The sequence below is a fragment of the Myzus persicae genome, unplaced genomic scaffold, assembly GCF_001856785.1.
Source record: "Myzus persicae strain clone G006 unplaced genomic scaffold, MPER_G0061.0, whole genome shotgun sequence".
Classification (NCBI taxonomy): Eukaryota; Metazoa; Arthropoda; class Insecta; order Hemiptera; family Aphididae; genus Myzus; species Myzus persicae.
The window spans coordinates 14,767-86,855 of NW_019104185.1; positions in this window are offsets into that span (position 1 = coordinate 14,767).

Below are 72,089 nucleotides of genomic sequence, written 5' to 3' on the forward strand. Positions count from 1 at the left end.
TAAATAAATGTTGTTATTATTTTAGATCCAGGGTAAAATAAATACTGACTTATTTTTTGTTGTTTTATTTGTTTTAAAATATGTATTTATATTTTATATTATACTATACACTATACAGTAAACATATTAAAAAAAAAACTAAACTATACTTAATACTCTAGGCATTAAATAATTTAAATTTGATGTGTCAAGGTGGATTAAACAAATCATATTTTTGACATTTTAGTCGGTACTTACTTGAAACACATTACTTGACCCATAGGCCATGATAGAGTATACATATAAAGATTTTGAGGAATGGTTGTGATTTTGTGAAGCTCACAGAACTGTATAATAAAGTTAATATATTATGAGACTATATTGAAGTAACTAATTAACTATAAATACAAGTTACAATATAACACAATACAGTAATTTTGTATTTTCCTACAAATATTTACGACAAATTATCATTTTTTTAAATTGCTGTACGTATATTTATAAAGTTAAATAAAATGTATGTAGGTAAATAATATTATACGAATATACAGCATATCTAATAAAATTAAAAACACGATTATTATAGTAAATTTTTAAGACTTAAAAAAACTAAAGAATACGATATCGGTTTTACAATAGAAGTTATATTTGTTGTTATTCTGCGAAAACTTTTTTGAAAATAATGAGTGATCTGAAAGTGTTTAACAATATTTAAGTTTAAATGGAAATTTTAAAATTTAATTTTAGATTTCTCTTAGGTTACTTAATATAAGATAACACTGTTAATAACCAATGATAGAAAGTAAAATATATAAAATAACTACTAGTTTCATATTAAGTAAAGTAATAGAAAATATGTAGGTACATAAGTACCTAATACATTATTATTTTACCAATATTATTATAATAATTAATAGTAGGTATGTAATTCTGCCGATGGTAGTGAAAACTGTAATAATATATTCATGTGTACTGTCTAAACGATATGGTATCACTTATTAATTATTAATATATTATACCAATTATATTATTATGTCATCTGGTGAATATTTAGATTTCCTTTGTAACTATTTAATTGATTATTATAAACGGACGAATAATCAATGTTATGCCAAATATTAGGACATGCACAATTATAGCGTTAGTTGAAGCATAATATGTGATCAAGCACATACGTAATTACTTAACTATACGTTATAAATTGCAATACAGACATACAGGTACCTAGTCTACTTTTTAATACTAAATATGTCAATTTCAATTCCTTCATTTGGTAATTGATTACACAAGTAATATCGATTAAGCTTTCTCGATCTTAATTCTCAAAATATTTTGTTGTTTATTCTCAATATTTTATACATAATGCAATGAAAGACAATAATTAATAATAATAATATTATATATTTTATAATATATAAATATACTTCCAATAAAAATTATTTGTACGCATTTATACGTAGACAGCATAAAGTTTGATTTTAATCGAAATAACGTGCATAATTAAGTATGCGTATAGTTTAAATAATAATATATAGGTAAGGCGTCCAATAATAAATCCACAAATTTTTTTTAAGTAAAGAAAATGTGCAAACTCTGTACAAGTTATAAGTTAATAGTTTTAATTGTGTTTAAACTCATTGCTTTTAAACAAAATTTACTTTAAAGTTGTTTAATAAATCCATTGGAGTGTAAATATTTCCATTACATTAATTGTACGTCCTACATTTTTACAGTAGGCAAATGTATATTTATATTTGAATTTTAAGCGCACACACTAAATTTAACATAATATGAATGTTATAATATTGTTAGTTGTTTTATGTGCAGGAGTATAATATCAAGAGATCATTTAAATACAATATCAAAACATGTTATGATATCAATAGTTATTGTATTAACTACTGTAGATTTATTCCTAGTAATGTGACTTGTGAGTTGTTAAGAATAGAGACGTTTCTCTTAAGCTTTTTCGCAATAATTTCAGTAGGAACCATATAACATTAAAAACATCAGCTAGATAGAATGTAAAGATAATTATTGTGAAAACCCGTTTAATATTGTTTATCACATTTAACCTGAAATATACACAGGAATCAGTGAACTACACTCTGTTTTTATGTACATACAACTTTTAAATAAACAAAGAATAATATGTGAGATTATACGATATTTCTTATAAGAATTTTCTGTTTTCATTGAATAATTCATTGTCCAATAATTTGTTTTTAATATCATAATAATTTCCAATGCAATTATTTTATGACGGCGTTTCGTATATGCAATTGTAGTACAATGTTATAACTTATAAAGTAAAAGCAACCAATTCAATTTGAAGTGCCATTATATTATGCCACATACAATGTTATAAAAAACAAATAATTAGTATATGTATTTATTTATTTACAATTTGTAAGCTTAATTGAACATAAATTATAAAATGATGTGTGAATTGGAATGCCAATTTATGCAAAAATTGATTTTTGTACTCCATCAATTTGTGTGAGTGACTTATTAAATTATAAAATATAAAATATCAATATGATTGTTCAATCGTTACAAGATTCACATGCAAATTGTTGTAAAGGTCATGAGTTGCAGGGCGATTGAAAATAGAATACTTGAATTTCTGCTAAAAATATTGTGTATAGTTAAGATCTTAGATTTGTATTAATATTCCTTTAAATTAGGCAACAGATATTCAAAAATTGTACCAATCAAGTTAAAAACTAACAAAATAATTCTAGATTAGGTAAAATAAAATGAAATCAGCCAATATTTAAAAACTGCTACCATAATAAAATTAATCTTCGTAAAGCGCATTTTGTATACATATAAAAAAAACAATATAAAATAATTCTGCAACTATAGAAAAATTAAATATATGATTAAAATGTAAAATGTAGAGACAAATGTAACAAATAAGTGAAATAACCTTGTTATTTAAGTAAAGGAGATGTGATTTCTAATTAAATTATTATGTATAAACGCTTAACGCTTAGTAAAAAAGTTCACAAAGCTTCTGTCAGAGTATGATATAAATGTATGCATAAAATGACATGTTTTTTTTAATGAACAGAGTATTGGCTACAAATACGTGTGTATCAGTTATATTTTGATATATATTTAAGTTTAATTAATCATAAAAAACATTAATATCATGCATAACGATATAAATTAAACTATTAAAAGAAAAGAGAAATAACGTGACACGGAAGACCAGGAGGAGAGAATGGTTACGACAGAAATATATTTCCTGTATGTATTAAATGGAACATACAAGTATTATACGATTCAATAAGTGCATATTTTTTGTTAAGTTTAACGGCGGAAAAAACCGGATTTGACGTGAAGGGTTCGCATATTTTATAACCATCGACCAGAGGGGAATAAATAGTTGAGAAAAAGCGCAGGAGAGAATCAAAGAAAAAGTTTAGTTTTGCTTGGATAGTTAAAATGGAATTTAGCTATAAGAATGACATAATATTTGGTCGGTCTTAATAGGTTTAGTGTTCTAAGCAGAATCGTGATCGGATTGCTCTCTGCACAACAGAAATGGTTAATCTGACGATCGAAGTTCGAACATATTATATTATATCAGAGAGTAAACAAAACAGACGTGTTCAGTGTACGCACACACTCGCCGACGATGGTTAATCCTGAACGGAATATTTTGCGATTTAGGTATCGCGTACTAAGATAATTTATACATTATCCATGAGTCAGGGGTTAAAACTTTAAGTACCTACTTCGACGAGTATACGATTTTAGATAGGGAACTGTTTTCTACTATGACAATGCATTATAATACCATGTTAATTTGCAGGTTTAATACCGCCCGTGGTCTTCATTTGACAAAACTGTTTTACATATTTTAACATTATTTAACGTTTTTTAGTGTTTATCATTGACAAACCGACCGGATGTGCTGAACTTATGTCAATGTATAGACGACCGTAGCAAAAAAAATTAAAAACTTTCGGGGGGAAGGGTGAAAGTAAGTTATTGGGTCGTAAATAATTCTTTTCAAACCAGAAGTCCGATAGAGTTGAGATACCTTTGGAATTCAAGTTCAATCAGTGGTAATTTTGCAAGACGAGTCTAAGAAATCGAAGAGTTACGAATTGAATAATGCTGTATGATTATTATTATTATTATTATTGTTATTATTACTATACTGTATTATTATTCTTTACAGCAAATTTCAAACGACATTTCAGCCCTAAATTGCTTCTATTTTATGTAACATATAGGTATACTGTAGATGTAAAACACCATAATTATTTATTGTGTTAAAATAATAATAACTAATCAACCAAAATGTGATAAGTAGGTACCTCAATTGTTGATAATAATTTTTTTTTGCACATAAAAACGAGACTAATTTAATTATTATTTTTTTTTGTAAATATCATTATATACTATAGTAATATACTATAGTCTCTAAAGCGAAATATTCGAACTAACGTTGAGCACAAAATATTTTCAGCTCGACCACGGCCATAATAATTAATGGCATACCACATGGACCGGAAACTGAAATTCAGGCGGCGAGTGGGGTTTATATATTTTTATTTCCGGATAGGACGATACAAATTTACTACCCGGGGGAGGGATGGCATCGCCCGGTTTTCACAAAATTCCCTTCTATTATTATTTTCACATCATTATTCCACCGGATAAAGGAACGGCGGCTGCCTACAACTATTTATTTTATACATAATATTTCCCCCCTCGATAACAACTATAATATGTATGGTTTTTTTTCCACACATTCTGTATTCTCTGGAGATCAGTATCATTACAACATTGTGTGCTGTATTATGGTGTACCTGTATCAAATATTTATACAGGTTTATTATGATATGCATTTATTTATTATAGGGTTATAGGTACCTACACGTCGTGCGATCATGAGCATTATTAATACTTTAAAATAATTGCTGATTTTATATATATAAAAACATTTTATTGCGTTTCAATAGCCGCTTAAAAGCTGTACACTGTTTTTCAGTTTTTAACTACAAATATCGCCATAAACATAATACCATGTTCATTAATTTAATATGGTTTACAACGTATGGGGGTCCGATCAAGAACAGATGTATTTATAATTCTACAGTGTAATCAGTTATTATTTTTATCGTTAGGTATATGATTTTTTTTTTTTTAGTATTATGATATTTCAAAACTTACAATTTTGTTATTTATATAGCTGACGACCAATCAAACACGTCTGTAGGTACGTAGGTACACAGCTTACACTATTTGGAAAACAAAAGAGTAGATATTTAAAAAATAAAAAGTCTGGAATTTTATAAACTCAATACATTAGGTACTATGATATTTACAAAAGAAATGGATGTGTATAACTGAATTAATGAGTTGTCATATTAGTCAACAACACTTTTATAAATATTAAATGTTAAGTTTTTATTTTACATTTATATAAAGAACGCAGTGAAACTTTTTCTAAATCTTTTTTTTTTTGAATTAAATAGTTAAATTTGTATAAAAACTTTCGAAACTTAAATTCATCGTTTTAAAAGTTATTATTCATTCAGAATTTTTAGTAAAAATGTCAACGTGTTTTTTGATATTATTTTCTCTTTGTATTTGAAGAACTCAAACTTATTAATGGTTTTTGAAAAAAAGTTTTTTGAATGTTGTATGACTTTTCAGATATAATACATTCCTAAAAATATCCAAGTATGATGGATTCAATCTTAAATATATTCTATGAATTATTTACTGTCATAAGAAATAAATTTCCTCAGTTGGTTGACATTGTAATAGTAATACTATAATATTGAGATAAAATTTAAATATCTAGTTACTATTGAATTACAAGGATATTGCTTATGATTTAGATAATACCTATTATATTTATGTTATATTATTAATTAAAAAAATATTCTGGAAAGAGCTCAAATAAACCATTTAATTAGCACCATCATTGGAAATTTAACTGATTAAATGTTCTAATATTTTTAAACTATAAAAATAAATTCAAAAATAGAAAAAATACAACGAACAATTAATATAATGCACTTGAACATACAGAATAGTTTTTAAATGAATAATATGACCTGACATTTGTATTAAATTTAAATACATATACGCACCAATTGACTTGACAATCCCTCATATCACATTATAGTATATTATTGTATTACTTTTAATGAAAATCGTTTTATATAATATTTAGTGGGTATTTTATTTCATTACACATGCAGTATACGATATAACTGTATGTAAACATCATAGTTTATAAATTTCTATTTAATGTCGATAGTTTGTCAGCTGTAGTTATTCTTTTGGAAGAGTAAATTACTATTTCATATACATAGTTTCAAATAGTTACACTACTATTCCAACAATTCAAGGTAACTCGTTAGGTTAATGTTATGTAAGCTTTTCATCAACTTTTCCTAGTTAAATTAAGAAATTATTTATCTAAGCAACAAACCGTTTATTATTAAATAGTGTTATATATAGTCTTAACTTGTACTTCTAAAGAGCTACTACCACTTTGAACGTTTGACAGAAATGTATAAGGCGTTCTATATATGCGGCTCTTTACATCAAATTAACGGTTTACAAAACCAATAATGTTTAAGGTCTTAAGAGAGAATAATAAATTTCCTAGGAAAATAACGATCCTAGTTTATAATAATAATAATATGCAGTAAGTTATTAAACAGTACTACAAATCATTTGCATGTGTTGTAATCGATGTTGTAGTACATTAACTATTTTATACGTAGTAATGTTTCGAGGTTAATGGAAATGGAGAATATTTAAAAACATAATTTATAGAAAAATTAAATTACAAACTTAAATTTGGCTAGTTATGATATTTTAAATTAATTATAAGTAGAAAATTGCAAATGGAGTTCAGATACTATACTCCAAGTTTTTTAAAGTTTATATTTATTTTTCAATAGTCTCTTTGATACTATGTTTCATCTAATAACTTATCGTGAACGATGCATTTTAAAATATAACGAATTCAAGAATCCGCACAAAGGCTGAACATAATAGGTCCATTTACGATATACCTAATATTAAAATGTAAAACGTTTGTTCGATGTTTCTGGAATATAATGTAGCTTAAAAAATAGAAAAATCCACCAAGACAAGATGACTTATCATCAAAAAAAAAAAAAAAATTATGATCATAATGTATTATATATTTCAATTTATAATATTAATATTTTTAATGTGTTATTTCGAAAAAAAAAATTGTTGACTACCTATATTATTGTTACTTGTTGTTATTTTAATAAATTTCTGTGATTAAATTTCTCTTTAAAATTAATTTAAATATTTTGAAAGTCGATTGTGTATAATAGTGAAAATAATAATAAACGTAAAAGTTGCAAGTTCAAGGGAATATTTTTTAATTACTACAACATTACTAAAATCTACTTCGTCAAAATTTAAACTACAAATCTTTTTAAAAAAAATTGTGCGTATTTTATATTTTTTAAATTAGCCTACTAGAAGAACTAATTCAATATATTGTACCCATTAAAGTTTCAGCTTTATGACTGAACCTAAAATTGTTGAAAATTATATCATGTCTAGAAAATGCAAAATATGTGAACATTCGGTGAAAAGTCTAAGTCAATTAATTGTTGAATTGCAACAAAAAAAAAAAACAAAATCTATTTTTGGATAAAAATTGTGTTTCATGATTATTTTTATAAGTGCTGGATATTTTTTTTTCTACTTTTTACCCCTGAAAGTACTCACTAGATCCAATTTACTACAAGAGACCACCATCAAAGTTGAAAATCAAATCGTTTTAAGTGCTTCCAAAGGTGGTGACAGACAAAAGAAAAAAAACAAATACATTATTGTAAAACCAATACATTCACTGCTTTTCTCAGAATCTAAAATTATAGAGTAGTAAATAATATTTTTAAATCTATAAAATGGCTTCTTGAAACATGTATTAATTGGGTACTATAGCAGCTCGTAAAAAAAAAAACAAATAATATCTTCTTCGCTCAGAATCTATAAAATTGTATATTTAATTTAAATCCTGTTCAATTTAATTCTGAAACTAATTTTAATTATAGGTACTGATGTGAGCAGCAGTATAATAGGAAATTTACTATTTCTACTATTAATAAAGTGTCAATAATAATAAGTAGAGAACAACTATAAATATATTATTAATATTATTTGCATAGACAAATAATAAATTTAATTGGTTATAATCACACAGAACTTATTAAAATGACAATGGTCTACCATATTGACGTGTTATCATAAAACTATTAAATACTATAAATTATATAATATTAATTTTAATTACCTATAGTAATAATATTATCCAATAAAACATATGATATTCATATAATAATACTATTTAGATATAGTCTTATATATGTTGTGTATAGCTATTGTCAGTACATGTATTTTGTAAGGTTTTTTATTTTGATATAACGATTTTCAATTAATATCACGTAAGTCAAAATTAATTATTGAGTGATATTATAAAATGAAAACATTAAAAGTGGTGTATTTTATTGAAAATTCGGTGGTTTTATTCAATAATTAATGCAATAAGGAAAATATGAAGATTTAAATATAAACCAGTAGATAATATTATATTTAAGGTGAAAACTATTCATCCGCATTAAATTACATAGTTTGTTGTTTTTGTAATTTATCTTTTAATTTAATATCTAAAATTGTATATTTTATGTTGTAAGACGTAGTTACAAGCAGTTATTAAGGTTTTTACATACCTACTGTTTTTTTGTTATCACAATTAGAAAAACATCTGACATGGTACGATTCATAATAAACTTATAGCTGTGGCGTCTGTTAAAAAACTTTGAGCTCGAGCCAAACAAGACGTTGTTGTAGTCAATTCATTGGAGAACAAATACAGGACAAAAAACAAAACCAAACAAAAAAATAATAAAACTAAGCAGTTTTATAACAGTTATTGTGTGAACCCATCAATTCGAAATACTTCTCTTAACCATATCATTTTTCTTCATCCATCCATTCTTTTATTGCACTACCAAACGGTAAACACTTTGAAAAGTGTACTTAAAACGACGGGAGCCGCTGCATAAATATATATAGGATGATTCTCCAGGAATGCTCAACCCCATTTTTTTTTCTAATAATGAATTTATTTCAATTCCTTCTTTTGGAATTTCAAGTATACCTAAAGACCATACTATTTTCAAATACTCAAGTCCTATATACCATTTAAGTAGTGCCCTATGGCGTTACGCACTATTCATTTTTACTAAAAGTTGTGAAGTGGTATGAATTTCATATTAATGTGTATCTTTATGCAACAATTGAAATTTGGACGATTATTAAATTCAATAATAGTCTACGATTTAAAAGTATGATATGAGCTACGGTAATTTGAACATTAATAGTTAGAATATGAATATATATTGTATTGTCTTATCTAAACTAAATATTAGAAGTACCTTATAATATTTAAACCATTATAAAGGACTATTGTATCATTATTATTATAAGCAGTACAATAACTCAGAATGCACTTGTTTGAATTTAAATACGGGTTCATCAAAATGTTATAAAAAATCATTTGTTTAGCAATTTACAAAAAAATGTTGGTTCCCATTTGGGTAGAAAAAGTTTACATCGCCTTGCTCATTGGACGGTATAAAAGTTCATAGTACCTTGAAATATTGTTTTAAGCATATTAATCAATTCCAAAAATCCAAAATTCGAATTTTTAATAGGTGCCTAACTTTATTATAGAAAACAAGGGATTTTATGAGCAAGCTTGGTGATATACTCTGTATATACATATTTAAAGAAATAAAATATTATTTTGCTCCATAAACCAATCGTAAAATAGTTTGGCGACGATCGAGAGGATGTAGTATACGCTGCATGACCACCGGCATGTTATTAAACTGGTGTTTTATTTACAGACGACAAATCGAGACGAACAAAAACTGCTGGGGAGACGTAAAAAAAAATATAAATACATAGATAAAAATTTTTTTGTTCCGCCACAGGAGCAGATAAAAAAACTGAAAAACAAAACTTCTATATACAGAGTGACTATTTTATCAGTAAAACCGCCAGTAAATGTATGCGTATTTAAAAACTTTTTTAATTCATTATTTCAAACCATTACAACAACACAGTAAATGTTTTGAAATACCAAAAATAATATTTATCACATTTTATCGTTATCATTTTTTTTTTAAATGCTGACGTGCATTTTTGATACTGAGCTGAGCGATGGATGTATTGATTTTGACAATGATGTGTATTTTTTTATGTCCTACACCAGTTCACCACAATTTGGACCAGTAAAAATGCTTTAATCTGGTATCTGGTACCAAATAATATCTATTCGATACTTTGTGGAAAAAAATGAAAAATGTCTTGTACTTTTCAAAATGATCAAGAGTTAAGAAAAATAGGAATTCTTACGCAAAACCAGATTTCGACAAAACAGAACCGTTTTCAATAACTGTAGAGTGTAGACTGCAGGTAACTAGATACTTTAATTATTCTCAAAATAAACATATAAGTATTTGTTAATTATTAAAAATGTTATAAATCCCAAAATACTTTGGCTCTATTATATTCTATTCATACATATTTGAAATTCTAGCCTTTAGTTTTGTTTATCCCCATTTATGTATATAGAACTTGAAATATAAAAGCTCGGAAAAGTAATACCAAGGCTCTGATACATTTTCCTTTATAGAAATTATTTAATTAAGAATATACAAAATCCTCAGTCACATTTTTTTTATAAAAAATTTAAAGTTAAAATTTTAATACATTTGTCAAAATTACAATAATAATATTAAAAAAATAATTTTTTAATTTGAAATTTATATCACTATTAACACCTAAAGCTTGAAAATGTAATACAAGATTTCTTATATTTGTTTTACTGAAACTAAAAAAAAAAAACACATTTTTTTGTGAGTGATTGAATTTCAAATGTTGATGACATTGGATATTCACTTTAAACGATTTTTTTTACATTCGTCCACCGTGATCATTGTACGTTGACGTGAAAATACAGAGCAAAAAAAAAAAAAAATTTAAAAAAACACAATTTTTGTTTTATGTCACAACAATATTAGAGAGAGATATAATTGGAATATAATATAATATTATGTATAAAATATTTTATGTCAACCTTTCCCAGTAAAATTTGAACAAAATGTTTTTTTTAGATAAGTTATTCGTCTTAGCCACGTAGTATAATAGGTACCATTATATTCAATATCTTCAGTCATTTCTCATCTTATACTTAAACTGATACGTTTGACATTCCTGACCTTGTATTTACCATACAGCAGAGTCCTTTCTCCGAATTTTTTTTTAATTTCATATTCTGAAGGAGAATAAAAAATTAACAGTTAATTTTATACATCATAATGACAAGACTTTCAAACCGATAGTTCACCCAATAGAAACGTAGATAACCTAAGATAACAATAGATAACAATAGACCTAACTTATAGAGTTTAGAGTGTTATCGCTGTAACACTCCATGCCTAACTCATGCGGTAATCTAAACATTTGTAGTCTAAAAAGTTACATATATTTTACCTGCAACTGAATTTCGAATTTGTAAAAACAAACAACAACATTTTTAACAATAATTCATATTATATTTACTGAGAAAGCCGTCTGAATAAACTACAGTCTACTATATTATAAAGTTTATATTGTGGTGCATCGCCTTGTGACGAGTAGCGGTGGCTGGTTGGACAACATGTCATCATAATATTATGCATACGGTGAGGGCGACGGCAGTGGCACGTTTATCGTTAACAATAACACTATTCAGTATAAATGGCTGCTAAAAACGAAACACTGCCGATAGCGGATTTTTAGTGCCAGTCGGGACACACAGCGTTATTACCGGTGTGCGTCGTAGTCCTGGTCATAAACCCGATGGCGTGATATCTATAGTTACTCGCCGCCGTATGTCCCCTCGACGACTCGATGGTATTTCCGATGAAAATAAAACCCTGTTCGAGTCGATCGTTATTGTACCGTATTGGTGGAACCGTGGCGTATTCTTCTCTGACCCTAATTGTGGACTGCGCAATGGAATCACTAATAATTTTACCTGTATTAGGAGATTCAACTTGAAAACAACAGATTTTAAAGATAATTCATACATTTATAGTCAGGAAGACTGTACACTCTAACATATTATATTACTTTATAGTGGTAAATGTATCACCTTGTAACGAATCGCGGTGGTTTGACCTCACAATAATATTATGCAACCGATGCGGCGACGACATGCAGTGGCTTGTTTGTTCCAAACAGCGACTATTCGGATAGTTTATACACGGCTGCTAATAACGCCGATACTGCCGATCGTGGATTTTTAGTGCCGATCGAGACACACAGCGTTATTATTGCTGGTGAGCGTAATCCTAGTCATAAGCTCGATGGCATGATATCCCTAGATGCTAATCCCCTCGATCGAGTCGATCGTTATTGGTAGCCGATTATTCGCTAACCTGCGACGAGCGTGGTTCGCGGTAGAATTAACGATAGCCTTACCAGCACTTGGTGCTAGGTAGTTCATTGTAAAGGTTTTTTTTTTCAGCAAATTTAGAACTTTATGTGAGTAGGCATGTGAGTGTATGTATGTGCCAGTAACGTATCCAGAGAAGAGCACTGATGGCCCTTTCCAGAATCTTTTCTTTAAGAACTGTGCCTATACTGCCATAAACGTAACGAACTTCATTAGGAGTTCCTTATATAATGTATAGCATCATTAACATGATTGATTTGTTTCATTTTTATCTCATCGTTATTGTTGTTGGTTATACCATTTGTTCAAAGTCAGTTACGACTTGTTGTACAATATTACTATATGTGCTTGATAAAAGTTGTAAGTTATGGTCTGGTCGGTAATACGATTTGAATAAAAAATAAATCGTTATTCTTACAACACATAATATTATTAATATATTACTTGCATTAGTTATTATGTGGGTAAATTACTCCATCATGTACATTGTTATGCTAAATGTATATCATAGTTGTTAACATGATAATTGTACAGCCATAAGAAAAAAGTTCGGTGTAGTAAACACTATATGAACAAAGGGGTCATAAACTAATTATCGGTGATAAGTAGGTATTCTAACATTAACAAAATTGTAGTGAAAATAGTGAAATAAAGAAGTGCCTCCCCAAAAACCAATTTCTGGATATGGCACCGCTGTGTGTCATGTACGATGTACGTGTGTGCGTGATATGTACAGTGTACTAACCTATTTGTAGTCGTGAAAAAAGCCCTATCTTCTGGATTGATCAACTTGGTATGTGGGTTACCCGTGGGTATTCCATACGTACATACGCTATACTTGGTATAATAATATGTTATTAAATTGTTACGCACTGTTAAAAGTTTATACAAGGAGTATAATACGCATTAATATTGTTTAGTTACACAATTGTATTGAAACACTTAAGCCGGGTTCACAGCTACATCATCTGTCGTGTAGGTGATGTCCAAGAGCTCGGCCTAACTTTGGAAATGTCCTAGTAGATCATTGTTAGTGAATGATAACATTATTACAACGGTCATTTAGAATAAGATAAAACTCAATAAAATGCACACACCACAACAGTCGACGTAGCTGTAAATTCGAATTTAGATTTGAATAAATGTCTCTTGGACGAAAATCTTTACATTGTAACTTTTTTTCTTAAGTGAATGTTTAAATAATCTGAATGAAATGTTGAACTCTAAACTGATAGCCACTAATAACATATTATATTTTTATTTATTACAAAGTCAAAATATCCAATGCGAAATAATATCATATTTTTAGAATATGTTTTCTTTAAAGAGATAATGGGCTCTACTAAACGAGAATCATGTATGTATACATTTTTGTTATAAAAATGTTATAATAATATGTAACTACATTAATGAATATTACCAAATAAGTACACTCAATAAATTCACTTTATGAACGATAATAACGTTTATAATTTATTTCTATCTTATTTTTAATCTTATTACCTATATTAAATTTAAATTTGATTACCTATAGTGAATTATGCAAGCAAAACAGTACTAATTTAGATTTTATTTAAAAGATACTTTAGTGGTCAATAATCTATTGTTTGTACAGGCAGTTTATAACTAAAACGAATATAATAAACATTGCATGGAAATAAAATGTAATATTTTATAAAAGTGGAACTTTAAAACTATTAATACTTTGAACACGTTATTAATTAAAATGTACCCAGGTGACGTTATAATAGGAAAACTGAATGTATTTATGACATAAATCGTTTTTAAGATGACTTTTTCTGATTACAGTCGATTTGTACACCCGTCAAAAGTAATCATCAGTTTCCATCACAAAGATGAACGCCAATTTCCTTCCACAACATTTTTATAGAGAAAACTATTCACTTATGTTTGAAATTCACAAATTTATTAGGATACTCTTTTTTACAACAAATTTGATTTGTTCTAAATATATTTTATCACGTTGTCAAAAAATAAATTTTTTTTTACATAAGCACTGAGCTGCATTGCAAAAAAATAATTCTTTACATTAGATGTAGATATATCATGAGTGTGATTCACAGATAACTTTAAATTATCTAGATAAGATAAAATATTTAACTGAATAGAAAAATTATCTAGATGAAAGATAAAATGACCTAATTTTCGCATTGATAAAAACCAGATAATAATACAGTTTTCAGCTTTTTAAAGATATTATAGATTAAATTATAATGTAAACAGATACATATTTACTATAGTAAAGTCAATATTATTTATTATTTTATAAAAACATAATATATACTAAGTTAATAAATTTGAATGAAAACATAAATAACGTTTATTAATGCATATTAATATTATATTGAACATTTTAAATTCTTAATTTAATTAATTTTTTTTTTATGGCGTTAAACGCATGTTTATTAGCTGGATTTTACTATGGTGGGGGGAGTATGGTTAGTTTAGAACACGCGTAAGTGTGTGCAAGGATTTGTCACTAAGAACACCAGGGTGGTTCATAAGACTTTTTAACTAAAGCCAAAAACTACGCCACACCAAGCCATGCTCACTTTATTTTATTGTTAAATGAAGTAATGACAATTTATAGTAATAAAAACATAATAATCAATTTACGTAGGTAATTAAATTTAAAAAAAAAATATAGAAATGAGATGTACTATTGACTGTTGATAAAAGATAACTAATTATTTATCTAGATAAATTTATCTTATTAGTTATTATGCTCAACATTGTTGTCATATTCAATGAAACTCAATAATATCAATCATAATTTCTTAGGTTTTATTATAAATAAAAATATATATTTTATAATTTATAACAGACAGATTCACTACAAGCTTCACTTTACAAGATTCTCTTGAAACTACTTTCATTCAATGAAATGTTGAAAAATGAAAATCCTACTTTGTCTCCGTTTTTCTTTTTTTGATGGTAATAACAACAATAATAACAATTTCAGTTTTTTTTTTATCTATCTTCGCCTGCGGACAATAAAAAAACTAACCTTTAAATATTTAATACGCACTCGGGATACGTATGTACAAACGAAAACACAAGAAAATCCTCTTCAATAAGTATACAATCTATTGGAAAACAGCAAAAAAAAACACTATAGATTTTGTAGAGCTTCTTATGCGTTTATTTTTATGAATGGCTAAAGTACATATAGAACCATTTAAATTTGTCGATATTTTTTTTTGTCCTTTTTGTCTTTAAACTTACAATTTAGTTCTAGAATTTCTGCACGATCTGCCATAATACCACATAAACTAGATCAGTTTCATAATAAAACTAAGTATATTTAGTAAATTCTGACAAAACTGATAACCTGATAACCAATATCGCTATTCAAAATAATCATAAATTATGTTATTAAAATAAATGGTGTGTTATCAATGCACTCAGAATAAAATAGCGTATAAATATTTGAACAATATATCAAATTTGCTGTGTTGAAAATAATATATACATTCTCATTAGTGTATGATTGCTAAGTGGTCAGAAATAAGTTGTATACATTATTATTTACTATGTAGGAACAAAATACAAAAATATAAATTATAAATTATATAAGTTAATTTTATACTACTGAAAACTTGTACATTTTTGCAAGTGTTATTAAATAATCATTTCAATATGACAATGTTAGCTACTCAATACAATATATATACTTTAAAAATGATTATCATAGTATTAATTATTAATCTTAGCACCAAACTTTTAAGCTTGATTATTTATTATAGAGAAAAATAAAAAGTCAAGATACCCAAGTGGTATTATAATCAAGTAAATTGAAATTACAAGCAAACTAAATAAATCCCTTGGTATATTTAGTTTCAAAAAATAATACCAACAATAACCACGCAATTAATCGAAAACAATTTTAGTTTTTAATATTAAAAACTCAAAACAAAACAAAAATTTAATCAGACTTAATATGTTTGTATTAAATATTAAAAATCGTATTATGTGATTATTATAAGTGCCTCGGACAAAGTTAATACATTTTAATGTGTTTGTATTAAAATTAAAATAATAAATAGACAACGTTGTGTTTATGAAACATAAGCTAAATATTTCTTATTTTAGTACTTATAAGTATACTCGTGTAGTCTTGTGTAATAAACAGTTTGACAGGTGTAAGAACATCATAAAGTCATGAACTGTACGCTATTCACACGTGCATTGTACAAACACTCAATCAAATACTTTACCAACTTAGTGTTTGGTAGTATCTGCATTTTTTTTTTTGTTTTGTTATATCGGTAAAACGGCTTATGAATTATAATTCAAGTAAATACAATTATATAAACAAATATAATATATTATTTCAATAAAAAAGAAAAAAAACGATACAACAAAAACATAGCTGTGCCCTGCGGGAGCAATCGAGTCATAATACGGTGTGCACTGCAAAGTTCGTAAAACACTGGCAGACGGAAATTGGAAAGCGGGAGGGAGGGAGGGAGAGGGAAACAATGCAATGGACGAGATGTGACAACGGATGCCAAATATCATACCGTAAACTCAGCGAGTGAAGTTAAAAAATAAAAATGCAGAAAGTCTCTCGTGACTCGCGCGTATCGGTGTGCGGCAGCTGCGCGTGGATCCCGCGAAATCGCTCTCCACCGCGCCGCGACCCTAAAGTCCACTACTCTCCTCTTCCACTATCCCTTTGCCACTCGTATCCGGAAACGTTAGAGCGGGGGGCACCCGTGCCGGGGGAATACCTCGCTGCCAAGAATCGAAGAATGTCTGCTGTTGCGACGAGACGCGTCGGTAAACGAATTATTATGCCACAGCAGCGTATGGACAATTCCGGCATTTCCACGTCATGAGCTCTCGGCCACGACCATTGCGCCATTGCGTGTCATATGCAATAAATTACAGTTGTATAATGTAATAATAATATGACGTTACCTATGGGTGCATTACAGCATAATTTGGTTACGTGCCGAACCCCCACACCAGATTCAATTTATAGGGAATCGCTCAGAATGCCGCGTCGGTTTCCGGGATGAATAATATATTATTGTACGAGTTCGATCGGAATCCCAAAATAACACTTATAATATTATATCTACGCCGGGCTGTAGACGACATCTAAGAAGTCGTCGAAATGCAAGATAACATTAATATTGGAACAAACGTCGTAACACATATTATTATTTAATACAAATCAACGAACGCCCGATAGAGTGTCTTTGTGAATTGATCAAAGGCTGCTTTCAGGTTTGGTAAATTATATGCAAATGCTTCTTTTGAAATATTAACGCTGTTATATTATATTTATGATAAGGTCACTACTAGAAATATCTAGTGTGTAACGAACACAAATACAAATAGATTTTTTAGGAGACTCAGATAAATTTATCTTATTACTTTATCAAGCCTTAGATTGCTGTATGTGCTTATTTTATCTAAATAACGTGAAGACGCGTGAGAATATTATCTTAAACTATGAAGTTTTTGTTCCCCATTGAAAAGTAAGCTACTAAATTACGTTTGGCTTGGAGTCATAAAAAACATGGAAAATCTATGACCACTTTTGAACAATAAGTACAAATTGCAAAAAAAAAAAATTATCGATATAAAATCATTGTTTCCGTTATTGTGTGTGAAAATATTTCATAAACAGTAAAATATGAGGTAAATCTGCATACATAGTAGTTCAGCTACAGCCGTGCAGGTATTAGTTTTTAGATCACCCACCATCCCCATGCCATGATTTCTGTGAACGTTCTTATTCCCCAACGATAATATGACCTTGATCCTTTATAACTGGGAGGAAGTAATAATTTATTCATGGGATTCATAAATATTGAAAAATGTTCATTTTCTCGAACACGTAAGCATTATGCATACGAGTTGAACGTATAATAATCTACTGAAAAATTATCGATCACACGTGTGCTCTATTACTTCTTACCATATTTTATATTATAATACCTATGTATAATGGTAGTTTTTCACAGTTTTTATAAACAGTATTATTTTTTATTTTAATCTAAGACCTTGTGCTATATGACTCCAGACTACGTAATAATAAAATTCACCTTGTGGCTATCGTACCACAATTGTTCAGATCGAATCCTATCGCAATCCATATTTTATACGAATATCGAATTGTTCTTCTAGAAGGTAAGCACGTGGTAAATAGATTCATACATTTATTATGGTTTCACAGTTCTACTGTTATATCAATAAATTGGCGTCTGTTAACTGACCTCTGAATATTGATCACTATGTATTCCCTGTATTTATCTACTAAATAGTTGTCGTAACGAACTTGCTTTGGGTCAAGTGCCAACATTTTATAATAGGTTGAAAAATAAAAATATGGGTAAACATCACATATATTTTATCTTCAAAATCATTTTACTGTGTTAATCAGTATTTAAAAAAAAATCACCAACATTTTTTAATATCTACTGTTTATTTTGATAGTTTTAATGACACATAAGCAGTACTAATTTCATCTGTCCAATGTATTACTCTATTTTGGATTGATCACATTTATAATTGTGGTAAATGAACTTTCACAACTCTCTACGTTGACGCAAATATTCAGTGTCATATAGAACTAGCCACCTTTATCAAATCACAAAATATGACTTGAAGTGAGTTCCAAACTTTCCATATTTTATAACTAGTAGGTAACATTTTTTTACTTTTTTTTATCAAATCCAATATTTATCAACGAAATTAAATATTCCCTTGTGCCACTAAAATTGAACCAACTACATATCATAGGATCATCTAGGGACTAGAATAGTATTTCACTAGCTAATATTACTAATTAATTAGTATCAATCATTTTTAATTATGTACAACTATATATATATATTTTTAAATATACTTTAATGGATCCTATAAAATCTAATATTTTTAAACATTCAAATATTCAATTAACTAAACAGAGATATATTTTTTTTTAAAAAAAGCTGTTTTCATCAACATTTTTGTAATCAAATAAAATGTCTTAAATATTTATAAATAATTTCCCTCGACGTTGTTACTTTTTTCATAAAGTGAGAATATAGAAACTCCATTGGTTTTTTTTTTAGTTAGTAAATATTGGAATATACAACAGTTTCAATAAAAGTGTTTGTTTTATTTTAATATTAAATTGAGTTATAGACATAAAAATCATTAGAAACATTACTGAAACTTTTAATTTTTATACTTTTTTACTAAAAAAATATAGAGTTCATTTTAATTATAAATTACTAATAAATTAAAAGAACACTTCAAACATAGCATATTATATATTTTATGATTTGTTTTTATGAATATTAAATCAACCGGTAAAACATGTATCCGCTATTTCCTTAAATTATTGTACCTTTACATTATTATTTTATAATCAAAAAGTTCCAACACCAAACAATTTGGTGGGTGTGATTTAATTATAACCACAATATTGGTCAGATAATTTCATTTATACACCATTATTTTTCTAGTTTTGGTAATGCTTTCATTAATAACTGAAAACATCAATAAATGTTAAATTGTGTCTATGTACAATTTCTCAAAGAAGTGGAAAAAAGCTTAACAAGTTATTTTTTTTTGAATCATCCAAAGTTATCATTTTCAGAAAAAAAGTTTAAAAAAACCACACGCCATTAATAAACATTTACTCCGCTACGTATACAATTTCTATATAATTATACATTAAAACTAATTAATTCTTTTCATATTTTGTATAGACTGCAAGTTACCTCAAGGCTATGGATCTTCTGTGAAGATGAAACATTATCAGAATGTTGTCATCTTCCTTTGTAGTCGACCAGCATGTTTTACAACTAAGACTGGGTATCCATTTTTTTTGTCTGTCACTTGCGGTAGAAAGCACATTAAAATCCAGGTTCTTAACAATATATTTTTACAACTTGGTCATCCGATAGTTTTTTTTTAAATTTTAATTAAACTATAAAATCAAAATATTACAATACTGAATATATCCTATCAGTCGGAAAGTAAACATATTATGCAATGGTCATTCGTTTTGCGTATTTTACAAGACGTGTACACAACGAAACGCACCATATTATTGAAGAAATGGCAACTTTATAAAGAATACATTACTTTAAAACAGACAACAATAAAATTGAAGATAAGTAAATGTTTGTACTACAAAAGCACATTTTATCGTTGACTTTATATACGTATATATATATGAGTACATAATTGGTTAAACCAACTTGATGTAAGCAGACTTGGTTATGGCCATTATTTTGCATAAATTTAATTAATTAAATATTTAAAAATCATCCATCAACAAAGTCACAAAACATATTTAGGTATGAGACACGTTGGTAAAAATATGAGAGTAGCTAAATGACTTAGTCCTCCCAAAATTATTTCTTCACAATTTAATTTTTCCATTAAACATCGAATATTATAACGTTATTTTATATCAAAATAAAATTATGAATATTTCAACCACTTTCACCATTAATTTTTAAGACTGTTTGCTCCTCTGAATATAAACGAGTGTATTTCTAGAAGTATTAAAGAATGTAAAAGTATTTATACAACTACTTTTATTTCCCACAAGAACCATAAAATAATCGAAGTTTTTAGAATTAAATGTATACCTGGTAAAAAACTATTAAACCGATATAAGATAATTTATCCATCTGATTATCACACAAGATATCAGATTTAATCCTCCCTTTGTACCAATGGATTTGCACGATGTAGATTAAATCTTACGTTTAGTAAAAATTGCGAATATGTACATAAGTACAGTAACAAAAAACCAGGCCGAGAAATATGGTCGTACAGTGACTTACAATTTTACAATAATGTTGTGTTAGTCACTAATAATAGATTGGACCCATTCAAAAACGAAATCGTGGTTTATTGTATTATTACATTTCAAAAAACAATTAGTTAAAATTTACAATGGCATTCAATTAACATTTATTTTCTGTATTTTATCTGAAGTCCAGAAAACGTTTTAAGTGAAAAAAAGAATGAATGAGTTGAGTAATGATTTATGATTTATCATTGTTAGTTCACCGATACTTTGATCAGTACATACAACATACTACATACCTACCCCTATTTTTTAATGTAATATTTTCTTGATTTTAATTTGTATATTATATACTTAAGAACTGTAATCATTTTTACTACCAATTAAAATAACTATAGTTTAGTTACTTAAAAGTATATAATATATTATAACTATTAGTTCATTTAAAAAATTACAGTTTAAATATTAAAGTTAAATAATCCATTATTATTATTACATTAAGTTTTTTTTATATATATATTTCAATTAAAAATTTTAATTAATAATTTTAATCAAATAACTATCTTATAAGGTGTTTATGTTTGTTCATAAAATTGAAACAAAAATGTTTTTAGTTCTAATTTATAATCATTTAAGATTTTATATGGTTCTTAAAAAAATATTTAGTGTAACACAATTTTCCTTTTAATTAATGAATATAATCCAAATTTCAATCAATGGTATACCTCAAAATATTTGAATATATCATGCAGTGAATAAAAGGTAAATACCTAAATGTTTGCACTCCGATTTTAATAAAAAAAATTACCATTTTTGAATAAACCAAATTAAGTTTTAAGATACTACAGCAATAATAAAAATAAATTAATAGGTATAAACTACAATTGAGTTTAATTTATAATTATTTTTTAATTTTGAATCATACATGAATTATTTACTTATTCATTGTTTTTAACTATTTACTTTTGAGTTCATGACTTATTTTAAAATACTATTTAGGCATCTGTAATTTAATATTATATGAAATGCAAATAAAAAGTAGCATTTTATATAATATTTTGAATTATGAAAAAAGGAAATTGTGGAATCAAAAATGTATAATAAATAAAGATATTGAATGAAGTTATAATATGGAATTGAATACAATTGGAGGATTTCATGTACAGCACAATAAAACTAAAAATTATAAAATTAAATTTCATTGAATAACACAATAGTGATACACTACAACCATTCTCATATATCATATTTCAATAAGTTAAATAAGTTTTATAAAAATTATTTCAAACTATGTAATTATTTAGCTACCTGAAATAAGATTTTCCAGAATCCATCCAATAAATACCAAAGATACAGAATATACCAGACAAAAAAGAACGTTGAATTACACTTATACATATTATGTTATACATATTAGAGTAAATTAAATCATGTATAATGTATAAATATAATATATTATATTATATGTATGATAAATGCATCAATTTGTTAGACAACTAATATTAAATTCGTGTGAAATGCATATATTATGCACAATATTAAATTATTTTGTTTTGCTAAATAAATAGTGTTAAAATATAATATTGAGTTCTGAAGTCTTAAATAATACTTTTATGTAATAATTTAGGTTATATATTTTTAAAAGGAATCAAAGAGTGTATAATTCTTTAAGAATATTATACAATAAATTGAATTAGATATCCAGATAAGATCATTTTTTTTTTTTAGTATTGTTATTATTTGTTATTACAGCACTTAATCACCGTATTACAAAAAATTCCCAATCCAAGTGGTGCTTGTCAATTATACTATATCAAATCTTAAAGAATGGCATATTATATCCATGCATTAATATGGGTACAAAACCTATAAATTATTATAGGTGTGAATTTTGGATGGTGTATATTATTGGTGGATGTATTCCTCTATAATCTCTCGAGACTTTAAATTATATATTTATGAGTATCATATGTATCTACTCCTTCATGTGTTCCCAATTCTATTTCATCGGTTTCACTGAAATATTCATAGAAATACTAGCACTATTAGTTTATCTTTTGAATTGAATACTCCTTGAGGTATTACCGTATGTAGTCTCTAGTTATACACACATGGCTACATATTATGTTTGATTAATTTAATTATTTGTAGATTCCAGTAGCATGAATTACTTTTAAAAATAAAAGTTTAATAGTAAAAAATAAACACTATAGAAATCGATTAAATATTTATTACTATAAACTAAACTGTATTATTAACCAACCATTTGTAATAATTGGAAAACAAAAATAATATGATTTTAAAATATGTATAGCCATAAAAAATGAAGATAATAGATCAAAACATTGAATGAAATGTTAAAAATTATGTAAGTTTATAGGTTTATAGAAAAATACTAAATAAGAGGTGATAAAATAAAAAATTTTAATTTAATTTTTCATAAAATAAATAATAAATTCATACATTAAAAAAAACAAATTTTAATTTAGATTATATGCTCAGCTAACTCTAACCGTAAAATGATAATAAAATTAGCACCGTTTAGGACTTCTTTTTGTAATTTATATAAGATAATCTTTGTGAAATTACACAACTGAATTTCAGTAACATATAGTGCTAAGTAAACATGGAGAAGATTTAACGTTGAGCGTAGTCTGCAAATGACTCAGATAAATACAGCACTATTGTTTTCTTAAACAACAGGAGAAGGTTTGACTTAGTGCCCTTTGTGGACTATTAGATATTCTAAATTTTTCATCAGTCATCCACATTATATGGTCTGTGTAAAATTGTATGTCTCGGTCGTGCTGAGTTATAACAGTTATCTTTGATGGGTCTCTTGGCTAAAATAAACTTTCGGGTTTCGCGAACAAAAATAACATTTTAGGACAGGTACGAGTTCGTTGGAAAGCGCATTGATAAGAATTTTGTACATCTGTACAGCTTTAAAAAACTAATTTTTTTTTTGAAACATTGCATTTATTATTATTATCAGTATTACTTAGAATGTTATTGTGCACTGTGGGTTGATAAACATGCATTACGACTGAATAACAATCTATATTTAAATTTAACTTATTTTCAGTTATTTTAGTAGATAATAATATTGTATAAAATATTATTATAATAATAGTTACATAGTATTACTTTATTATATCTTAAGTACTTACGTCATAATTTTTAACAACTGAATGTTATTTTAAAACATTTTTTTTTAAATAAAATCATAATATTTATCTAATTAAAATATTATCTGGGTACCTACTTAAATGCTGATTAAAAATATGGAGTATAAGATAAATAGTATACATTAATCTAATAATGCATATTAGGTAGTTAAGCTGCTAGTAATTACATTTTGTATACCTATTAATAAATTAAATTAATATACTTAATATAACTAAAAAATTAAACTATAGTATTTGCAAATGCAATATTATTAGGTATAAATATTAAACACTCATAATTTTTAACTCAAAGAAGTTATTTATTCGATTTTGTGTATACTAACGGTAATATATCATTCGTAACTTTTAATTACTTATTAGTTATTACTTAATAGTTTATAACGAAAATATTTTCAAACTAGCTTTCATATATTTCAGATGTATATATATATTTTTATAAATGCATAGTAATTTAATTAATACAATATTAAATAAATATAAAAGCAGAACATTTGTTTTTCCAAACATCAACTCCCTTCAGGCCTATGTTATTGTATTTCAAAAACCACATTAATAAGCACTTTAAAATATCTGGAACCATACTAATAGTATGCATATATTGAATCTTCTAAGCTTTTACTGTTTCATTTTTTTCACATTTCACATAAAGTAATAATTATTCGAACTCGTTTAACGGCCCTGTACAAAAATTTAAGTTTTATGACTATATAGAATGTGGTGGGCAATAGCCCGGAGAGATATTACCAAATACTTTTAACTCCGTTATTCTCAGTTTAATAATATTATTTAATAATTTAATTTTATGCTGAATTTTGTATTCATTAATACATCGATTTTATATCTGAATACAAGTAGCTTGTCTTACTAATACGAGTATGCTTCGCGTACGTACCTATTCAAGCTAATTTATAAACCAACTGACTAAAGATAAAATCTTTTGAAATTTAAAAATATCAAAGTCACCGCACGATATAACAATGTAGTGTGCTTACAACTGTGTCTTATGAAATTTAAAAAAATTAATTTTAATTTTTTTAATTTTTATTTAGAACTTATGCGATCTATACCTACTAAAAAAGTACAATAAGCATAATGTGTGTTTTTTTAAAAATTAAATGCAGTGGCTTGGATAACTTGAGAGGAAAAAAATAAAATCTCATTTTTATATATTTTATTATAATATCATATTTTTAACAATAATGAAATTATTAAAAAAGAGGGGGGGCATTAGGTAACCTATCTTCTTTATTGTAGATGTCGAGTACAACATCGTTATTGAGTAGGTCAATGTAATGTATGTGTTAAATTTGAATTCAATGGTAAATCATTACAAATGAAAAACTATTCAGTGCTAAAACGGCGTATACTTCTAAGTACCTATATTTCATGATATGTATTTTTTTTGTTGATATTGCTATTAAAGTAATTTATTTTACTAAGTTCATATTTATGAGACCCAACACTAAAAGGTTTTTTAATAATAGTATGAATATGTAATGAAAAAAATAAAAATACATATTACATTCAATGACAATTCCTACGCCTCTTACTGAAGTGCCGCAAGATAAAACAATCGTCATTTTTTTTAATGTAGGTTATTATTTATTACATTATTCAAACGAAAAAAAAGTAATAACACTATATTTAATTATTCGTATTTAGTAGAAAAGAGTTTGGTCGACTTCATGTGACGAATTGTTCTAAATTTGATTGTAAAATTAAATTTTCAAATGTTCGTACCGCCCTCCCTCTCTCACCAATTGTTTTAAAAATCACTTGGAATTTTAAACTTTGACCTCCTAATACAAATGTACACCAAACTAGAACCAATTTTTTACTCTAAAACATCTATCGAGTTGATAATCATAACATTTTATTTGCACCAAAAAATTTCTTTAGAGACACTCGCAAAAAAATACACACATCGTTGGAAAATCAATGTATTGATTACACTCAGAATCTATTATGTACATCATACTATCCTTAGATTTTTATTAAGATGATGTCTGGGCACTATTTGTTATCTTTCACTTGCCTCTTTGCATTCAGCAAAGCCAATCTTGTGATGTTAGCTCTAATATTAAAGTGAATTTTTGAATATTATAGAACTGAACTTTAGTTAAAAACATTGTCGCTGTGTTTGTGCTTTGGGTTTTTAACGATATATTTGTGTTGATTAAATTTATTGGAAAGTTAAATATTTCAATTTAAAAATTCTCATATAACGAATAACAAACTATGTGCGCGTGAGTCAGAGAGAGAAAACAAATGGAGCATTGTCATCCTATAAATTATTTTATTAATTTTAGTACACTAAATACCAGTATAAAAGCAAGAACATAACTGTAAAATTGTATTCGTATAATTTAACACCTCACATAATAAACAACATTTATTTTATTAATTAAATACCATAAACTAGATTTGATGTTGAATTTATCCTTTAGCTAGATAGGTATCTAGTAAAACTGATACAATACGATTTTAAATCAAATATTATTATTTAATGCTGATAACATTGAATATGAATAATTATTAAATAATACAAATTTGGATCTTGATAAAATACTATGTCGGGGCCTATTAGAATTAAGTAAATTTACAAATTTACAAAATATTTTATATTTAATAACAAATATCTTGCACATTAAAATGAATTTATTATTCGATCCAAGCAAATATAAAGTTATACGAAACTTCTAAAAATATTTTATATCAGTTGTAAATAAGTTCAATATCCCTGTGAATTGGAAATCTCAACGGGTATTAAGTACAACGAACTTCATGAAACAAAAACATATCACTGAGAATTTTGAAATATTAGGGTCTGAAATGTAATTTCAAAACGATAAATCTGTTTACTGCAGTTGCCAAATGGCTGACAATGAATTTTAATTATTCTACGTTTATGCAAACCTGTGCCAAATATATATGCTAGTTAATACTCGGTAAATTAACCATCCCTTGTAAATGTCTTAACCATAATGGTTTGAACATTTTTGCTTGACTAGAAAAAAATAATGTTGTAATGTAGCTAATATTATGCCAAAAGTCAGAAAGGTACCTAATGCAAGTTTATATAAAAAAAACTGTTGAGCACAATGTGTCTTAATAGCTATTGTTGTATCATCAACATTTATCCGGACATTTATAATACATTTATTTTATTGATTTTAATCAAAAATCCGGGTGGTCACCCATCCGGAACTACAGACGTTCGACCTCAAAATACGTTTAGTGACTAACAAACGAATAGTCAACCACCAAATAACATCAGGCAGCTTATAATAAATTGTTATCGTAAAGGTATAAAATGAAATATAATATATGTAAAAAATATATGCTTTTTCCTTTATCATTTTGCGATCGAATTATTTAATAATAATTGCAGAAAGTCATAATTTGTAATTAGGTAAACAGTCATCATCACAATTATTACTTAAAGGACAGCGATATGAACATGATATTATTTAATATGGAACGACATATTTTTAAGAGCCTCCATTTGATTAGACTTGACTTCATGCAAGTTAATGACACATAGACACAAGCGATAACTATCGAATATTGGATCCGAGTACCAAATTAAAGATGACATAATTCTACGATTTCTTAATTTTTTGATTTGGAACTGTACTGTATTTTAATGAAAATAACGCTTATTTTATAATCGTATTAATGCAGGGCTTACCGAAAATAATTTTAAATCGAATCAAGAATAAGTCGTTTATAGACTCTAATGATTAATTGTGTTGATATATCTTCCGATTCTTTACCGTCGTATTGTATAATTATTAGCAGACCCGAAACTATTTGATACGTTTATAAACTTGAAACGCACTTCTAATTTATCTAAAATTAAAACACAATGCGTTTTAATACCATACATATGTCCTAACCAGTCATAAAAATATACATTATACATTTATCGTCTTGACACTGGCAATCTCTGTGAAAAAAAAAACTTTTTTAATTATTCTATAGCACCCAGATAGTCAGAATTGATTTATTCTCAAAACATGTCAATGTACAAATCTGAAGTTAAATGGTTTTATTTTAAGAATCAATAACAAAAACAAAATGTATAATTAGTTGGCGCCAAACACGTGATTCTACCAAAATTCGGAAATATACACTAATAGATAAACAAAACCGTGTTCGATTTCTACGAATATTTTAATTAACTAATTAACTATGAATGCAGTTCATGGCTCAAACATTATGATATAAACAGAATTGAATAGTTTTTAAATATTTCACAAGGAATTCTATTCTACAATATATGTAAATAAGTGATACATATTCTGAATTTACTATGTAACACACGAGTAGGATCGGATGCATATTGCATACCACATGCTACTGTTATCGACTAATTTTTAAATAATTAATGAATTGGAAACTTATCGATTAAATGTGTATACGAGTAGTTTTAACATATTTTGGGATACAAAAATTATATTATAACTGTGGCTCGGCGTGGCTCGTTGGCTGCTACCAGTCGCGGAATGCGACTGGGAGTGAGTTAACGGCCACAACTACTAGCTTCCGGATGGGTGACCACCCGGGTTCACAGTAGTCAAACACCTTGCCACACATACAAGTGTTTGCTACCTGCCGTAATAACCATAACAATTGTAAAAAAAAAAACAACCTACAGTACCAACCTTACCCCTAACACAGTTCATAACCCCTACAACAGCTAATGGCCTTAGTCACCGGGCTTAAGTTCAATAAAAAAAAAAAATACAACTATGTATTAATGTTCTTTCTCGTATCCATTTTTAATATTGGGTATTTTTATAATTTTTTTTTGATTATTTAAAATTTGAAATATTTAGACATGGTAATTCAAAAATTGAATAAAAACCAATCTAATATATTGTTGTCACATAATCTCGCAATATGTTTTCCCGATGGATAAAATCTATAAACATGTCATGTTTAATTTAAACTTCTATTAGCAAAACCAATAATAAATTATCCTCGTTACAAGATATACGTTTTAATTATATTTTAAAATAACTTACTAAAATAAAGAGTATTAGTTATGTAATTCCTGCAGAACAATTTATCAAAATAATGAGACAAACTTGTCTAAATAAGTTAGTGTACTCATAGTTAATATTATAATGTATGATAAAATAATACAACTATTTGCAAGTTACAACTAACTATTTATATTTAAGACGGATCGTTTAAAATAATGTCATAAGTAGGTGGGTACACTGTACGCCAGTACACGTCTTATATTACGTTAAAATATATCACGATATAAAATATTATAAGTTTGAAATTTGAAATTTGAATCAAATCTTATTTTACGGTTATAGTATATGACTAATGGATTATACAATATAATATAATGCAGTTGAACATGATCACATGGTCACATATTATTTGGATTGAATACTTACGTGATCTTAATTATGCAATATTACATTTTGATGTATTCGCGTTTTTCATTTAAAAAAATATTCATTGTCGATTTGGTACCTTCAATGGCTTTTAAGTTTTAATTTTCGTGTAATAATCCAGAAAAAGTTCAAAATATTTTATCATCTGTATTGTTTAACGCCATAGGTACATATAAATCATAATAAATATCATAATAAATAAATAGTTTATATTTTAGGTGTCTAATTTATCTTTAGTAACTCATCAATAATATAAATTATTTATACCCTAATGAATGGTTAACTATTACTCTAAAATAAACAATGTGAATGTATTTTATTTTTTAACTAAATTAACATTTTTATTTACCGAAAGAACATCTTTCATTACCATTGATAGTCATCTAATAAGAACAGTAACGCAAAATATAATTATTTGACTTTTAAAGGTTAATTAATTGTATCTTTTTGAAAGGTATTAAGAAAAAAAAACTTTTATTGTAAGTAAATGATGCAATCAATTTCGTTTAAGTTTAAAATGTTAATAACTAATAATAATAAAAAAATATATAATTTATGTATATTTTTCTATTTAAATATGCTAAAATATATTATAATTACTTTCAAACAAATATAATCAAAACGTAAAATACTTTGTTAACATTTCAAACAGTTTTTAACTAAACGTTTTAATTATTCAAAAATATTCGCAGAACCGACTACTGTCCAATTCAATTTCATAGCTGTATAATGTATAATCGTTTAATTTCAATTGAATCGTCACGATGTTCTTCATGAAAAATATTTATTTGTTATATTTTCATAATCTTTTCCTAAACTTACTGACCACAATGAAGCATAATTTTATATTGGAAGATATTTGGAATGAAAATCGAATTACATCTTACAAGATACTATAATGTAGAAGAACTCTATGCGTTGGTGTTTCAGAGATAATTGAACGAATATATCAAGTTGGATATGTGTAAGGGATTTGGCGGTAGAGCGGATACTGGTGGAAATCTTGACGTTTTTCAGAATGAGCTCGTAAAAAGAAATTGCCAGAAAACCAAAATGAATGATCTCGGTAATCAATTGGCTTTTACTAAGAACCAATAATGAATAACGGAAGTCTGGTGCCGTTGTTGGACACAAGCCCGCAAAACTTGTGTAGGCTATTTTATAATTAATCGATTTTTCGATGTATTTGATTAGATGTACACAGAAAAATTCAGTTTGATAAAAATCAGTAATAACCATTAAACGTTTTCCTAAATTATCTCAAGTAAAATGAGGAATAGGTGTTTAATATGCCAGCTTAAGATCTGAGGATTTTATTGGTGACAGATACATTACCTAGTTGTTCATTACCTATATTCTTCTGTTCCCCAAATTAATTATGATATTACTTACAATAAACTTCAAATCTAGAAATGTATTGATTATGTTTTTTTAAAGTCTTGTTTGAATAAAATAGTGTCACTAGATATTTAAGTATCACTATAAGATATTGAAATCTTGGTCTCTATAGTTATTTAAATGTTCATATTGGGTTATCTCAAAATTTCTGTTAAGGAAAAATCTATAATACTAAGAATTTTAAGTGCACATGGTTTGAGATCTGATTTAACACTCTGAAATTTTCGGATTAAGTTTATGGATTCAATGATCTATCACCGTTTTAAAATTGAACATTCACAACACGAATGACAAATGTAATCGAAATTGCTCCGGTTTTCCTTCCATCTCGTATACATCTGTTCATTTTTAATATTCTCGTCGAGGCCTAAACTGTAATACAATTTATTTCTAGTTCAACGAATTAACTGATAAGCAAGTAATAATTGTAATAACAAAAATCGTGTATTTTCATACCACGTAAATCACTTTTTACAAAACATCTACCTATTACAATTGTACATACGTATTACATTATATTGTTGCAAGTACTAACAATTTATTTAAACTTGAAATTATTTGCATTTAAGTCCATGACAGTCTATCTTTGAAAACAGCCAAGTAAGTAGGCATACAAATTCAGCCCAGCTGATAATAATATGACTATGATAATAAAGATACGAATATATTTTAGGCTAATGGTTCCAACGGATGTAGGTCAACGGTCAGTAAAGCGTCGGGAAGTTGCTCTAACACCCTTTCTTTTCGACAAACGGTTTACACCAGAACGTACTTTAGTCTACTTTAGGTCGTCGTTATCTCGGCAACAAAACCAGAAACCTCATTTGTCGTCCTGCGTATAATACAAAATGTTACACACCATAATGTTTAAAGATAAAGAGCGACATTATTAAAGATATACAGTGAACTATATGCTGCTTGGCAGACAGGATTATGTTTTAGTAGTCGAGAAGAAACTACGAAATACTAACACGCGTAACCGTTAATTTTCATCACAAAATTATAATGATTGGCAGAATACATAAAAAAAAATGTTATACCTTGTACTATATGGTATTTAATTAAGTAATATAAACTTCAATAAATACAATTTTTTTTTTTTAATCGTATTGTATACCTACCATATTATAAAATGTAATTTAAATTAATAGCAATTATTTCAATGCTTAATTTAAATTTAAAATCTAATAATTAAATTAATTTTTTTTTATGAACACCTATATAAAAATAGGCATTGATAGAAAACAGAAAAAATTTCTTTTCTCAATCGCATAAAATGAAATCCTGCTTTGTGTTTCAGATCACATTTAAATATATACAAGGTGCTAAATTGAAATATTAAAAATAGCTGACCAATTTACCTATAACTATCCATGAATAATTTGTATTGTTACCAATAGAATTTTTTTTTATCCACCAGATATTTTCGTTACATTCTGTATATAATATATCATATTCAAGTTCCGATAATGAAATTAAGATTATAATTTATCCAATAATACAAAATATTGATTATAGGAGAAGTTCTTAATATACTATAACTAAGATATATTGTAATAAATCTTTATAACCTGTTACTATATTTGACATACTATACAAAATAAAACTAATATTTCAAAATATACAGGATTTCATAGTATTATTTAGTTAACTAGGTACCGTATTAAATATGTAATATATTTGATGATTGTAAAATATCGAATAACAATAATATTTTTTTAAATATTTGTACCAAACACTTCAAAATTGTTGAGAACTTTTTTTATTTTTACTCAAATAATAGCCTTAAATTTGTGTTAATACAAATAATATTTATAAGTATAAGAGCAAAAAGAACAGTGAATAAGTCATTAATTTTAATACGAATGGCAGATCATTGCAGCAGAAAAAATTGTCATCCTTGATTCACTGGGTACATAAAAAGTTTTAAGATTAGCGGTCGTAAAACAAATTTATATGATAAAAAATTGTTTAGCTTACTCCGATATAATATGTATAGACATAATAACAAATGACGTTTATTGTAAATCTTTATTTTTCAGAATGACGATTAGGTATAATTATATGAAATATTGAAAAATAATTAAACTTTTAGTGAATATTGTAGTAACTCGAAATTGTTTTGGAATCTTTCATTTTTAAACGTCAACCTAATAGTTACAATGATTTTAAACTAGTTAAATAATATTACCACATGAAAAATATATTATTTATTCAAAAGCTGTAAACATGTTTTAATTTGTTAAAATATATTAATGAATACGTTTTGCACAGTTTATCTAAGAAAAAAAATCGAACATATAATGATTGTAGTATTATTCCAGTGCCTAAACCTAATTAAACACTTGATTTTAAACAGTTTATAAGCTAAACATTACAATATAAGAACAAAAACAAAATATTTATTAAAGCATCACTATGATCTATAGTCTTGTACAGTTGAGTACTTTAAAATTTTAGAAAGGTACCAACCTTAATATAGTATTATGTTAAATGGCTAGGTATTTGAGAACGACGCCATTCAGCATTAATTGTCAAAATTTATTTTTATATAACTCTCTAAATCATAATATCCTAATTTTTTTCTGAATCTAAAATTCACTGTATTTATAGGTACCAATACAGACGTAATTATATTTCGGATAGCGTCAATAAATTACCATAAATCGTTGGAAATAATGTATAACTACACCTTACCCAGAATCTGCACTCGAGTCCATTTCGGATGTGTTTTTTTTCCAAATTTGGATGACTTTAGCGTCTGCAGTTATACAGGTGCGTGTAGTTATAATAATAGTAATAATAAAAACAAACGCACGTGAATCGTAAACATAAGTTATGACCGCTATAACTCAGGGGGTGTTTACGGGTCGCCCGCGTCGCGCTACACACCCAAACGCATTTTGAACGGTACTGAACGTCGTTCGAACACAACGCGGAAACATCGAGGCGGCGTGCTTCTTGGGAAAACGGCCGCTTTCAGCGCTCACGCGGTTTTAGCGTATGTGGCTGAGGCTTGTTACGCGTATTATAACAAATGTGAGCACATGTGAACCGGCCCGCATTATCCGCCCCTAATCTAATATCTATTTTCGCGTCTGATTTGATCGGAATTATTATCGCATCTCCCCTCCCCCCCCCCAACCCTCTGACAACTGTAACGAATTTCTCCCAAATACGGGTTCGTGCACTGTACTCACTCTGCATCATACAACAACAAATGTAATCAGACCCAGACCAATAGTGCTTCGGGGTATAAGTGCACTCAACAAACCAGAGGCCACGTATTTCATGTCATATTTCCTTGTACAACGAACGTAAAGAAAATATAATTTATGAAAATATTTTATTTTATTTTAAAATATAATGCATTGATAATAATTCTTATTCTTACTTTTTTTATTAACAAGTGGTATTGATGTTCAAAATCAGCGTGCTCCAAATAAACCAATTGTTGGGAGGCGAACTAATGATAGCTGGATCGCTTGTGTGCGTATAAACTTTGGGCCGTCCAAAAGGATACAATACATTATTTTAACTGCAACGATATTTAAAAGATTTTCAGATAAAATAAGAAACGGCGCTAAACTTGATTATAATTATGCTCCCTACTAATAATATTATAGGTAGGTACATAACATTAAACTTATTTAGACTTATTTAAAAAAGAGTATTTATCTATATAAGTGTGGGTTTAAAAACGATGCGGGGAACTTTCATAAGTAATTGGAACACCAAAATTTGTGTGACGGACATAATATAGACTAGAGCCAAAGGCTGGCGTACATACTTTCATTTATTGTAGTCGGGACCAGTATAATATTGTAATTACCTAAATCTTACTACACGTCCTACAAATAAAGTAGTATTACCGAAATCATCTGTTATCTGCAGTACCTATAGGCTATAAGATAATATTATAAAACCCTATAAGATGTATAGTTGAGTACAGGTTTAGTAATACTAGCTATAGTTATACAAGATCCATAATGAACTTCTACGAAGAGGGGCTATATTTCATTTAAAACGTATTAATACGCGCACATTTTCCTAGTACGTTTTTCATAATAAATTGAACTATCCTACATACAATCCAATTTTTAAACAATGTTTCTTTTTTCTATTGTTTAAGTATCAATTACATGGTTTTTATTAATTATTAGCTTACAAGTTACAATATTATTACATAGTTGGACTGAGATTATTTAGATATATGGAATAATAAATAATGAAAAAACAAAGTCACAGATGAACGATTCAATCATTGAATATGAGTTTCTTCATATGAGTTTGGAGGTAGATTCAATGTATACTTAGACCCCCTACCCTGGATTGGCCCATACTAGTAGTAGGTATGATAGGTGTTGATCCTATACTTTTTCAAGTATTAGTTTTTACAGTGGGAACAACGTCATATTCTATTACATTGTTTTTTATACATACTTGGTAATAATGCTTCAACCAAAAAGGTATTTAGGCCTACATGAACTAAAAATAAATATTAATACACATTAACCTTATTTTTACTTATAATAATAAGTTTGGGAAGATTTACAATTTATGTTTTCGTTTTATTGCACTAAATAATGTACACATTGCTGAAGCTTTCTCTTCGCTGAGAGATTAGTGTAATGGAAGGTTGTTTAGGAATTTGGGGCCTTCGCCATATTTGGGGCAGTTGATCGCTATATGGCATTGTTTTCTTTACATATATATTTATATGTTAAATATCATACGTTGGCGTATTCATCAATTACGTCTAAATTAAAATATGTACATTTCTCTGTTTCAATAACATTTTTAATTTCACACATTTCTAATAATACCAACACATCAAACATGTGTTAAACATTAAACATTATGTACCTTTGGTTTTCATAATAAGGCTATTACAATATTTTATAAAACAAGTATTTTTTTTTTAATACTTCAAGGCTTTAAATACATAAAACAATGCGACAATGCGTATTGCATTATTATAGATTATCATATAAGGAATATTTTTTTGGTTACTCTTCCTTTACATGGTACCAATATGATGCATTTCACTTTTAAATTATACAACAGTAAATTTAATAATGAAACACAAATTATTTTATGATTTTATGAATATCTCAATGCATGTGTTCATGATAATTATAATATTTTATGCAAGCACATTATATTGAAACTTAACCTCTTACATTTACGTAGATTATAAATAAAAATATAGAATTATGTTCTTTACATTTAAATATTCGAAATCAATGAAATCTCAATACTCTCTGTATCAATTATAGCACTTGCTCTATTTAATGTTAAAAATATATTTCCACCACTGTGGAACACAAAATATTTGTCCAAAAATCTATACCATAATCAATTAAACTTTAAACATAACACAGAACTTTTCAGTTCTCAGTGTTCTCACAATTATCAAACAAAATAATTTTAACTTGAAAAGAGTTTTTGCTTGGTGGTCATCCGGATCAATCCAAATTCTACGTTTACATTCCCACTTCATCGTCATGAAATCTATTGCGATGATACATTTAACAATATAAACAACCCGTAACCTAGTAACCTAGTACCTATATTACTCTATACTTGTCTTATATACATACGATAACTTCGAACTCGTCTATTTTCTCTGCTCCACTCTATAGTGGTAGAGGTCTTACTGATCCGTAATGCTAAAAGCTTAAACTATATCCATGATTAACTGTTTTTCAGTAAATCCTGGTAATCAGATTTTTTTTTTTATCGTAAAATGTATTCAAAATTCGTGTTTTTATACTTTATAGTTTAACTCTGTACAATATTGGTAATGGAAGTACATAAAACATACCGAGAAAATATTTTTAGGTTTTTCATACTAAAAAAAAAAAAATATGCTTATTGATCTACCGTTATAATTTTAACTTCGGAAAATTGAACACTGCGAGTTTATAAACTATTTTAGAATCGATATGAATACTACTCAAACTTAATTAAACGGAAAATAATTTGCTCATACCGTGACATGGAATGGCTGTTAGGTAAATGAAATATATAGGTATATGTATATCATAACATATACCGAAGGATAAACCTTTAGTAGTATCCTGTATGCAAATAAATTTATGTTCAGGATTACTAATGATCATCTTCGAGTTGACGTTTTATGCTATATATTTACAATAACTACTGTTACATGCATTTAATTTACATATGAAATAAAATGTATATTTTGTTGGAAATATATTTGAATTAAAATTCAACAACTTTATATTTATGTACCTATATGCTATTGTATTATGTGCTACGCGTATATCGTGTATAATTTATATGTGTACTTATTATACTTATGATAGGTATAAATTAACTTATAATGATGTGTAATTATTGAAACTAAAATACAACCTCTACATTATATATTGCCTATATTGATTTATTATTTTTCTTTAATAGAAAAAAAATATTTACAATCCACACAATATAATATGTTTAATAATTAAGTTGTATAGTTAATTATTAGTATTGACACTAACGAAATTAGAAGGATCCCAGCAGTAAAACCTGACGATACAATTATATAACATTTACACGCAGAATGAGTAACCATGTTGTAGTGTTTGGTATGGTAGTCCACTCCGCATACGTCATAGTATAAACAGTAAACAGAACTACACGAATAATAAAATTATTTCAATTGCTTTTTTCTTTCCACCAGGTTGGCACCGAAAAATAATGTCAGAATAATACCTAACATAAAAACATATTTCCTAGGCATTTTTCTAGAATTTAATATGCTACCTATTTTTAGAAATTGCTGGTGCCTTATCAAAGTGTAAATCAAAATACAAATATGCCGGTTCTGAGAGCCATTCTCCGGAATCTTTGAAAAATTAGTATAAGTAAGTATATTAAATTCCATAAATTACCTGAAAATATCTAAGAAATTCCTAATATTTCTTTGATAGTTTGATACCAATTTTGAGCCGACCGGACAGAGAACCGGCGCTGTGTCAGGTTATAATCCCCAGTGGATTTGTATTTTTATTTACACTAAGTATTTAATATTTTAATACCTAATTGATTTTTCTTGTCTATAAATGGCGTATACTTACATAATTTCTTTCTAATACATTTTATTTGTTAAATACAGCAAATCTACTTGAGGAACGAATAAGGCATTAACTCACTTTTTCAGCTTTTTTTTCAATTTGCTTTGTTTTCTGAATTTTCAATGAAACTGATATCTACCATTTATCAACCAAAGATATTATATACAATAATATGTTGTTACTGCCGTCTTCGTTGGAAATCCCGAAAAACAGTAAAGCAACATTTAAAAAGTTGTAAAAGTGAGTTACTGCTTTATACGTTGCGCAAGTCAAAATATAATATTATTATGTATTTAAATTTAAAAATGTATTTATTAGGTACTATGTTGTATCTGTTGGTTTTTTTTAAATATGAACAATAAAAAAGTACACCAATAATTCAAGTATAACACGTTTGAGCACTATTTTTTTCTGATTGTATAGCATGTCTGCGGGTACTACCCATAATCTATAATAACATAAGGATACTTATCTAGGTTTTTATACACCTTAAGTATAAACTTACCTTTTTAATATAAGTTATACAGGATAAGTTTATAAGTTAGAAATTATAATATCATGTTATGAACATGAATTAAATTGTTAAAACTAAAAAGCTATAATAATGAAGCCGTTAGCGCGTCAAGCGACCTGGAAGATCATATTTTCCATGCTGCAGTGAGATGGAACTTAATACGATTATAACGGTAGCCTATAATAAAGTGAGATATCACAGACAATATCGAAAAACCTTTTACAATTTCTAAACACTTTTATGTGTATTTTAACGTTACTCATTAATCTTACACCCTAATCAGTCACTTGTCAAGTATGATACAGTGCATACGAAACTTTTACTACCTAATTAATTAATTAGTTTGACGTAACACGTTTTGCGCATATTTTAATTATTATAACATTTTATATTATAATTTTATTGGTTATTGTACAGAAAAATTCTCCAAGCATGCTTCTCACCCCCATTTTTACTTTAATTAGTGCATTTATTCAAATTCTTAAGAATACTCGAAGACCATATTATTATTCAAATTCTTGAGATTTTTTTACTGCTTAAACAGTGTTCTATGGTGTTCAAAACTTCTATTTTTAACCGAAACACTATTTTTTACAGTAAATAATTTAGAAGTTATATGAGCATTTTGATGTACCTAATTCGAAAAAAGTTTCTCAGTTGTTAAAATGGTTATTCTAAGAATAACAGTCCAGAAAAATCGTTTCACAAAAATATAAAATTAATTTAATATTGGATATAGTATTTATTATACTTTGACTAGTCTTTAAAATTTTAAATGTTGATAGTTCAATACTTATATGTGTAATTACTTGAATGTTCAAATCTTTATAGCAATAATATCTTCCAAACCCATTATAATGGACCTACTCGTATTATTCTTAATTCACAAACCTAAATAACTCAAACACTACAAGGTTGAATTCTTATTTTGGAAAGGTATTTTATAAGTAATTTAGAGTGGGCTGACTTTTATTCGAAAAACAAAAAGTATAAGTACAAACAATCTAAAAAAAAAATGAAAATATCATTGATTTATGTACCTACGTTTAAAAATTTAAAAAATAGACTGAATAATTGAATTGTTAAAAAAAAAAGGTTTAAGCATGCCTAATGAATTACCAGCAATTTGACTTAAAACATTTTTAATATATTTGAATTATCATAATTAATAGTATTTAAACACTTATTATAAACTTGATATAAATAAAATACAATCGTACATGTATAATAATCTAATGGTATCATCATTGTGTAACATCCATATTCCATATCACCTCAAACAGTAGTGTCATACAACGGACTATTCAGGCTAATATATATGTTTATAAGTATACAATTCATAACATCACTCAAAAAATTAATGCATACCGACCTACTTGCGTACATCGCTGTTAGGATGACATTTCATAAAAATATTGTTATAAAATATTGGGTGTAAATGGCAAATTAGATATTATTTTTTTTAATGCAAGAACACGGAACTAACAAAAATAATACATTTTTTGTCTATTGATCGGTCATCAATATAATATGATATCAGTTTTCAATTTTCATTAATTTGAATATAATAATACACCTAGTTTATGTATAACTTATTACAAACTCAATGTCGATGGAATTGTTTTGGTCAAAAACATGTTTTTTTCATGAATGAATACTTTTTATATGTTATATTGTTATAATTAAATACTTGAGCATAGTTTCATACTTTAATGTAAAAAAATGTCATATGGTACATGTATTTTAAAGATAAATTCTATACTTAGTATAAGTATAGCAATTAAAAAAGAATCAAGAAAGAAGGTCATTAATATTATGTTCCAAAGTTGGAGAGGTCCGAAAAAAATTTAAAATGTTCAAAAAGGATTTTACCATAAATGATTTTTTGAAACCGCTGTTCTTTTTATCTGTGTTATTACTAAATACCTATATCTAATTTCTACAAATGTTTTCGTGTTTTTATTATAATAATAATTATTATTATTATTATATTCATAGTATAATGTTCAGCCAGTTCCGGTACAAACTTTACGGATATTTTTTCAAATGTGCATATATTTCCATTGAAATAGTGAAATGAAATACGGTTTAACGAAAATATTTGTAGAGCGCAATCTTGACATTAAAAATAAAAACGCACTTTGAAAGTTGCACGTATTATTCACTAGATTTCGCTATCAATTGTATAAAAAATATCAATTTTCTCTTGATTAATTATTTACAATGGTCTTTTTTCATATTGCGTGTTTCAAACTGTAGAACATATATGACGTTTTTTAAATATTAACGATTGCATATTAGCTATTATAAGTATAATATAGACGAACACTAAATCTACCTTATTTATAATACAGAGCTCAACTTTACACGCAATCCGATAAAACTCCAACGATGTCACCATAAAAAAAATCATTATCATTCAATGGTTGTCAAAGACGACCAACGAAAATTAACAGAAAAAACTTTTTTTAATAGCACCTAATCAATATACAAAATATTAAGTATTAGTCTAAAGGAATAAAAAAACACTCATAAAATCACTAAAGGTGTCTCAATTTCTAATCAGTGTTTAAAAACCAATTGCAAAAACATTATGAGTATAACCTCACTTGATAAGATAGTTAGATATGCACACACAATACCTATGTCACGTTTTCAAATAAATATCATTATATCAAATTACTATTCATTATTCAATATGTAATGCATAAAAAAAATAGTGAAAAATACTTGAAAACTCAACTCTCCCGAGAGTAACAAATCGATTACTCCGTTACATACCTACTTACTAAAATTACCAAAACAAATCATATGCATTAATGTGATTAACTGAACTAACCAATTACCTACCTATATACTCATTTTTGTTTTACAAAATATAAGCCAATGTAATATGATATAATATAATAATAATATTTTTATTTATATTTAATCATGTATGTTTGAGAGAAATCAAAAACCGTACTTAAAAAATAAACCGATAAATATGAGTTGAAATAAAATACATGCAAAAATTAAAACAAACCATTTTTCATTAATAATGTGTTTCTACCGTACATAAATACTTTTTGTTGGTGACAATATTATCATCTTCGTCATTACTGCTTTGAGATTTTACAATAAATTATAATGACCTGGCGATGTACTATATATTGACAATTTTGGAACACCAAATTGTGGATTCTTTTTTTTCCGGAGTTTTTTTTTCGCATCGTAAAATGATAATTACATTTTTTCATGCACACACAATCACTAATGTATTCAATCCTGAACACTTAAAAAAAAAAATCGCCAGTATGATGTTTTTGGTGTCCAAATGAGTGAAATACTATATAACCGCTAAAATACTACCTGAAACTCAAATACGCTGACCAGACATGTCACTCTACCATCGAAAAAAAAAAAGCCCTTCACCAGATATCAAACCCAGTCATACCTACTTTTTCGTCGAGCTAGTTTATAAGTATAACAAACATTACATTATGGAACAGAACAAATTTAGGAACACATAATACTATGTTAACATTATAATTATAGATAATAACACCTAATTGTGTTTGTAAAAACCCATGACGAAATATATCGAATTGTCGTCACTAATCAAAAATTCTGGGTAACGAGTAAATAAACAAAAAAATAGAATTTTTTTAACATTTATAACTAAACCCACATTGGCACGATTTTAACACATCCTCGAGCTATTTATAACGCTTATAAACAAAACAATATGTATTTTAGTTAAATTTTCGACATCATCATTGCATTCGCCAGTTTTAATGTTTTGATTAGATTAGTTTCACTCGTTATGGGATAAACTACATGTAGTAGAATGGGAGTAATTATTGGACCTCCAACTTAAAGTTCTACGATAAAAACTTAAAGCACATATTTTTTTAATTTCTTGATATTATTCACTAATTCTTAATATTTTTTTTTCAATGTAAAAATAACAAATTGAGAACATTTCTCCTTTTGTATAATTACTACTTTTTGTTTATTCAATTTATGCATAAATAATATATTTCATCAAAAAATTATGTAAACATAATAAGATACTTGATACTCCTCTTATAAGCATTTAATTCAATGCTTATTTCATGAATCTTTGTTTTCTTTTGAATAATCTACGATGATTAAACAATTATTAAAAATAAAATAACTTATTTAATATCTAAGTATATATTAACATACATGAAATCTAATTATGATTAAAATCTTCATAATATTTTCATTATGTTATATAAGAAAATTAAAAAATATTAAGAAATTCAGTCATTTTATGAATAATGGTTACGATTTTACATAATATTATTATAGTATTACAGTCATAAAATGCATGGCAAAACGTTATATAATGATAAATGAAAACATACTGTTATACATTTTTTAAAAAGTTCTACAGCACCCATAACTATATATGTTATATAATTTTAAAATGCATAAAATATGACATATTATACGATAATTGGTAGTATGAATTTATGATTCAATTAGGCATTGCAAACAATCAACTTTCATGAGATTTAATTTTAAAATATGTCTTCTCCAAAATGCAATATGTAAATTTAATAATAAATAATTAATCGATTATACACAAGGATTATACAAAATACATTATACATAAATTTAGATTTCGTCTACCAGAAGGCTATGCCTAATTTATCGTTCGTGATATTATAATAGGTCGACAATTATTAAATGTACAAACAGTTCGTATAATACCGAAAATGAATACTAATTTATTATTTAACCAGAATCCCCAAACTTTGATAACTTCATAATTAATACAACTATTAATATATAATATTTTTATAATTATTAGGATGTGCATTTATATATTTCACTGTAATAGGCATACTAGTTTAAATTCTTTACGATTTCAAAATTGAACATTGTATGACGTATCTTATAAATGCTGTTATATTTTAATTGATATAGGTACTTAAATAATTTAATGTAACGTAAATGTTGTTTGGCGTTTTAAGATTATAATAGTTGAACTGCTAGAGGTAGTACAATATACAGTTTGAATATTTAATCTTTAGATTTAGTTTGATAAAGCGTACACTTAAAATATATTTACTAATATAAAACTAAAAATGCTTCATGAATCATTTTAACGACCAATTTAGCTTACCTCAACTACAATATAAAAATGTAATACAGGCTCATTTATAATTTAGATTGAGGTCTTAATTTTTATAGTAAAATTAACATCTTATCCAATATTAAAAAAAAAAATTAATTATAATTATAAGGTACCTTCTTAAAATCAAAGATTGGGAAAAATAATATATAATAATTTTTTAAATATCAAATGCTTGAAACCATTACATTAAGCTAATGGATATGATGTGGTGTATAAGCGCAAATCATATACGAATGTTTGTATCGTTTTATTGTATCGTTTTATTCGTGTCAAAAATGGTGTAATATAAGCACAATTATACACAATACAACATAATATGTGTTAGGTCAGAAGATTTTTATCTCTAAAACAACACAAAATATATATATATATATAATATGCACTTGGAATGTGCATTAAATATTTTTTTAGCAATTTAATTTTAAATTATAAATAGTTACAAAAAAAGCCCTAAAATAAGAATAACAATTAAATTCATGATATTATTGTATGTCGTTTTATGGATATATGAAAAAAAACTTTTTGGTCTTAAAATTATATAAATAAAATAAATCTCAATCAGAATATATGTAGTAGACCATAATATAGAAACACACTGATCTTAAAATCAATAACAAGTATCTGTCATATTTTTGGCCGTAACATTTATATATCTATAAATAAAATAAATAAATAAATAAAAGAATCTATTTTGACAACCTTAATTTTTTTATAAAAAACCCGTAGATCCTCGAACAATTGACAGTTAAAAATAAACTTAACTTCACCAACATTTTATTAAAACATTGATTGTAATTATTAGTATTTAGGAATTATTTTTTTATCAATGATTTGATTGTAATTTACTATTACTTAATAGATATAATAATCATTTTTATTTTACTCTAAAACGTTACCACATTTTGAAAACATAATTGAATGTATATTTATTTAAATGATAGCCCTTGCATTATAGGTAGTGTTAATTTACATTAACATAGTCACATAGATACTACTTTTACAATCAAATATAAATAGAGGAATGTAGTAAAATAATTCTTTTTTTGGTTTAATATGTTTTAATTTTTGTTAAAAAAATATGTAACATAGCATACTTATTATTATATTTTAAAATGCACTTGTTTATCAATAAGATACACACCTCTACACAATATACAAAATTTGGTTTTTTTTATATGATCTAATATTTTTATTTACCATAATTATATTTTGAATTTAAATAATAATTATTATATCACTAACTTATTAACCTATTTATAATTTACTGGATTAACACGGCATGTACATTGTTTTTACTAATACTAGTTTAATTCAAAGTATAATGTTTTTAAACCGGCGCATTGAATAGGCAATTTTGCTACATGTGTGAGTGTGACAATATTGTTTAATATCAGTAGTTTTTTTTATTTTTTCATATTGTAAAATGATAAATAATTATTACATGCACACACGATCACTGCTGTATTCAATCTTGTCGATTATTAAAACATATTTGCAAGTGGGAAGTTTTTTGTATCTAAATGAGTGAAAGACTTTAATGTTACCACTAATACTACCTGCCACTCGAATACCCTGACCAGCCATGTAGCTATAGAATCAACAAAAAAAATGCTATACACCTGACACAAAACTCGGCCAAACCTACATTTTCTTCGAGCTAGTTTATTAGTATGACATATATTATATTATGAAGAAGAACAGTTTAAACATAAACTAGATTGACTTGACACAAGCGCGTAGTTTTTACTGTCTAGTTTATCTCCTAGGCAACTATTTTTATGCTGGCGCATTGAATAGGCAATTTTGTTACTTGTGCGAGTAAAATAATACAATTGTTAAAATTGTTTAATAATTCAATATTTATTTATTTCCCCATGTATTATAGATTTACTGGACAAGTAGTCTGTATACATAACATTACACAACACACAAAATAATACTTAAATATAATATACAAAATAGTAAAAAGTAAATAAAAGGAGTTAGCAACAATAAACAAAAGATAAAATGTAATTAAAAATATGAATATCATTACTATATTATTATTTTGTACAGCATTTGGGAAAATCATCATACAATAATACTATAAAACTAATCTAATTACTATACATGGTTTTAAAATGTATGAATAATCAATATTTAACTAGTTAGAAGTCCGATTCAATTATAGATATTCCATAGTAAATATTTAAAGTTTAATTTAACACGTATTCAGCTAAATTAATTAGTATGTATTTTTAAGTTGCAATTATTTTTCACATAGAAAATTAAAGTATATTAATTGTACAAACGTTTTTAATACAAATATAAACCTTATAAACTAACATCACAATTTCTATCGTTATACTATGTTTTCTTTGTAAAAATTATCATAGTATTCTATAATATAAAATTATGAAGCATAACAACCATTTTTTTCCAAAATTCGACCCATGTATACACATTACACAAATATACATAAGTAAACATAGTCTGTTTTTTCCATTATATAGGATTATTGTGAATATGAAAAAATTAACAAATACCCTCGCAACCCAAAACAAACATAAAAAAGGTAAAATATATGTAAAAAAATCGTACTTTATTATAAAAACATTCAGTCAAATAAATGTCTGAAATGAATCATAAATCTAATATAAAACACAGGAAAAATAAAATATTACTTTTTTTTATACGTGAATTCATAAAATTTATTTAATAATCAGTTAATGGTCGATGATATATTTTTACTGATAAACGAATAAATATATATATATGTAATAATTTAACCACATCAATTGTTTGCTAGTTCATAATAAATGTTAATTGCGCAACTACTTTCATTAATATATTTGTGTAATATTAGCAGTATTACAATAATGATTACTTCATATAGTGGTGTAAATGGGATTAAACATTATCTAAATTTTAAAATATTATTCGTGACCGTAAATGTAAATTTTGGTATACCTTTAGATTTTGCATCTTAAATCAACATACAGCATGCTTATATAGCTTAGTATCATTTATTAACTATTTTATGTTATACATTTAAATTGCCTATATTATTTCCCAAAATGTTAACAACTAAAAATAATACCATAAAAATGTATATGCACTCAAATGTATTTACTGTTAAAGTAATAATTTTTGATATCATCTTTCAATATCTTTATTAGATCATATTCTAAGAAATAAGGCATTCAATAAAACGAAATATATATATATATTACGGTTTTTATATTAGATTAAGTTTTCTTTTCTTTTCTTCTTTTTATTTTTGTAAAAATGGTTTTTGAAATTGAAAAGAAAAACCTATAAAATTAAAGCCTTAGGTAGAGTGAACTGTTCAAAATTACAAGTATAGTGTAATAAAAATATATATCATGTTAATATTGAGGTTGGAAAAATATTATTTTCGTCAATTCTGTTTAAATATTTTCTGAGTAACAATGTAGTACGAGTACTTATAACTACTTATGTAAAATATTATCAGCCATTAAATAAATATAAGATAAGTTTCTAAACATTTATTGTATTCTCTGAAGGACTTGTCCTAAGGTATATTAAGGAATGTCTCACACTGTTTATCCTTGTCTGTTCCCTACTACTAACTGACATAAATATCTGTTATTTGTTTTCGTACATGTTAGGAAGATACAATTATGAACATTTTTTTTATAAATTTTGGTAAATCAAAATACAAACATTTTATGATTGTGTCTAAAATTGTAATACATATTAATTAAAAGCGTACTGACGAAGGAAAATTCAATGAGACCCCTCAAGAAATATGGCTCATAATTGGATCAACATTATGATATCTCAGTTCAGAGGTTGCACTACGTTACGTCATAAACTCATAACCGATATTGATGTCATATCGATGTGTAGTTTATAATAAACTATGTAACGAGCAAACTGTGAATTAATGTGCTTCAAATAATGAATAAGATTTGATGTTCAGAGAAATATCTACTAAAATTTTGTTCAATTAGAGCTACAAATTAAATTTATTTTTCATATTATCTAATAATTGTTATCGTTTTTGAATCGAAAAAAGTGTTAATTAATAAAACTGTGGTTGCATTTTGGACAGTTCGTTGGTTGTTTAATTTTTTCTGTATTTTTGGATGCATGTTAATTCACATTAATTCAATCTCTATATTCAATAATAAACGTGTTATATTTTAAGTTCAAATTTAAAATACTCGTTGTACGTATTCATTTGAATTTCAATTGTTTTAGTGTTTTTTTGTTTTAAAAATATAATATTTTAATATTTTATGCGTCGTGACTTGTGGTTACAAAGAATTTTATTTATATTTGTGTAATAAAATAAAGTACTGCAAATATCTTCAATATTCATTTCAATTCATTGGATTTCTTGACTTCTTTCTCTCAAAAATAATATATATTGCTTATGAAACGTCAAAACAATTTGTGTTCTATTTCAGACAAAATACAATTTAAACAAATATATTGGTTAGCATAAGTATATATTGTACATCTTTTCATACTATAGTATATTATAATATAATATTTATTTTTACAATATAAACCAATATAATAATTCATTTTTGATAAATATTGTTTATTTTTATAACATTGAAGAATACAACGTATTTTAAAAAGTGGTCCACAGAACGTTGTCAACAAAATTGAATTTCTAAAATAATTTTTCATTTAAAAATTAAAAAAAATTGTTTATTTGGGTAACAATATAGTTTCGGTACCGAATTCGTGTTGTTAGGTCTATCTATACTATAGATTCTATAGGACTATACGTGCAAGTGTCTAATGTTTATAATATATATATATGTATTTATTATTTTCATACACATTTTAAAAAGTTTTTTACACCATTGAATCCAGAAATAAACCATTTTTAAATTTATATATTATAAGTGCAGTCTATAAAAAAAATCAGCTCACAGAAACAAGAGAAAAACTCTTAATTTTAATTAGTTAGCAAAGTTAACAAACCATAATATTATAGAGCACCCTGGAAAACTAGTGAATCGATGGAGTTCTATATTTCTTACAAATGACGATGATCTAGCTGGTTGGACTCAACATAAGTAAACCGTAAACCAGAATATGCTAAAACAATTTCAGAAAAACCTCACTGTACATAAAATATGTGGACTCAAGTAGGAAGACCGTCCAACGAACTACAAAGAACGTAAAGTATGCAAGGACTTCAAATCTTGGAGAACTTTGCAATATTTCAACGAAGAAGCAAAATACCTATGGTTACATTTACAATAGTATAAATAATAATAATAAAGATGATTTATTTTATACATTTTATCTTCCAAATAAAGTTCGATCAGGAAAGCAACTTGTCAATGTCCAAAACTGAAATCTATATCTTGCAGTCCTAGTTTTTGGTAAGTCCTGAACTAATAAATATATTTCCTCTTAAAAATTCTCCCTAGTTAGATTCAATTATAGCTAAATAGTTTGCTAATTAACAAAAAACCTTAACTCGTTTCAAAATTATAGTAAATGTTAATCCTCAAACCAAACTATTTTTTGGAGTCTGGATATTCCATCAGCATACTGTCCTTTATGGAATATTTTTCAAAAAACACATACTATTTTACACTACCTACCTATATTTTTTATAATTTTACGCAATTTGATCAAAAAATAAATAACTGTTTAAAAAAAAATATATTAAAGATATGAATAGTTATTTTACATTTTGTATTACTAAGTAAATTTCTAGTTTTGAACTGTAACCATTGTATTTTCGATTGCTTCACGCCGTTTATTCGCTTGGTAGTCTATAGACTGTTTAGAAAATGAATACTTCTTATTTTACAATATATATTTTAATATTTAGAGGACAGTAAAGGAAAAAAGTATCTCATTTTTGGAGGATTCACCAACCCAAACAGTAAACAACTATTCCCATGAATATACCACATTTTGGGTCGATGCATCTGAACGGTCTATGCCCATCCGGCCTTCTTTTTAATCTAAAAAAAACCTTCTTTCCCCTTTATTAAATCCCACCTTTAAGACCATGATTATGTCACCAGAGTAGGTACTGAAATGTCATAATTAACCCCTATTCCAGTAGGTGTCCTATATCTTCTCCCACCCTTTTTTAATTTATACTCTGCATGCCAACTAACCATTCCCCACACTTAGTGGCAGAATTTTCTTACAACATATTACTTTACAATATTCACAAGAAGATCTAACTAGTACTTACTAGACTTAAAATTCAAAACCGTTTAAATAGCGTGTCATCATTTTATTCAAAATGGAACTTAAAAGTTTATAATTATTTATCTTTACACCTATGCTTTACTCTTTAAAACGAAGCACCCATCATATCTCCAATTTCACTGTGTAACATATTGTACCAATGATCCCGTAGTGTCTGATGTATAGGTTAATCTCTTAACAAACTTCTAACCCTGATGGATCACGTTAAATCCATATGCATTATATTCAATTTGAGAAGAAAGTCTCTTTACTAAATGTTAGAAAAGCACTCAAAACTTAATCTCAATGTCAAATTATTAATTTATAAAAGACTACTTCGCCGGTTAGACTTGCATCCAATTATGTGGTATAACTAAACTTACTAAACAATCAAATATTTAAAAAATACACAGTTTTAATGCACAATTCTTCGTTAGGTTAGGAAACCCAAATTGTATGTATCTAACCACACTTTACAAGTGGACTTACATTTAAAGACTGTATCTGAAATAGCTTCAATTATGTATAAACCTTTTCGCTGCCAACTGGTAAATCATTCAAATACCTTAATCTTTCATCTAAACTCAGACACCATATCTGGTAACCGTCCACGAAAACTTAAACGAAAATGGTGTTAACACCTAGATTTCAGTTAACAAAATATAAATTCAAAAGATAAAATGTCATTCCTGTGATAAAGTTCTATCGTGTATGTTTATTCCAGTATATTATTATTCATCATAATATATTTGATTCTACAAAAGATGTAGTAATTTTATATTAAAAAAAAAAAAATAAGACTAAGGTAGATTATGTTTAATATCACTATTATGAACGGACAAACTATATATTATGCTGTATGGCTTACAAATTCAAATTACGTTCTACTCTAACTATTCAATAACTGAATACAGATGTATGAAATATTATCTATGTCAAATATTATACAAAATATGTATAATTGATAATCCTAATAATTATGTTTACAGTGATAGATAGTAACAGTTTACTTGTTAATAGAAATCAGTACAGACATTATATAAATGTATTTAGTATTTACACTGTTCTAAAAAGTAAAAACTGTGTATACAATTTACATACTAACATTTCATTCGATTGGCGTTCCTAACTTAATAAAAATTTAAATTTAGTTTATACATAATCAGTAACATAATAGTCAAATATTTACTTTTAATATTTGTGAAGTTTTTAATAATGTTTTGCTTGCACATATAGTTTAATTATAATATATCTACTTCATTTTACAAACAACAACAATTTTAAATATCACCATTTTCATACTTAAGTCTAATATATTAAATTTAAGTTTAAGTATATTTTGTGTCTTTACAAAATAAAAAAAAAACTAATCCAGTTCGTGTATTTTTGTAAAAATTCCACATGAATCGATGTGAAAAATGAATTAAACAAGAGTGTTGTAATAATATAAGCTAAATAAATCTCCTATAGGATGTTAAATATTTTTCATTAATGAAGAATCTCAATAAAACTAAAAAGTGAGATTTCATAAAAAATACTGAAAGCAAAATAAAATTATTTTAGGAATGACTTATGAAAAATCTAATAGGTTGTAGAAAACCATGATCTCTAAGTAGATGAATAACATTAGAAGCGGGTATTAATTTCTAACTGAAAATGGTTTTACATTAAACATTTCGTGATCGAACAATAATTAAAAGTGGTACTGACATGGGACCACTTAAAAACTTCTATAAAATGTATTGAAAAGTTTTTTTAATTCTTCAATTTTCGTTTTCCTACACAAAAAAAGATAAGCATTCAATATAGCCTGTATAGTGCCAACAAATCGATACTTTTGATCTTAATAACATAGATTTAAAACTAGTAGAATATTTAAATAGCCATCAGTAATAACAATGATGTCGAAGGGTGAAGTAAAAAATCTCAAATCTAGTGTCATGAAATTAATGTTGATCAAACGTAAGCGTATATCTACCATAATTCACTCTTATAAAATCGTATAATTTAATTTAGTACATTTTGTTATTTTACAGAGTAGGTACTAAAATAGACTACTCTGAAGTTACTTTAATTTACTATCACCGATTGTATCTTTTCTCATTCCGAAAACATCTGTTTCAACATTCCCATATCAGTCATAAAAACTCCTTGATACAGTTTCTAATTGAAAGTATTATATATTTATATTACAACCCTCCGTCTTAAGCAATTTACTTTTATTATTTGTTTGTGCTTCGTAATATTACACACATAGGTGACAAGTCCTCACCATACGTTATTCAAACGTTATACTCCATTATAAAAACAGAAAATGTGAAACACTAAATGTGAAAATATATTTCAAAGAGTTTAATGGACAAAGACTGTCAGAGTCCTAGAAAAAAAAAAGAAAGCCAAAAATCTATGACAAACATTAACTGTAAACCACAATAAGTTTAAGTTATAAGCGGGTACATAATATAACGGAAATATACAGGTAGGTACATAATAACTAATAACTCTTGAACAAAAATATAGATAGGGAGATTTCAAGATTTTTATGAAAAATTAAAATACTAGTTAAAAGTTACACTTGTAATTAGTATTAGTTTGAGTATTTTTATAAGAAAAATTTTCTTATGAAAATATTATTCATTTTTGATATATATTGAATTAAGTGTTGAGTGTAATTAGGTAGTAGAAGTACCTACCTACTTGACATTAAGTTTAACCTAATAACCTATGTTTATAATATTTGAAGCAAAATAATAATATTAAATAACGTAAATTGTAAGTCATCCCAAACACTGTAAACAGTGTAATAAAGGTAGTAAGGACATAATGTATGCTAATTTTTTTTTTTGTTATTAGGTTATACTTTATTATGTTGGCTAAGACCTTTGTAATTGAAGCTCTGTCCATAAGATATTAAACAACAATAATAATATTACGAATAATGTATTGTAGTCTACCGATTCTAATGAGAGTGAGTTTATAATATAATCAAAATAATGATGCATCGGTTTCTAACTGCTATAAATGTAAAAAAAAAAACTGTTTGTTCTGCTGCTTAAAAAGAGTTCAGAGTATAAAACACCTTTATTATAGCCGATTTCAATTAATATTTTAATTAATTTTTTTTTAACTTTGAAGAAATTATGATAATGCTTACTAAAAACACATTTTGAATCAATATATTACAGTCACATTATTGAGAAATTGATAGGAAAGAAAATTAGATAAATATGAGTGGTTGCTGAATGTTCCGTGTGGGGAGCTTGACGAGTGCGCATTGGTAATTTTATACTGTTCCGCCCCGCTTGTCCAATATCAACGAGCAGCATTTGGAATTTGTAGACAGTATTACACGGACTCGCTGCCGAGCGGCGTCTGTTGTAATATATTAACTATATTCCTTAGATCGAGCAGTTTGTAAAAGTTCGTAAGTCGTAAGTTGCTACACACATTACGAGTGTTTTGAATTCTTATTAGTGTGCATCGTTATTACTATCGTCAAAATCTACCCACATGGTTCAATTTAAATTACAAAAATTGTAAGTAAAAATTAAAATTACAAAATAATTTTACAAAATAAATCAACTAATTATAACATTATAGGTAGGTGTAGGTATTATTTAAAAACACGATTCTGTTGAAAAGAAATTGTTTGTTTTTAAAATATTAAATAAAATTGTCATTATAATATACGGTATAAGTACTTCTTTTGATAAATAAATGTACTACCTATGTGTAAGAAACTGCAATAAATAATATCTAAGCTCCTTAAAATGTCAACAATTTATTTATAAAACAGTTGTTTAAAATACATCATTCTTAAAAATAACAGCCTTTTTTTATATTTTTAAGAAACTAAATACTATTTTATAAGTTTGATAGTTTATACTTACTTGATTACCAGAATTAAACACATTGAAACGAGTGTGTATGTAACTTAATGGATAAAAATGGTCGGCGTATATTTTTTATAACAATAATATGTTGAATATTTGACTTTGTATAGTCAAATACTCAAATGAAATATTGTCCAACCTGTTAAAAATGTTTGTAATATATAAATACAATAACACTATAAGTACAAATTCAATAAAAACGTCTGTACAACCCGAACCTTTGAGGGTTTTAACAATCGAACAAAATGTTACTAAAAAATGAAAATATTATATCATTACAATCTATACATTACAATAAGTTAAACCTAATTAAAAATCGTTAGTCCATTTAATTTACTGGACGATTGTACTAGTTGATAGATCCATCATATTGATGTATTTTATTTGAACATAATTTCAGTAGACAAAAAAGTAAATATGGAATCCAGAGTTAAAAATGTCTATTATAGAAGGCTTGTAATTTGTGAATTATAAGTGAAAGAAAGGTTTGTAATATTTTACTTGTTGTTTCAATTATTTATGAATTGATAATCACATTGAAAGGTACATATAATATGGTTGTGCAATTTATTTAAAAAGGTTTTGTTGTGGATTATTTATAGATCTGAATTAGTTAAGTTTTCGTAATTTTCACAAAATTATGAAAATCGGTAATTTTTGTAATTGAAAATTACAATGTAGAGGTATTATGTGTATGGTATATACGACCTGGTAAATTACTATTAAGAGTGTTACCCGCAAAGATCCATTATTATGTATTAAAATAATTATTTTCATCAAACTAAAACCATTTTGCACAATTAACTTAATTAGGTACCTAAGCATATGAATATTATGTTTTCAATAAGAAACTTCTTAACGAAAAATTAAAAATAAAGGTATTGTAATTCTGTTTAAGTATGTAGGAATATAACAAAAGGACTTTAGTTTTAGTTAGGTACCGAGTTCTGCTAAATCATAATCAAATACTTACTGGTGCTACAATATTATATAATACGTTATTACTTATTAGTAATAGTATATGAAATAATCAACATTAATATTTACTTAGTTACATAGATAATAGTACAATAATATAAATTGTTAAAACACACTTAACAGTAGTACAGTTTGTAAATTTACACTCTTTAATTAAAACTGTTCAATATTCTTGCGACAAATTTTATTTTGTTATACTCTAATTAAATAAAAAGTATTAAAACTTCCCCAATTATACAATTTACGGTTTCGAGTATCATTCCTACAATAGTTTGTTTTATAAGCCTATTTAGGTAAGACTGAGATCTGAGAAATGTAGAATTTCATTTGGTTGGTTCAGAATTTCTATGAAAACATGTAGAGAGAAATGCAGCTTAATTAGTAGATATAATTTTACGATTATTTGACTACAATTAAGTCTCTTGAGAACATTTAAATTCATCATCACTAAAACGTAATGCCCAGGAGAGTTTATTGAGATGGGTCATCAGTATTCAACTAAAGGGGTAGGTAATTAATAGAAGGTATGTAGGAAAAATATTCTCCGATAAAAAAAACTTAAAATAATTTCAATCATTGACAATTTGAAAATATATGCCATTACTCACCAATTATTAAACCAACAAGACAAATATGATTTCTTTTTTTGTTATTAATATTCAATTATTTCATATAACTTTTAATTTAAATAAAAAGTTAATACAATAATTGTATGAATGCTGATTTAAAATTGTAATGTTAATTCTTTCTATTTCTTTAGTTTTAATAATTTATTCTATAAACTTATTTAAAGTTTAATACGTGGTAATCAAAAAACAAAAATCCAGACAGGATACAAAGACGATTCTAATTTAATCAAATACTGGCCCCGAAAAGAGCTTGGTTAGTACAATATGTTTATTGGAATATTTAACAATTTTAAACTAGTCACCAACACAACAAATGATTAAAGATTCTTTAAGAGTGTTTAAAATAGTAACACATTTATTAGTAATATTAAATTTATGCTCTAATAAGTAACTTATACCAATTAAGTAGTAGTTACGAATACAATTAAAATAAATTTCGATATATTATTATCGAATTTATTTAAACTACTGCTACGCAAGCTCACAAAATCTTAAACTAAAAAAATTTACTTAATAATTTAAAAAGAACTAAAAATACTAAATTACATTTATTAAATTATTATAGTTTGCCTATACGTATTAACCCATTGTGTCACATATTGAGAAATAAAAATTGTTTACAATTTTCTCTATGGTTCATATAATACTAATAAAAAAATTTAATTACAGAAATATCAAATTTCTAGGAGTATTATTTTTCAAACTAATTCAAAATACCTGAAATCAATTTTAGTTAAATCAGATGTGCTATGTATTTTTAATTTTTTTAAAAACATTTTAGACTAAAATAAATTAAAGTCCTGTGAATTTTGTGCCGATTAATTTAATTATTTAAATTCGATTATTATTATTTTTAATTCACTCATGTATGTCTTTTTCTTAAAACAATACATTTTTATAACCTACAAATTTAAAAATGCTGTAAATGTAATATGACTTAGTCCCTTTATAGGTAATGGCCATATTGGAAAGTGCTTTTTCACTATAAAAAAAACAGATCTTAGTATTTTTAATTAATGTTCTTAAATGTATAAATTATTTTATGGTCGCCACGTATAAATGTGCCTAAATAAACAGAAAACCACTCAATCGTGCCCTGTTTTTCAATAAGTAGAATGTAGATTTATGTACAACTGTCAAAGCCAATAACACCTAAAAATCGAAATCTGGAATCCTATGTTTAAAAACAATAAAATCCATTCCCCTATTTGACATAAGGTTATTTTTAAAGTATTTTTTTCTGCAAATGATTGTTGATTTTTCTCTTTAAAAAGGTGTTATTTTATTTTTGCCTAATGGACATTTCTCTGAACAAAACACATAGGTACTTTAGGACAAACGCCAAAGCATACAATAATATTTTGTAAGAATTAAGTATTCTTACATTCTGTTTACGAGTTTACGACCAACAATGACTTTGTCGTATGTTATTTTTAAAATAAAGAATTCTCGTCAAACGCTTTTAAAATGTCAGCATTCCATCTTAAGTAACATAAGTACATTTTATTTCATTGGTGGTGTTATTAAAGTGTCTATCTTAAATCTTTATATCTTAAAGATTCATTAGGGGTTTCTACGGAATCCTTCAAATCAGAAAGATAGTTCATCCGATCTTACAAAAAAAAAAAAAAAAATGAATGAACTGATTTTATCTCATTTATTTTTTTTTCTTCGATACAGTAGTAAAACCCTAATGATTGTAAAAAGAATAAAATAAAGAGGAAAAATACGTCTGAAAAAATAAACGTTTAATACTAAAATCGTAGTACCTACAATAATTTTATAAATTATATTTTCATGGTAATTATATTAATGCCATAAATGAATAAGTATATCTGTATACAAAAAAAAAAATGAAATGAATGTTCTTATGAACCAATTATTTTTAATATTATATGTAAAAACCTGCTCAAGCTGTCGGTGTAAGTTTGTTATTTTAATTTCATAGATCCACCTTTGTAATATTTGTTTTTATAGTATAATAATATAGTGAATATACCTAAAATAGACGTACCTCTTTAAGAACATTTGTCTTGTATGTGTTAGAGACAACATATTGTAAGCGATTGGATTTCAATAAATCGCGAAGAGAACGTCAACAAAACTATGGTCATAAACAAAATCAATAGTTTCAATTTGTCTTCATCGATTTAATAATATTATAATTAATGCTTTATTGGCCATTTCGATATAATTTTGTATTCATTAAAATATTTCAGATCTGAATAAAAAACTAATTGTCTTATGAGTTATAATTAACTCTATACTTCACGTATTTCAAGTCATCGAACCATGTTTTATAATATGGTTACGTTAGCTGACGTGTAGTCAAATTTTTCATGCAATTAATAGGAGCACAACTATTAAGTAAATTTTACATAATTTAAAGTTATTGTCAAGACAAATTATAAATAGCAGTGTTATTTCTTTAACTAGTTCAAATTTTTCAGAAATATTCTGACGATTTTGTAATCACAGAAACTATAAATTATTTGTACTATTTATTGGTTTATATAATAAGTAATTTCCTGATTTTTAAATTACACTGTTATGCATATAAGAAACCAATAAAGACAATGATAATGTATGCAATGTAGTGAATTCAAGCTGAGAAAAAACAAGCTAATTCCACAAAAAAAAAAATTGATGATATTATGAATATTTAAATTGCATTTACTAAATCTATTTTAATTTGACAAACCTGCAAGTGTAACTATAATATTATATACTTTAACCATTTTAAAATTAAAAAATTTAATATTATAATCAAAACACAAATGCAAAATCTATTCTTATAACTGCTAACTGCAAATTGTTTCCTATAACCGAAATGTTTGTTCCATTAATGTAGAACATTACGGTACCATAATGCACGTCACATAATGTAGTCCTGGGAGAAGTTATACCTATAATTAGTCATTTGCCATTATAATATAATATAAATCATTGTGAATTGATGATCACTGATTAGAGATCAATAACGATTTAAAAATCATTGAGTTCGAAATTGCTATTAGAATAAATTAATAAAGTTGGTAGTAAGGAAAAGTACACTGTATTTAAATTAAATTATTACCTATTGGTTATACTGATCCTAAAACAAGTTTACTCAGAGGTTAGATCTTAAAGTATTTTGTAAATAAAATTTCTAATGTAAGTACCTACCATGAAGAATAAAGATATCTTTATTCTTCATGGTACCTACTTAATTATTTCTGAAATAAAGTTGTTTATTATATTATTATAATTGGTAGATAGATTTTCTAATGTTTATAATTTAATATGTTTTTACATTAATTTGTAAATTATTAATCATTGTTATATATTCCCATGATATATATCGTCATCTATTTTCATACGTTGAAAGATTAAGATATTGTTGATTACAAATATTTATTTATTAATGTATCAGGCAATAATATTATTTCAAAAAAATATTCATCAAAAAATAAAGTTCCCTGAATAATTCAAATGAATAAGAGTAGGTATGAGTGTACGTACTCTATAATTTTTTTTTTACCTTGATTAAACGTAAACAGTTTTAATTGGAAAGCTATAGGTATATAATTTTTAAATTAAATACTAAATAACCAAGGTGCCTACTATATTTTTATTTATTCAATATGAATTTGGCTATAATATTATGACACACTATTTTGTAAAAATGAAAATAAATAAAATCGTTCATTATTGACAGTGTGAGGCAAAAGTTAAATCCACCCGTTATCGATTTTTGTACTGAGGTATATATAAAGGTTTGTTATTTTTACACAGTATAACTAATAAGCAAGTGGCCGTAAAATTAAATTACTAACCACGTTCATATTATATATAAGTAACCCACCATCGTAACTTGATGAATTAATATTATCATGACCATGTAATACATCAAATTCCAAACACTTTTAATTTGACAGATCTCTCTAAGTTCAGGCATTTTATTATTTTTTAAAATAATATTCAACATTAATTCTTATTATTAATCAAAAAATAATTTAAATACACAAATAATTAGTTAAATTAAACAATATTATTTATGTAAGTATTTCTGAACAGTTTTTGGCAACAGTTTTAATTATCATCTTAATCCTATACATTAACTAAATATTAGCTTTGTACTTTTGTGTAAGAAATTAGGAAAACAAATTAAACATTATATAATAATATGTTAAGCTCATTGAGTACATTTTCAAGTAGTAGAAGTAAGTACCTATCTAAGTATAGAGATAAATAAACTGATTTTTATTTAAGTTTTCCATGTTCATCTGAGTCGAGAAAGATGTTTTACGGAAAGATTAATACAATAAAATACCTATCTACTGAGATATTTATTTTAATCATAATAAATATAGGTAATTTTTCTTTGATATTTCTACAGTGCACGTCCACCAGTGCTTATATTTAGGATATGTTTTTATGAAAATATCATGTGAACTTATTCAGCATTCATTTAATAATTAAGTTTACTAAGAAAAATAATCCAATAATAATAATTGTATATTTGGAATGCCTTTATTTAATTTAAATGGTGATTTTGAAATTTAACACCTCGTAATTGAACAATCCTATACCTACCTCAAAGATAATTTATTAAGTTATTCATCTAGGGATACACGAAGTTATAAATATATAATTTAATTTAATATTTCCTAGTTTTAAATTCGTAATTTTAATGGCGATACTCGGTGTTTATAGTTTATTATATTATCATAATTTAGGTATCTCGAGACCACTTGTACATAATAATGGGGATTGAACTTTTCAATCGACAAAAGCTTTATAATGTAGGTATAGGGCATGTTTGCAGTCTAATTTTATAATTTTATAAATTATATTCTGTATAGACTACCTAAAAATAAATTATTACTTATTTATTAGAGAAAAATACAACCAAATTTATATATTATTTATATATAATTTATGATACACATTTAAATAAAGTTTAAAAAATATGAATTTACACAATTAGCAACCCACAAAAACTTTAAATACTAATAAAAATGGTAAAATTATAGCTTCAATCGGCTGAACTAAAAAAATACATACACATTTTAATAAAACAATTATAAATTATTAAGTTAATTTTTCCATTGTTCATTGAAATGAATTAAATATTGAAAGCAAAATACTACTTTAAAAAAAATCGACTTTATATTATAGATATTACAATTCATAATAGTATTTATATTTTTTAAGTATAATCAGTTTATTTTTTAGAAAAAGTATTTAAAAAGTTTGTAAGCAAAATATATTTCTCTTGTGTATAACCGCTTGAAGCATGTCAAAATCCCCAAATTCTAGTAAAACTTCACTTGCAGGGTCGTTTAAAAAAAACGACGAAATTATTTTTAAAAAGCCCCCTGACAAGGTTTACTCTATCCAGATGCACACCTAAATCTTAAATTATCAATTACTTTTAACTGTTTACCAATGAATTATGAATTATGATGGATAGTATTTTAAAGAAGAACTTTTTTAAATTTCTTATTAAAATTGAAAAAAAACCTTTAAGACCAATACATTTCCTGTATACCTATACATTACTTTAATATTAAAAGTGTTTATACCAAAAAAAGTTTATTTATATTTTTGAACTTTTTAAAATGTATATCTTAAAAAAAAAACACTTACAGTGAGTACTTAAAATTATACAAAATAAAGGATAATGGAAAGTAAAAAACAAAAACAAACCATGAAATGTGCAAACAGACAACTAATGTAAAAAAAAGTAATGTGTTATTATAGTGAAAACTCTTCAAATAGGAAAAGTTCAGCGATTGATTTAATTAAGGAGATGTCAGAAAAATGGAAGATTCACATAAAAAATAAAAAAGCGACGGGGAAATAAAAGTGGTTTCGTTTTAAAATAAATACTATGGACAATAAAAATAGAATCAAATTTAGTGTTTGTCGTCATGCTGGAGAGAAAGATTTTGTGTTTTAATATGGATACTGCTTAAACTACATACACCGTCCTCTTACTGAATAAAACGAAAATTAGAATAGTTGATCAAGAATGGTTGTAAGTTGTTGGGACAAAACTTAGAGTTAGGTTTCAGAGAAACTCCAAAAAGATCGATTCTACGAAAAGGTGAATAGGATAATTATTAATAATATAACCAATTATAACTTTGTGCTTGTGCACTATTTACGAATCAGTACAACGACAACGATGAAACAAAATGTATCGTAACATTACATTTGGATAGTAGGTACTTTTAAACTGCCATAATTTGATAATTTGATGAATGCTCGTCTAATTAACTTATTGTATGAACAAACCCAGAATAAGTATATTAAACAGTCAAAATACTTTAAGACATATCTGCATGTTTCACTAAAAATTGTATTCGTAAAATATTTTCCACATGGCCACCTAACCACAATAGCAACATAATAAATATCTTCACTTTTATATTTTACCCGAATATTGTCCGCTTTTCAGTCAATTTTTTCGATTTTTGATTGAAATTATCAGTTACAGAATGATACTGTATGACAGAAGTTAGAAATTGAAATGTACAATGTTCAGACTAGTAATTCTGACTGCCCCACTATGGTAATTTAGAATCTAGTATGCATATTCCATACCTACTGATTACTATTATAATTACTATAATACTATGAAACCAATACAACGTCAATTGATCTAATCGTTTCAACGCTCTTCGAATTAAAATCAAATTCTAATATACATAACACAGAACTTAGTTACTGTACTCGTGTTCAAATCATTAACCAAAATATTATTAGTTATTTTACATTTATACACTATCCACATGGCTACATATTATAATGTATATTATAGTTATAGTTATATATATATACATATGCTTATTATATTCATGGCGGTCGTCATGATTTAGTTGTCATGGTTATTTATACCGCTGAGAATTGTATAATATATATTAAAAAAAATATTATAAAACTAATGTTTGACCGTGGATTTATCATAGAGTAATACTCTGTGGGATTTGTACAAAATCTTCCAAAACAGAGTGATAAAGAACGATTATAATTGTACCTATCTTGAACCAGGAATTTCTTATTTTCCCAATATGGTTTTACTTCATTTTTTCATATTTCATACAATGGTATTCCATTTTTTTACTATAAAAATATTTTTACAGTTTCAAGTATAAAAAAAAAAGTGTAATGCTCATATTACACATTATATAAAGCTTTATATCCCAGGGGTGGCTAACATGAATATGTTCGCGAGCAATACGGATAAATGCAATGATAGCAAGGGCCTAGATGTTTATAAATAATTTTTAACATTTTTATAATTTGATCTGAATAATAAAGATAGCTAATAGCCGATAAACATATCAAATCACGTATTAGAATTAACTAATAAATCTCTGCCAAAAAAACATTACAGTTTGTAATAATAATAAGTAAATTTTGGTTTTTGTCAATAAAACGCGAGTCGCTAGTTGACCACATTTATCCTATAAAATTTGAGATACAAAATAATTTGTGTAGGTACCCATATCATTTAACTATTTAATTTTTGATTTAACGCAAATGTTGGTATCTATTCTTAAAACTAATTTCATATACATTTAAAACTAAAATAGCAATAACAAAAACAATTTATTTATTAATTAAAATCAAAATTATTCGACTTAATACCTCATATTAAAAAAGTTGTGTCCTACATTAATGATTTACTGTTATAACTTTTTTAAACCTTGTAAACAAAGCAGTTAATTATACTACACACACAATTTTGTGGGAAAGAAAACCCGTGGTTTCTATTACCTCACCATAAAATAGTAAAAATGTTTAATGAATCATTTTGGAAAGTAATTATAATAACAATAATTCAAATTATAAAAGCAAACAGTTATTATAAGTATAAATTATCATAAAGAATTTAATTAAGTATAATATTGGTATATTTTTAGTCACATTAAATTATATTTATGAAGCATACACAAGTACATGACTCGTCAAACAAAATACCATAAGATATAATTTTTGAATAATATTTAAATTTAAAACTTAATAAATGTCATTAGAATAATTAATATTAATATAGAAAAAAATAATCAATTATGAATTTCTTTAATACAATCTTAAATTTGAAACAATTAATTAATACCTATCTTTAACTAATCAGTAATTGAGTTTAATCTTAAAATTGTTCATATACAAAGACTTTAATAGGGATTTCATAAATATAATCATATTAAAACATATTCAATTAAGTAATATTATTTTGAGTTATGCAGGATAGGTAAGAAATATTTAATATTAAGAAGATGTCAGAAAACTTTAATTGTTTTTTTCTGAAGTAATCGCAACATAGCAAATTTCGTTCAGCAGAACCAATTTTTTATTTTATATTTTATATTATAATAGATACATTTAAATAGTATCATACCTAATGGTAATATTACCTCAGAATATTGTTCTGTGATATACTATCTAAGGGTATTTTATAGTGTTTTATTAATATTTTAATTTTAAATTGAGCTGCAACTATAAGTTTGTAAAATATTACAATTTTAAAATACTTACAACTCGTTACACAATTTACCTAAATATCAATACGAATGCTTTAGAGTTAAGAGAATATCCTTACCACAATACTATCAAGTTTGATACCTAGTAGGTCAATTCACTCTAATATTAAAGCTTACAATACAAGATTAGTTTTACTCAATACAAATTGTCTATGTTGCTCAATAATAGTGCTTTGTCCTTCTCTTAAATATATTTATTCATACAATGTATAGATCTTTAGCCTAACAAAAAAATAAAAATTTATTTCTAATTAAATTAATGGTTTTTATTGTAGTAATATATATTATACTATTCTAAAAATAAAAATAAATTAAAAACGTATGTTATGTATACTGTATAGTACCTATATTTAGTTTTTTCATCCATCTAATATGCATATTCTATAACAACAACAAAATCACTTTATAAGCAGTAAAATAAATCAAAAGTTAGGGAAGATTATAAAACTATTATAAATTATGTATAAATAAAACTATTTAATTGCATTTTTTATTTAATATTAACTAATATGTGATTGTGAAGTACTAACTCGATAAAAAAATAATAATGGCAGTGCATAAATTTCATTTTTTTTTTTCATTTTATTCACCATTACTCATTAGTAATCCCTCAGCAACACTCTTACTGCAGCTTGATAATTCTATATTCATATTTTCCAATTAAAAACGCCTACACAAATGATTATCCAATATTCAATTCCATATCAATGATACCTTAGGAACAAATTTAATTAATACATTAATTTAGTTAACTTATAATAGATATCCTTTACCGAAAATGTTTTCTTTGATAATTTATTTTTAATTAATTACTAACTGAGGTTTTGAATATAAATACATTTTAGTACTATACTAAGGACTTTTGGTAACTACAAAGAGACATGCAATATAGTAGGTATATTATTTATGTGTAAAATGTATATTATGAACTATGAAGTACAAAATGGAATGTAAAAAAATAATGAATATAAATATAAATCAATCGTATACACAACCATGTCATATTAAATATTAACAAATTGTATACATTAAATCTTCTAATCTGCATACATTTTTTAAATATTTTATAAATTAGCTTAAAAACTTGACATCTCAAATAAACTGATAGATGTGTAGTTTTATGTAGTTTTAGGACTTAGGAGGGAATACAGTTATGATTGTTAAGATTTTACCCAATTTTAAATAAAGTTGAAACTAATATTTTCAAAAATATATCTTTTCGATGAGGATTTAATTTTTTAAAATTTTATTTATACTTATAATCACCATATAATATATGATATTGGAGGTTAATAAAGCCTTTGTGACTTGAATAAGAAGTACCACACCAACGACAATTTTTGGGAAATTCATAATTTAGATTAATATTTAATTCTCAATAAAAATATCGATAAAAAGTACATATTTGCCAATAACTAAGCACCATTAATTATTTGGTGTTGTAATGACTACAAAGATACAAAATGAACGAACATTCATGCATTTTTTTAAATCTAGGTTCAATAGTCCGATTATAAATTCAACAAAAATGCTGGTTTATTAAAAAAATAACATAACAGCATAAAATTTATATATTATTAGTGCAGATTAATAGTTGACCTTTGAGCACAAACAAACTAAGTCTGGAAATTATAATTATATGATTTATTAAATATAATTGAATTTGTAGTTTCCAGTTTATATAGTAAATTATTATAATCAATAATACAAAGTAGAATTAAAGAATTGTGACAAAAAAATGTTAAATACATGCGAAATTGTAGGTTGTGATTATAACAATGAAAACAATAAAAAAAAAAACTAACAACAATCAAAATGGTATTATAGCAGCCCCAGAGTGGAAAAACTTTTGGTGTTTTATTACTTGAAGCTTTAAAACGTTGTTTTTTTTATCATAGAAAATCGGTAATTCCAATAACAAAAAGGAACACTGCCAAGTTCCACAATAATCTTAAACAAACGGAAATCGTATACAAATTTAAAACAAATGGGCTTTGATTATAAAAAGGTTAAAAGTATTAATCGTACAACAAAACCATTGCAATGGAAATACCTAACTGTAATGGATCTAAACGAGGAATTATAAATACAGTAATATTTCGTAAATACGTGGAATGCCAGTTGGCTCTTTCATAAGTACCTACCTGCATGTTATACAGAGAAATTTAATAATTAATGTTTGATATTGATCTGTTATTTAATAAAAAAGGTGAACTACACTTATTGACATTTAGCTTCATACTAAATATGTATTTACGAGATTAATTATATAATTTTTGTTTATTTAATGTTTTTGAAATGTTAGTGAAGAAAAATTATAATTTAAAATTTATAACTATAATTTCATAATATGAAATAAATTAATTATTCTTCATGAATTCATGAATATAATATGTCTTATGAGCTTAAGCATAAAGCAAGAATTGTATTATTTTGTCACAAGTGTTTTATTTTTATCACTTATCGTGAGTTAAATAAAAACTTTTTTTTTGCTTAGATGATTTGCTTCTTCTCACATGTTTTACTCATTTTATAATATATAATGCAATTTTATATTTTTAAAATGATACGAAATGTCAAAGATCCACTATAGAAAACGTCAGTTATATCTGTACCACTGTGGCAAAAGCTGATATGTACAAAAAATTTGGTTTGGAATAGGTATGATAGCTGAAAAATAAGGTCAAAATTGTATCGTGTCAAAATATGTTGATGTAGCACTATTGTTATATAATATATATATATATAAGCGAAAACTAAAATGCTAACTGCGTAACTGGAGAAAAAAAATTATCACTTAGGTATCTGCATATAATGCGATAATAATTATCATTTACCACTCAGAAAATGAGCAGTGCATTATTAGACTTCCTATTTTTTTTCAACTACTTAATATTACAGTGAGAATTAACAGTTCAGTTGTTAATGTACCTAAATATTAAACAGTTCATATTTTGCATCTTCTAAACTGAAAATATCACAATAAATTCAAACCAATTTTTGTTTTAAAAAAATTAAAATAAAATAAATTACTTGTTGTTCGAAACGAATATAGACGGGTAATCGATAAACACAATAATGTGATTGATCATATAGGTAATATTATTTGGCTAAAATTTATATATACGTAAAACGCAATGCTTCTTTTGTTGACCAATATAATACTCTGTATTGAGGTGAGTTATGACCTTCTGAGTCAATATTTAAGTCCTTTGAGAAAATGTACTTGTATTGTTGGCATAATAATATAGTCGTTATAATGCAATATTAAATTTATGATACTAACCACTATATGCATATTATACTGACACGATATATTTCAAGGTTGGTGTGGAATATAGATAGACAGAAGCTCATTTTTCAAAAACCTAATACAATTAACAACATTATTCAGACGCAAGCATTACTTTTATCACCTGGCATTTAAGTATTTAATCCAGATAATAAATACGGAGTATTAAATAGTTCTATAAATTGTATGTGAAAATGTCAAATATTTTTATATTTAGCCAAACTATGATTAGTTATAGCCGTTACGGTCAGTAACCCAACAGGTTACTGTTTTGGAACTAAATTGTGGCAAATAATTTTTGTTTCCTAAACTTAGTTAATTTTATATATTATAGGAGCCTATAGTATAATATACAACAGGTCTAGTTTTAACTACGTCGTCCAATGTTTTTGTAAGCCCACGCCAAAATTACTTATTGTTTTTAACTAAATAGATTTTAAGGTATCATAATTTTATTATATGTATTTGTATTTAGAAAAAAAAATACTAGTACACATAAAAAAGATTAATATGAAAATTACTGATCTGGAAAAAATCTACAGTGGCTCTCTTTATTTCATCTAATTATATAAATAAGAAAATGTGCATCTGACTATGATCAAAGATCAAAAACACATAGGTATACTAATCTATACAAATATATCTGGATACATCAAGTTATTTTCTGTGACTAGCCTGAACAACCCGACTGGAGCAGTTTTTTTTTTTGCTGCAAGTCCCATATAGTATATACACTATAAAGATGTACCTCGGTTTGAGTATATCCCAGTTTTAGTGTAGGTATCTCAGTTCACATACAAATCGACGTCAGTGTATCTAGTTTTGTGAAACAATTTTACCTGGATGGTAATGGATAGATTGCTTGTGGCAACTGCAAGTCGAGGTTTGGATTCAGCACTTGGAATATTTTTAACGTGCTTTAAACTACTCATCCTCAAAACTTCTTTGATATCTCTAAGAACAATCTCTGAGATTTTCATCAAAATAAATCAAATACTTCATGAGTATATAAGCTACAAACATACATTTAGTCTTAAGATATAGTTTTTTTAGTCAAGTCTGTGGAAACACGACGATTCGATGCAAGATTTTGCCTCATCTACCCAAGTAACCAATGGCAACCATTTATAAACAAAATAATTTCAATTTCCACAGTGAATTTCAAAATCTATGTCGAGGGCCTCTTTAAAATGCGAATTTAAAAAAATTCTTTCTTAGTGGGTTTTTGCATCATAAAACGAAACTACAGGCAACATTTCATACTCATAGCTTCTGCGGTTCCGGCTAGTCTAAGATGAATCTGTCAGTCAGTCAAGATAAGTTCTTACGTATATATAGATTATTTCTAATTTTAATGCATTTATTATTGCTTTCAATGTTATTATGTTTAGGGTACCATCAGTATCATTCAATTTAAATTTTATTTTTCCCTATTTTAAAAAATATATTTGAGTAGAAATAGATATTTTTATTTTATTTTTATTTTATCGATGAGGTAAACAATACAATACCTACTTTATGTACATATTATCATTGATTTTTGGTAGGTATAGATACTAATTGTTATTCCTTTGTTTGTGTATTTTTGGGGACGGAGGTAATCATAATTTTTTTGTCTATTTATTCAGCAACTAAATACAATTGAATGAAACACGCAAATACGTAGGTATCTATTATATGCACATGTATATACAAACACACGAGTACACATAGTTGGAAATAGGTTTATGTTATAACCTTTCTCCGTAAAATATGTTACCCTGGTTATATATTTTATATGTATTGATTAAATTATTATTTACCATATGGGGGTAATTATTGTGAGTATATTTATCATTTATGTATGTTACCACCTTACTTTTAATATATTACAATCAATGGTATATTTTTTTTTCTGATCACGAAATAAGCTACGCTTAGGTACTAAACGTTTTTATTGATCAATTATAATAATGATAATAGAATAATAAATACGCAATAACTTATTACCTAAGGAGTTGTTTGTATGTATTTGAATCAAAACATCTATCGAATTATCTTTATCTTAATACAATTGAATTATATTATCATCATCTTATCTAATATCTAGATAATTCTAACATATAGATTTGGATTCTGAGAGCAGAGCGATGAACGTATTTTTGTTGTATCATAAAACAGTTCCGATAAGACTTGATATTCAGTATTTTAGAGCGTACCCTTGGGGAAATAGACTCAAACGTGAATCTCCAGAATTCTATTGATCATCAAATAAAAACTATTTTACAATTTAAATTTTTAGTTATTATATTATTATATGCAAATTTTTACTTATAAAGTTACTTAAAATATAAGATGCATACCTAATATTATTGAAGTTGAAGTTTGAAATTATAGGGTATTTCTTTTAAAAAGTCTACTTTGTTTATTTTACCATAGACGTCACAATTTTTTATAATTCATTTTGAGTGGTATTTTAAGATACTTCCGTCGAACGCCTATTGCATTTCCACCGGTTAGAATATGTTCTTTCTGTAACCGTATAGACTTTTCTTCTGTTTTAATCAAATCCTTGCATACCCATATACCTATAGTTGGATAAAATGTGTCATTTAAAGTCGAAAGTAAAAATAAAACTATTACCCAATCCTACGTCAAGGTTATGTATGGTATAAATTCTATAAAGTATATACTATAATTTTAGATGACGATGACGATTGTATACTTTTTTTTTAACTTATTGAAGTTATCACCAAGTTATCCCTTGTTAGAAAAGTTTGCATGTCACGAGTTCACCCAAATAAAGTGAAATCTTTTTCGAAAAATCAAATTCATAACTAAAATAAACAAGGTATTTGATTGAAATTGAAATACCGATAAACTGATAAACGATAATTATAAGGCATTCATCGTATAATGAATAATGACAAAAATAATTAATATTATCATTACTTCATCTTATTATAGGACCCACACAAACTTTGCAGGTTAAGTTACTTTGATTAAATGAAAATGGACCAAATCTAACGCTCCCATGGCAACGTCTGTCTTGTTTTATTTTGTGACACCAGAAATCTATCGTTTTTTTTCAAGTCTGTCCTCCATAAAGAAGTTTAAGTTCAACCATAACTATTTTTGTAGCCATTGCTGTATTTCAGTGTTTAATATCATAGTATTTTGAGTTTTACAGTTAGAAAACAGTTTGATAATTCAGTTTGTCAATTAGTGTGTGGACAGTATTTCAAAGTTTAATTTTTTCAAAACGCTGTTATTTGAATCGATCAAAAATTATAAATAATATTAATACACAATTTTTGTACAGAAAAATTACTCACAAAAAAATATGGGTTATAATTTTTAGTTTTATAAATATTTTGAAATTGTTTGTGTAATATACACAGTATTATTAAAAAAAACTTAGGAACTAAAACTTTTGTTTTCGACCAATTCACCATATAACTACCATCAAAGTCAGGTGTACTGGCAAAGGTATCTGATTGTAGGTCGTTAGGAGACCGAAGCACTCGAGTAAAATTTTTGAAGAGTGCAGGAGCAGTGTTTTATTTTTTTCCTACATAAAAAAGTATGTGGAGATATTATTAAGCGTTTTTTTATGGTAGAGCATCTAACTGTTTGTTTATTCAACTTGTACACGTTTCTGTTACTTATTCCTACTTATTATTTGCACGTTGATTTACGACATATAAAAATAGTCGTCGATCTTGGCGGTGGAACTCAGAGACTTTATCTTTCTTTCATAAATGTAATATATTATTTATTTATGTATATAATTAGTAGCTTATACATCTTAAAATTCACAAATTTCAAATACAAAACAATTGTTAATATGGTTGACAAATATTGTCTATGTAAGGTTGTCTATGGTTTATTGGGTACTAAAATAAATTATTTATTTTAGTGCCCAATAAAAAAAATTAAATAAAAAATGAAATCATAATTATTATGATTTTATTATACAAAGGTGACCCCTCCTCTTCTCAACAAATTTCAAACTTCTAAAATTCGTATAGAGTAATATTATGCTTGTACATTTTTTTTAGAATTAATATCATAGACATTTAAAACTATAGAGACCTAAAATAATCACGCATTAACTTATAAACTATGCAAATGGAATATACTATGTTTACTTATTGATAGACAGCAAATTTGAGTAGAAAATATATTTCTAGTTATTGAACAACGGGTTCGGTTCCCTGTTATTATTACTGTCCAAGATCCTTCATCTCCATTTGCTTGTATAATTTAATGGTTTGAGTACCAAAACCAAACTACTGCTACCTAACGAATATACCTACTTAAATATTTCATATATTGAGAAATATGAATAATTGATATCGAGATAAATGATTTTAAATCAACTTTGGAACTCTGGTTATTAACTATTCCCCCCCCCCTCCTCCCATTCATAGTATAGAGTTTTTTTTATAAGAGTTTCAATTTTAAATAGTATGTACTTACTGATATTTTAATGCTTCAAGCACACAACAACAATGATAAATTTAA